Source organism: Salvelinus alpinus, chromosome 2 (assembly GCF_045679555.1).
Source record: "Salvelinus alpinus chromosome 2, SLU_Salpinus.1, whole genome shotgun sequence".
Lineage (NCBI taxonomy): Eukaryota > Metazoa > Chordata > Actinopteri > Salmoniformes > Salmonidae > Salvelinus > Salvelinus alpinus.
In genome coordinates this window covers 88,665,591-88,737,679 of record NC_092087.1, presented here as the reverse complement: position 1 = coordinate 88,737,679, position 72,089 = coordinate 88,665,591, and the positions used below count along the sequence as shown (strand labels likewise).

Below are 72,089 nucleotides of genomic sequence, written 5' to 3'. Positions count from 1 at the left end.
CATGTTCTATGAGAACAGTGAAATGGTGGTGACTGACAGACTTCCTCCATTATTGTTTCATAACCTCTCCCTTCAGATCTAAAGGTGGAGAGGATATATTACAACAAACTGACCTGTAAAACCACCTGTACTCTGACTGGTAACCCAACATACATCTGGTACAAGAACGGACAACATCTAGATGAGAGCACCACCCCCCAGTACAAAGACCCAGTCTCCAGTAACTATGAAGACAGCATCTCCTGTGCTGTAAAAGGCCATGAGAATCTCCGCTCTCCTGCAGTCTGTGAGTGTGGATTCAACTCAGTATTCTAGTATAACTTTTCAAGTGTAATTATTCTGTCTGCTAAACAGTCCTCATAGATAACACTTAGCATAACAGTAACACAGGATGGCAGAACTACTCAGGATTCCACTGTGGAAATAATGCATTCTTATCATTATGTTTCAGGTGTCGATGGTCAGAGCTGCAGCAGAGTGACTTACACCAAGAGGAGAATCTGTGTCTTAAAGGGGTCAACAGTGGACATATCCTGTACTTATGTTGGTTATTATTCCACCACATCAACATTCTGGTTTAGAAGTGATAAGTTGACCCCTGAAGACCTAACCAGAGACCCAGGGTATGCAGGTCGTGTGGAATACACTGGAACATACAGAGGTCCCTTCATCCTGAGAATCACAGATCTGAGAGAGGAGGACTCAGCTGAGTATCGCTTCACTTTTAAAATACACAACTTTGAATGGGGTCATAGTTTCCCAGGAACAACTCTGTCTGTCACAGGTAATACTACACTGTATGATACAACTGTAAATCATATTGAATTACAGGAGAAAATAAATTAACCATCCTGTTAACACAGAGGTGTATGTGGTTTTATACATATTGTTTCAGGTCTGCAGGTGAAGGTGACTCCTGCTGCAGAGGGACAGAGAACACTGACTTGTAGAACCACCTGTACTCTGACTGACAACCCCACCTACATCTGGTACAAGAACGGACACAAAGTAAAGGAGGACACTTCCAGCCTGTACTCAGACTACTTTAGTGATGCAGACAGTTACTCCTGTGCTGTAAAAGGCCATGAGGATCTCCACTCTCCTGCAGTGTGTCAGTGTGGATTAAACCCTGACAAGGCCTGTAAGCATTGCAGTTGGTGTATTAAATGCTCAGTAACTTGCATTTACATTTACTGTTGAAGTAAACTACAATATTTCACTTTCCCCAAAGTGGAAATTACTATTGATTTATTCTTGGCAAGAAATATTTAGAAAAGAACGAGAAAAATAAATAAAAATATTTGTTTCAGGCATTCAGGGTCAGGACTGTAACAGAGTGACTTACAACAAGAGGAGAATCTGTGTCTTAAAGGGGTCAACAGTGGACATATCCTGTACTTATGACAGTGGTTATGATACTGTCACATCATCACTCTGGTTTAGTCCTAAACAGAGTGACAGCTGGAAGGATGAGTTGATACCTGAGGACCTAACCACAGACCCAGGGTATGCAGGTCGTGTGGAGTATGTTGGAGAGAAGGAGAGAGGTCGCTCCACCCTGAGAATCACAGATCTGAGAGAGGAGGACTCTGCTGAGTACAAGTTCATATTCACCACACAGACATCAAGATGGGGATACAGCTTCCCTGGAACAACTCTGACTGTCACAGGTTACACTGGATCATGTTTATACATACATTTCTATTTGATGTTTAATTATACATTTTTTATCCATAATACCCTATTGGTTTAATTATGTTATTGTCATTGACTCTGTATGCAGACCTGCAGGTGAAGGTGACTCCTGCCACAGAGGCAGGGAAGAGGACACTGACCTGTAGCACCACCTGTACTCTGACTGACAACCCCACCTACATCTGGTACAAGAACGGACACAAAGTAAAGGAGGACACTTCCAGCCTGTACTCAGACTACTTTAGTGATGCAGACAGTTACTCCTGTGCTGTAAAAGGCCATGAGGATCTCCACTCTCCTGCAGTGTGTGAGTCTAGACTTTTTCAAATAAATGCAATTTTCTTCAGGTTGTGAGACTTATGTCAATTAATCAATTAATATTGATCATTATTTAATAATGATGGTTTTCACTACTGTAAACTATTTAACTAGTTTTCCTCTACTTTATAAACAACATCAGTGTATACTGGTAGATATTGTAATTATAGATTTATACAAGGTGTTCTATTGTCTTCTTGTATTTCAGGTCAGAAGTGTTGGAGTGTGACTTACACCCATCAGAGTATCTGTGCCTTGAAGGGGTCAACAGTGAACATATCCTGCTCTTATACATATCCCAGTTATCATGAGATCAAAAAAGCTTTCTGGTTTACCAAATGGGAGTCTGGTAAGGATCCTGAAGATCTGAGAACAGTGCCAGGGTATGAGGTTCATATAGAGTACCTTGGGGATAAGAAGAGTGACTGTACCCTGAGAATCACAGACCTGAGATGGAGTGACTCTGCTGGGTACAGGTTCAGATTCATTTCATGTGGAGAAAAGTTTGCTGGCTCACCTGTCTCCCTGACTGTCACAGGTAATCAGTCACACATCTCACATCTATGACACATACCAATTTAAGTTGGAAGTTTACATACACTTAGGTTGGAGTCATTAGAACTAGTTTTTCAACCACTCCCAAATTTCTTGTTAGCAAACTATTGTTTTGCCAAGTCGGTTAGGACATCTACTTTGTGCAACATGTCAAGACATCAGTCAGGAAGTTAAACTTGGTCACAGATGGGTCTTCCAAATGGACAATGACCCCAAGTATACTTCCAAAGTTGTGGCAAAATGGCTAAAGGACAACAAAGTCAAGATATTGGAGTGGCCATCACAAAGCCCTGACCTCAACCCTCTAGAAAATGTGGGCAGAACTGAAAAAGCAAGGAGGCCTACTAACCTGATTCAGTTACACCAGCTCTTTCAGGAGGAATGTGCCAAAATTCACCCAACTTATTGTGGGAAGCTTTTGGAAGGCTACCCGAAACGTTTGAAAAAAGTTAAACAATTTAACAGCAATGCTACCAAATACTAATTGAGCTTATGTAAACTTCTGACCCACTGGGAATGTGATGAAAGAAATAAATGCGGAAATATATCTCTCTCTACTATTATTATGATATTTCACATTCTTAAAATGAAGTGGTGATCCGAACTGACCTAAGACAGAGAATTTTTACTCGGATTAAATGTCAGGAATTGTGAAAAACTGAGTTTAAATGTATTTGGCTAAGGTGTATGTAAACCTCTGACTTCAACTGTAGATCGCTGTAATATGAGTGGGGTTCTGTATGTATGCTAATGCATATGATGTGTGTGCTTCAGTGTATGCTGTGATTTTACTATGCTTTTGTATGCTAATGAGCATTTTGTGTTTTTATTTATTCTATGGAAGCCAGGACTTCCTGGAAAACAGTGGAATTATTACAGAGTTGACTATCCTGGCTAAATAAATGTATTAAATGACTGCAATTACCTTATTAAGGGCAGTTATACAGACATGTAGTGGTATGTAACAGAGAAAAAAAAGTGTAGTACTTCACATATGAGGACATAAATAGGAGGAGAATAATCATTTGTTTCCTTTTACTCTAGATGTTGTGTTGGAAATGGATCCTACATCTGTGTCAGAGAGGGAGAATGTCACACTGACATGTAGAACCAAATGTACACTGGTCCCCAACACAGCCTTCAGTTGGTATAAGAATGGACAGCCTATACCAAACAGCAACACCTCCTCTCCTGTCTATAGCCTATTCTCAGTCAGCAGTGAGGATACAGGCAGATACTCCTGTGCTGTAGAAGGCCATGAGGATCTCCCCTCTGCTGAAGAGACTCTCACTGTCACATGTAAGTACATGGGGTTTAAACCTTTAGTTTGCTATACTAACATTGTAGTGACAGATATTAGCTGTAAATGTAAACACATCTTTAAATCCACTGTTTTTTACACCAGATGGCCCAAGGAACACCTCAGTGTCAGTCAGTCCCTCTGGTGGAATAGTGGAGGGCAGTTCAGTGACTCTGACCTGCAGCAGTGATGCCAACCCACCTGTGGACAAATACACCTGGTACAAGAAGAATGTAACCTCGCCAAAAGCATCAGGACAGAGTTACAGCATCACTAACATCAGCTCTGAGGACAGAGGAGAATATTACTGTGAGGCCCAGAATGGAAGAGGATCTATGAACTCTACAGCTCTGATGATCATTGTAGCAGGTAAAGTTACATCTTCAAAACTTCAATACAAAATGATGTTCAATAAGAAATGATGCTTCAAGGTAATCTTCTCAAAGTTTACCTTATTACACTTTGGTTTATAACTATACATAGGCTTCTATATACAAGTATTGCATTTATGTCCTGTAATGCTGTATATTCATTTTCACTTCATAATAACATGTACTCATATCATCTATATTATCTTTTAGGGAAACAAACCTCAATTTTGACTGCAGCTGTAGGAATCAAAGTTGTTCTGATTCTCATCCTCTGTCTCTCTGGACTCATGTGGTTCAGGTGAGTTGAAATGGATCTTTGGGAAAATGGTATTTGTATTATTCTTTCACCTTAGCTCTCTGATTTGTTATTAACTTAATTCATTCATTCATTTATTGGTCCAAAGCCATTAACTGCTAAACTGTATTTGTAACGAATCAATGACCACTAGAGGGCAGTAGAGAGCAGAACTCACTCTGTCCCTCTTTACAGGAGATCCACAGGAGTAGGTGATGCCACATCCGACAAACAGGTGATCCCATCAGTTACACCAGGACCCCCCCTTATTCAAATAACCAACTCATCAGGCTTTGATTATATGAATCAGCTGTGTAGTGCTAGGGCAAAAAACAAAACGTGCAACCAAGGGGGTCAACAGCTCTGAGTTTGGGAAACCCTGAGTTACAACTCCATTTTCATTCATTTACTGTGTCACGACATTCTCTTTCATACTATTTTTAATTGCTACCTCTCTCTCTCTCTCAGAACCTGGACTGAAGAGAAGCACCACAGAACCTGGACTGAAGAGAACCACCACAGAACCTGGACTGAAGACAACCACCACAGAATCTGGACTGAAGAGAAGCACCACACAACCTGGACTGAAGAGAACCACCACAGAACCTGGACTGAAGACAACCACCACAGAATCTGGACTGAAGAGAAGCACCACACAACCTGGACTGAAGAGCTACAGTTCCAATCCAAAGCCGGCAGAACAATTTTTTTTTTGACAGGGGGTGCAGGATTAATGTTTTGCCTGAGTTAGACATGTTTCTGATTATAATTTCCCGACATTTTGGCAGGCTATTTGTTAATCAACTTGTCCGTCATTTCTAGATAGATGCAGTGGCGACAAGTCATTCAGGGCAGGTGGGACAGAGCACCTGTTTTGATCCCCACTTGTTTAGCTTTTTGTTGCATGTTATTTTGGCATTAATACGTGTCACATATCAGTTTGCAAACAATGTAAATAAATAAATAAAGCATTGAGTTAATAAAGTCGCGTACAAACATGGTCTCTTTTTTGCAGCTCCAAAATGCAGGTGTTTCAGCTCAGTGACTTCTGTGGTGGTGGAGAAGCCAGCGGAAAATACGGAGCATAGGGGTTGGTAATGTTCTCTAGTTGCGCCGTGATTGGCTCAGTGTTCTGTCACTCATGGGAACACTAAGTCACTGTAAAATCTATGGGTGCTGCAATAGAGTTACATCAGAAGTGCCCATTCAAGCAGGCTCAAGCTCATAGGCCACAGACAAAATTAAGTCAAATCACGTTAAATCTACCGTAGCTTTGATTGGACTGATCATGTCAACATCATACTTTCAAAATCTTAGCTGGCAAGCAGTCATCATCATGCATCAAGTCTACAATCTACTGGCAAATCCTTATCAATCCTTGTCATATGAAGAGAAATTATAGATAAAACGTATCGGTGCTCATCGGCCATTGGACATGAACATTACACAACAAGTTGGAAATCTCTGACCACCCTGACAACCCTGACAACCGTGACCACCCTGACAACCCTGACAACCCTGACCACCCAGACCACTCTGACCACCCTGACCATCCTGACCACCCTGACCACCCTGACCACCCTGACAACCCTGACCACCCTGACAACCCTGACAACCCTGACCACCCTGACAACCCTGCCCACCCTGCCCACCCTGACCATCCTGACAACCCTGACCACCCAGACCACCCTGACCACCCAGACCACCCTGACCACCCTGACAACCCTGACCATCCTGACAACCCTGACCATCCTGACAACCCTGACCATCCTGACCATCCTGACAACCCTGACCACCACGCACTGTCCGGATATGACAGAGGGAAGAAGAAGAGGAGGAAGAGGAAGAACAGAATATTGAATATGATGACTGAAGAAGAGGAAGAGAGACAGTGTTCCTAAGAGAACAGGAGGCTTGGATAAAATGGTGGTGTTGGGGGGTGTCACCCCTTTTGTAGGAACACAGACAGCTGATGTGTTGTGCACTGAAGTCCACAAGCAAAGGGAAAAGGTGAGAAGAGTAGAGTGCTAAAATAGGAGAAGGAATTCTACAACGGGCAAAGTGATCCGTCTCTTTCTATGCGGCTGCTATGAAAGTGAACTGTGTTTGTGTGTGATCAGGGGTGTATTCATTCCGCCAATTCTGTATAAAAACGTTCCTTAAAACTTCTTGTGAATAGGGGGCGCTGTTTTCACTTTGGGAAAAAATCGTGCCCAATTTAAAAGGCCTCGTACTCTATTCTAGATCGTACAATATGCCTATTATTATTATTATTGGATAGAAAACACTCTCAAGTTTCTAAAACCGTTTGAATTATATCTGTGAGTAAAACAGAACTCATTTTGCAGCAAACTTCCTGACAGGAAGTGAAACATCTGAAATCGAGGCTCTGTTCCAGGGCCTTCCTATTCAATTGCTTGAAATCTATGGATATAGATGCACTTCATACGCCTTCCACTAGATGTCAACAGGCAGTGAGAGGTGGAATGGGGTGTCTAGCTTGATCTGAGGTCGAACAAGAGCTCTTGGAATGACGTGACCACAATTTCCTTTGTCTACCAAGGCGCGGGAAGGACATCAGCATTGGCTTCTGAAAAGCGTTCGGTATAGACGGATAATATCTCCGGCTTTGATTTTATTTGATACATGTGATAATATCATCGTAAAGTATGTTTTTTCAATATAGTTTTATCAGATTATTCAACGTTTATCGGGAGTTTTGGAGTTTTGCGTTGTTTGCGTCGAGAGAAGATGGATATGTTCGCGCCACTTGGCTAGCTATGGTTGCTAATTCGACAGGAGAAGAGGACATTCTAAAACCAAACAACGATTTATTCTGGACAAAGGACTCCTTGTACAAGATTCTGATGGACGCTCAGCAAAAGTAGGAACCATTTATGATGTTATTTCGTATTTCTGTGGAAAATGTTTAGTCCTATTTTCCTCCCTCATTGCAGGCTCTGTCTAGCTATAACGTAAGCTGTATGTCGTACTAAACTTATTTTAAAAAATCTAACACGGCAATTGCATTAAGAACTAGTGTATCTTTCATTTGCTGTACAACATGTATTTTTTAGTAAAGTTTATGATGAGTTCTTTGATTAGATTAGGTGACTGTCCAAAATATCTCCGGAGAATTTTGTGCAGTTTGGCTACGTATTCACATTGTAAAACCAGGATTTGTAGCTCTAAATATGCACATTTTCGAACAAAACATATATGTATTGTGTAACATGATGTTATAGGACTGTCATCTGATGAAGTTTGTCAAGGTTAGTGAATAATTTAATTTCTTTTGCTGGTTTTTGTGATCTTTTGCTGCTGATAAATGCGTTTGTGTGGTTGGCTATTGTGGTAAGCTAATATAATGCTATATTGTGTTTTCGCTGTAAAACACTTAAAAAATCTGAAATATTGGCTGGATTCACAAGATGTTTATCTTTCATTTGCTGTACACCATGTATTTTTCATAAATGTTTTATGATGAGTATTTATGTATTTCACGTTGCTCTCTGTAATTATTCTGGCTGCTTCGGTGCTATTTGTGATTGTAGCTGCAATGTAAAACTATGATTTATACCTCAAATATGCACATTTTTCGAACAAAACATAGATTTATTGGATAACATGTTATAAGACTGTCATCTGATGAAGTTGTTTCTTGGTTAGTGACTAATTATATCTCTATTTGGTCAGTTTTGTGATAGCTACCTATGCGGTAGAAAAATGGTGAAAATATGCGCTTGAGTCTTTTGCTATTGTGGTTAGCTAATAGAAATACATATTGTGTTTTCGCTGTAAAACATTTTAAAAATCGGAAATGATGGCTGGATTCACAAGATGTTTATCTTTCATTTGCTGTATTGGACTTGTGATTTCATGAAAATTATGTGATATGATATCCCTGTGGCGTTAGGCTAGGCTATGCTAGTTAGCTTTTTTGATGGGGGGTATCCCGGATCCGGGTTTGTGACTCGTTAGAGGTTAAACGGAATCAAATGAAACGGGGATTAACATACATGATTTTATCCAATAGAAACTCTTGTTTGCAACTGTTGGACTAATTATTACACCATTGATCAGCTAGATGCAGGCCAGAGTGTACAAGGCAGTATTGAATGTGTCACTGTCTGTCACCTTGATTACTCAAATGTTTCTCTCAACCTGTGCACCTATGTTGTAACCTTTCATTCATATTCTAGGTTGCAACAACCTCATGATGGCTATAGGGAACACTAGAGTATCATGACATGTAGTAGACTAAATCTATTGATGTTACATTGAGCTGGGTGAATATGATTGTGAATGACAGTCATCCAATGTGCTGTGATAGGCCATGCCCCATAAAAAAAAAAATTGTCCTTACCTTTATTTAAACTACCAACCCAACAATGGACATCTAAAGACAATTACTATGACACGTCTATAATGAGGGAGTGATGTGATGATGGTTTTGAAGAACTGTTCTTCTGTTCAAAATGGTACACAGGTTTTGTTTAATTTCTGTTTCTCTCTCTTCAGACCCGCAGTAGCACAAGCAGCTGAGGAGGACTCCTCTGTTCTCTACAGTACAGTCAACAAACCCAGAACCAAGAAGAAATGAAAATGACACCCAAAACCAATAAGACCTGAACACAATAAACCCCAAACCAGAGAAAAACTGAAAACAACAAAACCAGAACCAAGAAGACCTGAACACAACAAACCCAGAACCAAGAAGACCTGAGCACAACAAACCCAGAACCAAGAAGACCTGAACACAACAAACCAGAACCAAGAAGACATGAACACAACAAACCCAGTACCAAGAAGACCTGAACACAACAAACCCAGTACCAAGAAGACCTGAACACAACAAACCCAGTACCAAGATGAACTGAACACAACAAACCCAGAACCAAGAAGAACTGAACACAACAAACCCAGAACCAAGAAGACCTGAACACAACAAACCCGAACCAAGAAGACCTGAACACAACAAACCAGAACCAAGAAGACTTGAAACCAACAAACCCAGAACCAAGAAGACTTGAACACGACAGGTTTGACAAAAACCTTGTATATCTGGATCCTTATATTTTTACTAAGTGACATAAGGCACGAGGGGGTGTGGAATATTGGCCATTATAATCCGGGTGGTTCGAGCCCTGAATGCTGATTTGCTGAAAGGCGTGGTATATCAGACCGTATACCATGGGTATGACAGAAAATGATTATGTACTCGTCTAATTACGTTGGTCACCAGTTTATAGTAGCAGTAACGTTTTTGTGCGTCATACCCGTGGTATTTTATCTGATATACAGTACACACTTCTGAAATGCTGTTTCAGCCAGTCAGCTTCCAGGAACCAAACTACCCAGTTTTAAATCGTATGTAATGATATGATATATATATAATATACGCCATCTGGCAGGTACTTTTAACCAAAGTCATTCACTCAGTCAATACAGTCATGGGTGCATAAATCCTTAATATGGGAAGTCCCAGCAGGAATCGAACTCGTGAGCCATGCTGTACCAACTGAGTCAGACAGGACTACTGTATTCACACTTAGAGTAGGAGTTCTGATCTAGGGTCAGTTATGGCTTTCAGACAATGATGAATAAGAAAGGGACCGTAACATTTTAATTGTTTTAGTTTAGTTGTTTTTAAGCTACATTTTTAAGTTGTAAATATTTCTGAACCTTTGAATTTATGAAATAGCCAACCTCAAGGTCCTGTTATGTTTCTGAAACAGTCATCACACTTGTGAGACTGTACATGAAGGTCTAACAACAATAGATATTGTATTTCTATTGTATTGTATTATTTCATATGATACTTTTAGATGATACACATAGTAGAAGCTTGATGGACTTTTGTATATGTAGTTTTAATTGTTTTAATGACAATGTTACGTCATGATTTTGCTTCAATGTTCAGGGAAGAGTTCTTATCGCTTTTATTCAAAAACATTTTTGTAAACTAATGTGTGAAGTGTGAAATAGATTAACAAATACACTTTAAGAATAAACTTAATTTACATTGTTTTTTCCTTGTTATAACAGTATTTTCTGTGGAGAAAAAATGAAGGTTTTCAAAATCACACAATCACACACTACAAATAATACTGTACATTTCTATTGGTTTGGAGAGCAGTAGTGGTTAATTCACCATCATCATCATCATGTCAGTACAAAAAATACAACGACACTTTAAGAAGGAGAAATGTCCAGCACACAACCAATTACATGACATATTATGTATTGTCATTTTTGAAACACACAGACACAATATGACATGGAGGGTAGTTCCATCAGCGAGGACATTCCACTCCGGAACACAGAAAGATGGAACATTACAGAATGTTTGATGACTGAACTACCCTCCACACTCCAAACATCCATGTTATGTCATATTGTGTCTATGTGTTTCAAAAATGACAATAAATAATATGTCATGTAATTGGTGTGGCACTTCACCCCCTAACTGTTGTCCGACTCTCCTAGGTAGGTGTCTCTCTTTGGGGACAGAGATGGGCTAGGGGTGGATGGGAAAGTGGATATCCCTTGGAGAGGCACCTTTTACCCCCATGACAGCCCCACTGAGTCTGTTTTTGGGCTAGAGCTAGGGGCAGGGGGGAGTGGGGGTCGATATGGGCGTCCCTTCTGTTAGGCCACACCCACAGGAAGTGTCACTAAATTACTTTGTTGCACAAATGCATGGACTGTATGATGTTGTAATCCTGGATGGGAGGCAGGAAGAGACAAAAATCACAACAGGTAAGAAGCAGTTGGAGATAAGGGTTAAACAATACAATAGCAGAAGCAGGTTCTTAAAGTAACTGTCCAGTGAAAATCTCACTTTTAAAAGTTTATATTTTGTTAATTCATACCTAAATAATGTTGTTGACTTGTCCTATTGTCACGACTTCCGCCGAGGTCGGTCCCTCTCCTTGTTCGGGCGGCGTTCGGCGGTCGACGTCACCGGTCTTCTAGCCATCACTGATCTGTTTTTCATTTTCCATTGGTTTTGTCTTTTTTTTCCTACACACCTGGTTTTCATTATCCAATTACATGTATTTAACCCTCTGTTCACCCCATGTTTGTTGTTCACCCATGCATAATATTTACCGTTGGTTATTGGTCAAGTGTATTTGTTTACCTTGTGCCTTTATTTGTTGAGTAAAGTACGTTGCTCACTCGTGCCTGACTTCATGCACCAACTACACTCACCTTCTGACACCTATACTCATATTTGTGGCCAAAACATAATTGGAGAGAAAAATACTTAAAATAACCCCACCTCAAGAATATAAGGTCATACTTCTGAGGAGGAGGAGCTGGCCAATCAGCAGTCTAGAGGAAGATGAGCTGGCCAATCAACGGTCTACTGTTAGGATTTGTGTTTATTGCACTATAACCCAATGCTATATCACATGTGATTGAATATTAGCAACTGTTGGCCTGGGCGCCTGGATGTCTGTGTGTGTGTGCTGGAAGTAACAGTTAGCCCCAGATAAGTGTGCTGGGAAGCTGTGGTTAGCCTTGAGCGAGAACAGTGTGCTTTGTATGCAGGTGCAAATAGCTCAGACAATGTTGTAGAGCTGTCTGACCCCAGTCTCTAGGGTGTGGGAGCGTAATCTACACAGCAACAGCGCCGGACACCAAAGAGCGCCAAGAGGCTAGGACTAGCCTGAGCGCCGGCGATAGGCTGAGCAAAGTTTAAACCACGCTCAGCCTCTAATGTGATAGGCCAACAGACAGGTTGGAACTATGTCTGTCACCGTATAAGAACAGCTGTTTACTTACATCCTGCCAGTTCTCTGTTCTGCCCTGCGAGGTGATACAGAGAACCCGTATATACGAAAATTGCATTTACCATTTATCGCTTGAGTTAAATAAAAATACTTAAAGTATATTCGGTGACTCTGAATCACATTTTGTCCTGATACCAGATTTGAATTGACGCAAATCCCTTATACTACTTATGTGAATATTTTTTATGACCGGTATACGCACACATCATTCTGTTGTTGGGGTACGCCAACACCATTCCAACACAGAAAAGCTGTTTTTTAACATACATCATTTTTAACATATATAAATGTATGAATGTCCTCATTGTTCATGCATATATGAATGTCCTCATTGTTCATGCACCGTGGGAAAAACCTTTTGGCAAAGCGAATTCAAGCTTGAAAATTGGTCTGAATTGGTGTTGTCGCAAGGGTAGCACGCTCATGGTGATGGCAATCACACACCTTCCACCTCCATGCTGAAAAATTCCTCAACTGGGTTGAGGAAAGGAGAGTATGGGGGCAGGTATAGGGTCACGAATCAGGGATTGGCCCGAAACCATGCCTGAACCACCTCTGCATAGTGGAACCTGACATTGTCCCATACAATGAAATAGTTAACCACTTCACCTTGACAAGCTTGCTCAATTTCAATGAGAAACACAAGGAGGTGTGCAGCATTGTAGGATTCAAGCTGTGGCCTACGTCCTACCACACCCTCTTCAGAGATAGCTGCACACATGGAGAAGTTTCCCCCACGTTTTCCAGGCACTTGGACGGTCGCCCGTTGGCCGATGAGATTCCGCCCACGGCACTGAGTTTTGGTCAGGTTGAAACCCGCTTCATCAACAAAGATATAGTTATGATGGTTCACAGCAGCATCAAGCACCATCACCCTTTCAAAAAAACATTTTGTTGTTGTTATTATTACATTATAGTTCAAATCTAATATTGTGAAGGAGCATGTGCTTCCTTTGACCACAAGTCACTACAGAGGGTTGTGCGTACGGCCCAGTACATCACTAGGGCTAAGCTTCCTGCCATCCAGGACCTCTATACCAGGCGGTGTCAGAGGAAGGCCCTAAAAATTGTCAAAGACTCCAGCCACCCTAGTCATAGACTGTTATTTCTGCTACCCCACCTCAAGCGGCACCGGAGCACCAAGTCTAGGCTTCTAAACAGCTTCTACCACTAAGCCATAAGATTCCAGAACATGTAATTAAATAGCTACCCAGACTATTTGCATTGCACCCCCTCCCTCTTTTACGCTGCTGCTACTCTCTGTTTATTATCTATGCATAAGTCACTTTAACTTTGGACATTTTCACTTAGGGGTGTACTCACTTTTGTTGCCAGCGGTTTTGACATAAATGGCTGTGTGTTGAGTTATTTTGAAGGGACAGCAAATTTACACTGTTATACAAGCTGTACACTCACTACTTTACATTGTAGCAAAGTAATTTCTTCAGTGATGTCACATGAAAATATATACTCAAATATTTACAAAAATGTGAGGGGTGTACTCACTTTTGTGATATACTGTATTTCCTGAGCTTTGTTATATATCCTAGATATTCAACACCTTAGTTCTTATGATACATTTCTCCACTGTCTTTGTTTTTGCCATTTATTAATGTGTTATTCAATGTGTTTATATGGGCTATAGCAGTAAAGGAGTGTTAATTGCTATAGCAGTATTTTTTAACATTTTTCATGGATATTATTTTAACCTAAAGGGGTACTATAATTCAAAATCAAATATCTAAATGATCCATGGTATGACCACTTTAAAACAATTCCATATGTCAGCTAGTAGAACCCCCCCCAAACGGCTCAGACTTTTAGAGGTTCAGAAACCCAGCGTCAGAGGGAGCAATGTCCAGTACCTAAACACACAAATCAAATCAAATTGTATTTGTCACATGTGAAATGGTTAAGGACATGCCCTTAAGCAACAATGCAGTTGTTTATATGTAAGAAAATATTAGATTTCTTCAATTAAGAAAATGCTAAAAATAACTATATAAATCACACAATAAAATTACAATAACAAAGCAACAGTAAACATTTACATGAAAGATTATTCATTGTCATTTTCAAAAAACACGCATCATGCAGACACAATGGAACACAATAATCCCAGACAGAAAGACAGACTTAGTTATATACATGTCAGGGTTCACTTTGGGTCAGTTGTTCTGAAGATCAGTGAGCTGAAGACATCTCTTTCACACAAGAACACACTGGAAACTCAGAGCAGCTTGCCTTGGCCTTGGCATAATGACAGCTCACTGTTGTCTGTTGTTTCTAGTTAGCTAATGTTGATAGCTAAATGTTAGCTAACTAGTTAGCTCACAAGCTAACTATGGGGTCTTGCTGTAATTCAGTAGCAGTGCATCGTATTGCTCACAATCCAGTCCATTCAGAGTAGCTGTGTGATGCACAAAAATACTTGTTAATCAACAGCCTCTTCATGTAGCTAACAAGCTAGCTGAGATCACTAGTTCACTCATTTCAAACGCCAGTTCAAAATTTCTCCCAATGAAACAACATTTTTATGTGTGTGCCTGGTTTATTCTATATATATTTTTTACCTTCTATATTTTCATCGGACTAGTAGGGACATATGTCACGATCGTCGTAATGTGGAAGAGAGGAGGACCAAGGCGCAGCGTGAAGTGAATACATTCTTCTTTAATTGAAACGAAACGATGAACACTTGACAAACTATACAAAACAACAAAACGACGAACGTGACGCTATATATAAACAGTGCAGACACAGGCAACTAACATAGACAATAACCCACATCCCACAATACAAAACAGGCTACCTAAATATGGTTCCCATTCAGAGACAATGCAAAACACCTGTCTCTGATTGAGAACCATATCAGGCGAAACACATAGAAATAGACAAACCAGACATACAACATAGAATGACCACTCAGATCACACCCTGACCAAACAAAACATAGAAACATACAAAGCAAACTATGGTCAGGGCGTGACAACATATGAAGCCTGGAAGCTGCAGTAATGTTGAGATGTCAGTAGGGAGAGTTCTAGTCTAGAACACTGGAACCAAAGATACTCCCTTTCATTGGTTCTGGAACCTTCAGTACCAGCTGATGAGGAGTGATGGGAATGGGTCACATTGTGTCTCTTGTTAAACATGTAGGTCCACTGCTCAAATAAAGAAATGTAACTACAGTATTCTGACTTTAGACCATGTTCTATTTAGATACAGTAACATCCCTTATGTGACCTGCTGTTGCTGCATGTTAATGCCCTGACAAGGCTACTTTTAAAATGTATCAACCACAGAACTCACACTTAGACTAAACCTGCTTCTACTAATACTTAGAGTAGACTACTTCTTGTTTCCACGCAGTGACAGTACGTGTCACGATCGTCTTGCGGAGAGAGAGTGGACCAAGGCGCAGCGTGTGCAAAATACATTCTCTTTTATTTTAGAGAAAGGAAAAAACACGCAACGAACACTATAACAAACTGAAACAAAACAACAAACGAATCGTGAAGCTATAGACGTAAGTGCACATTCAGGCTACAAACTTACAACATAGACAATTACCCACATTGACCTAGTGCCTATGGCTGCCTTAAATATGGCTCCCAATCAGAGACAATTAATGACATCTGTCTCTGATTGAGAACCATTCAGGCAACCATAGACACAGCTAGACACCTATACTAAACATTTTACATTTACATTTTAAGTCATTTAGCAGACGCTCTTATCCAGAGCGACTTACAAATTGGTGCATTCACCTTAAGATATCCAGTGGAACAACCACTTTACAATAGTGCATCTAACTCTTTTAAGCACAAACCCATCTACTCTACTTAACCCCCTAAACCATACAACCACCCTAGACACTACAAAAACACATACATTCCCCATGTCACACCCTGACCTAACTAAAATAATAAAGAAAACAAAGAATACTAAGGCCAGGGTGTGACAGTACGTTGACTCACTGTACAAGACCTCTCCCCTTCACTTCACTCTGTAAGTACACTTGACGATATCTTGAAATATAATTTAGTTTTGATGTTTTTAGCCATACATCACATGACTTCCTGTATCTTTGTACTTGTTGGTTTATTTTGAACTGTGTTTTGGTTGTTACATCAGGGCCTGTATTCATAAAGTGTCTCAGACGGTCCGTATAATTATGATCTAAAAGGCTAAACTGATCCCAGATCAGCTCTCCTACTCTGAGACACTTTGTGAATACTGATCCTGGACTGTGGTTTCATGTGTTTTGTTTAGTTTAGTTTATTCATTTACATGTTTAAAACATGATCAGTAGAGTATGCCAGTAATACCCAGATCTCCCTTCAATAGGGTCATGTTCACTGTCAAAGTATAACAGGGTGAAGTATAACTGTGTATGTGTTATGTCTGTTTGTGTGTGTGTGTGTAAATTATTTTTTACATATTAATGTGATTATTAGATATACAGTCACGACCACAATTATTGGCACCCTTGACAAATATTGAGCTATATTGTGTGCTACAAAAGACAGGAAGTACATTGTACATGTTGTTTCACATAAAGACTTTTTCATGCTATTTTTTAGAGCTCTCAGAGCAACAGATTGTTGTGGAGACATTTTGAAAATGGCCTAAAGTAAAAGTGACAGAAAGATTGAATGAGTTGATGTTTCATAAGAGGTTTAGGTGTAGTATTTACATGAGACACAGTGATGGTGGGTTGTGTTTAGGAGTAGTGTTAACATGAGACACAGTGATGGTGGGTTGTGTTTAGGAGTAGTATTAACATGAGACACAGTGATGGTGGGTTGTGTTTAGGAGTAGTATTAACATGAGACAGTGATGGTGGGTTGTGTTTAGGAGTAGTATTAACATGAGACACAGTGATGGTGGGTTGTGTTTAGGAGTAGTATTAACATGAGACACAGTGATGGTGGGTTGTGTTTAGGAGAAGTATTAACATGAGACACAGTGGCAGTGGGTTGTGTTTAGGAGTAGTATTAACATGAGACACAGTGATGGTGGGTTGTGTTTAGGAGTAGTATTAACATGAGACACAGTGATGGCGGGTGGTGTTTAGGAGTAGTATTAACATGAAACACAAGGCCGGCCTGCATAGGATTAGGCCTATGGCGGCAGATTGACGAGGGCAGCATTTTCTGAGCTAAACTGACCAAGACCCACCTCCAACAACCCAGAAAACCTCACATAATTCTGCCTAAAAACAATGACAATTTCTCTCAACCAGCGGGGTTTTTAGGTGAGCGCTGATTCCACCCTGTGATAAACAGTAACCACTTTGTCAAAGACAGGGATGCAAAATATGTATATTGTCCATTCCCAGCATGCCTCTCCAGGGTGCTGTTGGAGAGACGCATCACTGCAGCGCTCCACCAACATTTTGTAAAGAATAATGCAGCAGATATAACATTTAGTATATAGAATATGTGGCCTTTTCAGGAAACTTTTTACATCAGGTTTCTCCGATCAAATAGCCTAACATAAATGACGCCCAATCACATAAAAAATTAGCTGACTCTTAACAAACAACATATTCTAAAAACAGGACAGGTCAAAGTAAAATAGACAATATGGTCTGGACAACCAGGCTAGTCACTGCTGTCCAGGAGATTCATCCCGTGGGCTAAATTGTCATGATCAGTGGTTTCAAGTTTGTATCCTTCAATGTTTTACTAAGCTGATCATAGCGAGAGAAAAACATATTTCTGCATTTCTCGCTGTGTAAACACATTGCAAATAGGCTCAGGATTACTCCTCCTGATAAAGTTGGGTAGCTGAAATTAAGAGCTTAATTAGCCAAATTGATTAGTCACAGGAATCAGGACTAATTAAGTTGATGAAGTGGCCTGTTTTACAAACGGTGGACCTACCAAATGGATGGGCATTCATGAAATTCCATTGTGGGCCGACATGGTAGAAAACACCCCCGTAAGCACAGGCCAACATCTTTTGGACATCTTTTTTGGTCATGTCTGAACTGGCAGTCTTCTTTGGTGTTTTACAAATGGTAGGCCTACAACATAGATGGGCATTCCTAAAAATACATTTCAGACAACACTGTAGGCTGTACCTCATTAAGCACCGTCCTACACTGACACCTTTTGGAGGTCTGTTTTTGGTCCTGTCTGGACTGGATGTTTTTCCTACACTGATGCCTTTTGGATGTATTTTTTGTTGCATTCCGGACCGGCCCTGATTTCCACGTTCACGGACGTTGGTTTTTGGTCTGGTCCGGACCAAATCTGAACCAATCATAGACGTCGGTGTTTGGTTGAGATTTTGCACTGTCTGGACCAGCTTTCATTTGGCCATTTTAGAAATGTAGGGCCCACTCTAATACAGTAATCTCCCTTTTCTGACTTGCTGTTCTGGTCATCATGCATGTTAATGTCTTAAAGAGGAAGGAAAGGACAGTTCTGTATCATCTACTCGTGTCCTGACTACTTTAAATATGTATCAACCACAGAACTGACACTCACTACCAGTAAGTTGACTTACCGTACAAGACCTCTCCCCTTCACTTCACTCTGTCAGTACTGTTGACAATATCTTGAAATATAGTTTTTGGTTATTAGTTAGTAGCTATAAGTCATATTCTTGGGGGTAATGTATCATTTTACTTCTTGTTATGTTTTGATCTGTGTTTTGGTTGTTACATCAGGGTCAGTATTCATAAAGTGTCTCAGTGTAGGAGTGTTGATCTACATAGTGATGAGATGATTAACCAGGGTAAAATAGACAAGCAGACAAACATTGTAACAGTGCAGTGTGTGTGTGTGTGTGTGTGTGTGTGTGTGTGTGTGTGTGTGTGTGTGTGTGTGTGTGTGTGTGTGTGTGTGTGTGTGTGTGTGTGTGTGGGGGGGGGGTGGAGATTTGTACATTGCTAGACATGACCACCTTGTTGACCTGATAGCCAGCGAACAGCACACATGCATAAACATTGTTTTGTCAGGGGAAGCTGGTTTTATGTTGATGATGATGTGTTTTCCTGTGTGCCAAATACACCAGATATAGTTGTTGTGGGGAGAGGCCAGGGGGAGGTGCTCATTTTGGAAGTGGGCTGCTCATTTAACGGCTACATGGAGCAGGTCTTTACAGGGAATCTGCTTAAATACCAGCCCCTCGTTATGCTTGGACAGCCTGGGTGGAGGTGCTAGCTGGTGGAGCTGATATTTGGCTGACAGGCTGGCAGTGTGTGGCCTCCAGATTGAGGGTCTGACAAAAACTAGGACAAAACAATTAACTAGGTACTGCTCTGTTTCAGCTGTTATGCTGTTTCAAGAAGGAGGTCATTTCTGGACCCTTGAGTGCCGTACATACAGGGACCTTTAAAATGTTTAAACCCTTTTCTTATTTGTTATTATTGCTTCAAATAAAGTATTTCAAATGTGTGTGTGACACAGCAGATTTATCTGAGGGCCCTTTAGGACCAGACTGATAGGTAGTGGGGTTGACATCTATACTGTGTAGGATGTGTGTTTTAACTTTTCTACATCCATAACAACCAGCTCTCTAGACTTTGATACAGACTCCATGGGCCTTATGGGCCTTCACTACAGATGGTCTCTGTGTGTGTGTGTGTGTGTGTGTGTGTGTGTGTGTGTGTGTGTGTGTGTGTGTGTGTGTGTGTGTGTGTGTGTGTGTGTGTGTGTGTGTGTGTGTGTGTGTGTGTGTGTGTGTGTGTGTGTGTGTGTGTGTGTGTGTGTGTGTGTGTGTGTGTGTGTGTGTGTGTGTGTGAGAGTCACTTGCTGTTTATCCTCACAGCTTGGTGATAGGAGCTATCATTGAACCTGGTGGTCAGTCTTTAGGCTGCTGTACAGCTTGACGGACCGTAGAGGATTGAACATTTATCCTCCTATATTTGGGGTTCTGAGAATAAAACAGCTTCAGAACAATCAATGTAGAAACATGTGTTTACAGTTCTACAGATCTGTTCAATAAGTGATTGTTGTTGTTGTTGTTTATAATGATGATGATGACTATTGTATATATTAGGAATTTATTTTTGCATCATGTCAGTTTAAATAGACAGACGTAGACAGACATGCAACACATCACACACATTACATACATAGTGCAATAGACTTACAGACAGTATTCACATAGACAACCTTATAGCACAATACAACACAACACAATATGAGCCTGGTTCATTTTCAGTAATGAGGCCCTGTACCCCATTTACAGTTTCTACTTCAATGTATCAGGTGGAGTTATTCACCAGCTATAGAGTGAGTTGTTGTTTATGTTTCTAAGACTGCAGGGTGGGAGATGCAACAATGGCCTTGAGAACAGCAGGAAGTGTGTTGGTGGTCTTTCTCTGGTCTGTAGCAGGTATGGTCTCATTCTTATCTTTCAGTTGCTCTGTATATTAATCTACAGACATTTCTAAAAGGATAAGATTCATAATGTTATTCTGGTGTGTTCTGTTAGGAGTCGCCACTTCACTTTAAATAGTTATATTTCACACCTTACTGAGTGATGCTTATCTGTGGTTTCCATTCACACTCAACTCAGCAACTATGGCAACAAAGTGTGGACAAACCTTACAGTCAATGTGAGCCAAAAGACCTTGACTTAATTCTGATACCCTTTACATTGTGTGACTGTGTTTCAGTGGTACTGGGTCAGAATAGCAGGAGTGTGACCTACACCAAGAATAGTATCTGTGCCTTGAAGGGGTCAAGAGTGGATCTGTCCTGCTCTTACACATATCCCAGAGGTCATACAGTCACAACAACCAAGTGGTACAAATGGAAGAGTTGGATCTGGACTCAAATCCAAGATGAATATGAGGATCGTATAGAGTACCGTGGGAATAAAGAGAATGACTGCACCCTGAGAATCACAGACCTGAGAGAGGAGGATTCAACATCATATTACTTCTCATTTACAACAGGCTCATGGACATCTGGCTCAGCTGTCACTCTCTCTGTCACAGGTTCTGTAATCTAACATAAAGAGTTTAGTTACTTCTAATGATTTATTACATTTTCAATGAGAACCTTGGAATGGTGCTGAATGACAGATGTTCTCCATTGTTGTTTCATAACTACAGATCTAAAGGTGACTGTGAGAATGTGGACAAGAGGGGAGTATTGGAAGACACTGACCTGTATCACCACCTGTACTCTGACTGACAACCCCACCTACATCTGGTACAAGAACGGACACAAAGTAAAGGAGGACACTTCCAGCCTGTACTCAGACTCCTTTAGTGATGCAGACAGTTACTCCTGTGCTGTAAAAAACCATGAGGATCACCACTCTCCTGCAGTGTGTAAGTGTGGACTTTTACATAGAACAATTGTTTCAGGTTGTGAGACAATCATTATTTAATTTGCTGTGAATGTGACGTCCACTTCTGCTTTAGTTGCGTATGCTTTGTCACGCAGTGTTGAACGCTTCAAGATATATAATCAAATTCATGAAAATGCAGTCAATGGATGAATTTACTTCTACCAGATACCTTTCATTACGTTTTTGCGCTTGTACACCTTTGCACTACTTTTTTGAGCACTGAAGACCCATGAAAAAATAACTACAAAAGTTTAAAAACTACAAAGCTGAGGGGATAGTCACTTCCTGGTTACTTTCACAGCATATGATTTAAACATTGTTCTTTTTTTTTTCATTTATATTTGGAGGTGGGGTTCCCCGATTGGCGTCACTCGTTAGTCAGTATGTGTTACAACTGTGCTGGCATGTGGAGTTTTATTTTGTTTGCCTCTTCTTGGGCAAATCTTGTGGGCGCTCATGTCTTTTTGGTTCCAGTTGTTGTTGATAGTCAATTTTCAATGGACACCCCCATGAGTGTCTTTCAGAACACACTGGTCTCATTTTTGTCTTTGTCAGTGACTCTTTTGTTAATTCCCACTTTTGTTTTGGTTACATTTTAGGTTTTCTTGCTGGGGAACGTAACAGCATAAGTGTATACAGTAGATATTGTAATTAAGAATTTCATAAAGGTGTTATATTGTCTTGTATTTCAGGTCAGAAGTGTTGGAGTGTGACTTACACCCATCAGAGTATCTGTGCCTTGAAGGGGTCAACAGTGAACATATCCTGCTCTTACACATATCCCAGAGGTTATACAGTCAAAATAACCTTCTGGTTCACTGAATGGGGGACTGGTGTAGAACCTAAAGATCTAGGTCAGGACCCAGAGTATACAGGTCGTCTGGAGTATCATGGGGTTAAGAAGAAAGACTGTACCCTGAAAATCACAGACCTGAGAGAGAGTGACTCAGCTACTTACAGGTTCAGATTATTAACAGATCAGGAAGGAGGGAAATATTCTGGAAGTCCTGGAGTCACTCTGTCTGTCACAGGTACAGTTACATTCAATATAGTTAAACTGTTGAATTCCATTTAGTTCAGGAACATTGTCTTGGTTTGTATAATAGTCTGTATAACACAGGATTTCTTCCATCTTTGTATTAGAGTGATAAGTCAGTGATAAAGGGATTTACAGTGATATTGTTTATTCTCCAGGTCTTCAGGTGAAGGTGACTGGTGGACATCAGGATAAGACACTGACCTGTATCACCACCTGTACTCTGACTGACAACCCCACCTACATCTGGTACAAGAATGGACAGGTTGTAACTGAGAAGACGTCCCTCTATTCAGTCTACCCTAATGCTGTAGACAGCTACTTCTGTGCTGTAAAAGGCCATGAGGATCTCCACTCTCCTGCAGTGTGTGAGTACAGTACAATAGTACAGTATTCTACTTAGCAAGTATCATGCATTCAGGCAAAAGAGATGTCTTACTTTATCAATCATTTTAGACAAAATAATTGTTTTACTCATTGATAATATTACTTTGATAAAACATTTGGTATTTTACATCAGATAAACCAAAGACCTCAGTGTCAGTCAGTCCCTCTGGTGAAATAGTGGAGGGCAGTTCAGTGACTCTGACCTGCAGCAGTGATGCCAACCTACCTGTGCAGAGTTACACCTGGTGGTACAAGAAGAATGGAGGTGACTATCAGAGTATGACAGGACCACAGCATGTCTTCAGTCAAATCCAGTCATCTGACACTGGAGAGTACTACTGTCAGGCCCAGAATGAGATGGGGACAGACAGGTCTAGGACCATAAACATGGATGTGAAGTGTGAGTAAAATACAGCTCAGTGTTTGAATGCTGAGGTAGCAAAACAATTATAATTAAATTAATTAGTCCTTAAGCATATCATCTCCAAATGAGTATTTGTTAACGTTTTGTGTGAGTTAGAGTTTTAGTTTTATGATATTAACAGAGAATATATTTTTGGCATGACGTGTCATTTGTAAATATACTACTGTCGTAAACATACTACTGTCCTACCCCTCTGACAAATTATCCTTTACCAGATGCTCCAAAGAACACCTCAGTGTCAGTCAGTCCCTCTGATGAAATAGTGGAGGGCAGTTCAGTGACTCTGACCTGCAGCAGTGATGCCAACCCACCTGTGGACAAATACACCTGGTACTTTCAAAATGAGACTTTTCTAAATGGATTTGGACAGATGTACAACATAAGTAACTTCAAGTCTAAGGACAATGGACATTACCACTGTGAGGCCTGGAATGGAAGAGGATCTAGGAACTCTACAGCTCTGATGATCATTTTACCAGGTGAAGATTCATCTTTAATATTTCAATACAAAATGACGTTTCAAACTAATATTAATAATTACACTTTGGTTTATAATGTTTTTTAATTATATATACGTTGAGATGAGATCCCTTAACAAACATTGTATTATTGTCCTGTACTGCGTTTATTTTCAGTTTATAACATGCCAGCACTCGTATCATCTACATTATCTTTTAGAGAAACAGACCTCAGTTGTGACTGCAGCTGTAGGAATCATAGTGGTTGTTCTGGTTCTCATACTCTGTCTCTCTGGACTCATGTGGTTCAGGTGAGTTAAAATGGATGTTTGTATTATTCTTTCACACTGATTTGTTACTAACTTCATTCTGTCATTCATTTATTGGCCCAACGCCCTTAACAGTTAGGCTTCCTGGTACGGCAGGTAGCTTAGTGGTTAGAGCGTTGAATTTGTACCCAAAAGGTTGCAAGATCAAATCCCAGAGCTGAAAATATAAAGTTTAGTTGTTCTGCCCCTGAACAAGGCAGTTAACCCACTGATCCTAGGCCATCATTGAAAATAAGAATTTGTTTGTAACTGACTTGCCCAGTTAAATAAAGATGTATTAGTAACATATTAACTTACTTACTTACAGAGCAGAACTCACTCTGTCCCTCATTACAGGAGATGCACAGGAGGAAGTGATGCCACAACAGACACACAGGTGATTCTATTAGTTACAACAGGGTTTCAGCTGTGTCTTAATGGGGCAACAAACTAAATGTGCACCCAGGGGGTTATAACTCCGTTTTCATTCATTTACTGTGTCACGACAGTCTCTCTCATACTATTTTCATTGTTACCTCTCTCTCTCTCCACAGAGTGTCCGTCCTGACTAACAGTGACATCACAGTCTATTTCATACTATTTTCATTGTTACCTCTCTCTCTCTCCACAGAGTGTCCGTCCTGACTAACAGTGACATCACAGTCTCTTTCACACAGGTCTGAACATGAGGACCATGTCCCCTGACTATGACACTCTGGCAGTAAGTCTCTTATCATTCATGTTGATTGTTTGTTAGTGTGTTTGTGTTTTATACTTGAATGTGTTTAGAGAAAAATCTCTCTCTCTCTCTGTCTCTCTCTCTCTCTCTCTCTCTCTCTCTCTCTCTCTCTCTCTCTCTCTCTCTCTCTCTCTCTCTCTCTCTCTCTCTCTCTCTCTCTCTCTCTCTCTCTCTCTCTCTCTCTCTCTCTCTCTCTCTCTCACACTCTATCTTTCTCGCTCTCTCTCTTTCTGTCCACAGAGTGTCCATCCTGACCCTAACAGTGATACGTACACACCTCTGAACATGAAGACCAAGTCACCAGAGTATGACACCCTGGCAGTAAGTGTTTGTGTGTGTGTGTGCGTGCGTATAAAATGTTTAGTGGGAGTGCTACTTCAGTATGTCTTCTTTCAGAATGTGAGGGGAATCACCCACTGAAGAGAAGCACCACAGATCCTGGACTGAAGAGAACCACCACAGAACCTGGACTGAAGAGAACCATCACAGATCCTGGACTGAAGAGAACCACCACAGATCCTGGACTGAAGAGAAGCATCACAGAACCTGGACTGAAGAGAAGCATCACAGAACCTGGACTGAAGAGAAGCATCATAGAACCTGGACTGAAGAGAGAACCACCACAGATCCTGGACTGAAGAGAACCATCACAGAACCTGGACTGAAGAGAAGCATCACAGATCCTGGACTGAAGAGAACCATAACAGAACCTGGACTGAAGAGAACCATCACAGAACCTGGACTGAAGAGAATCACCACAGAACCTGGACTGAAGAGAATCACCACAGATCCTGGACTGAAGAGAAACATCACAGAACCTGGACTGAAGAGAACCACCACAGATCCTGGACTGAAGAGAATCACCACAGAACCTGGACTGAAGAGAACCACCACAGATCCTGGACTGAAGAGAACCACCAACATTGAACCTGGACTGAAGAGAAGCACCAACATTGAACCTGGACTGAAGATTATCACCACACAACCTGGACTGAAGGTTCCAATACAAAACTAGGCCTTACACCTCTATTCTATTGCTGCCAAATCTAGAGTTTTTCCAGACCATGAACTTTAACTTTTCAGTAAATGCTGGAATATATATTTTCTTTTCTTATAATGATATTTATGTATATTGATGATAAATGAGATGGGTTATATTTTTCAAATTACATATTTGTATGATGTAAATAGCCACATTTTCTTGTGTACCAATGTGTTTACTATCTTTACTTTTATTTCAGATCTTTTTCTAAGGGATTTTGCCACATACAGATGTTTTATAACATCAATAGTCCTACTTTCCTCAGCAACTAACATTAATAATACTGATAACAGCTTTTTAATATTTTTTAGCTCTTGGGTCAAGTTTCTCCTGTTGTGTTCAATGATGATTTACTTTGTATTGCTGTCAGGTATTATTACTCATTTTATATTACGTAATACCATATTGTTCAGTGTCATGATATATTTTTTATACAAAAATAAATGTAATCAGTCCATTACATACATTTAAACATTTGCAGTTTTTACTTCTAATTTCCGACATTTTGGTAGGCTATTTGTTAGTCAACTTGTCTATAATTTCTAAATACATGCAGTGGTGACACGTCATTCAAGGCAGCTGGGGCAGAGCTAAATCTGTTTTCAGCCCCATGGTTAGCTTTTTATGTTGCTTATTTTGCCTATTTTGACATTAATACGTGTCACATATCAGTTTGCAAACAAAGTTTAAAAAAAAGCATTGAGTTAATAAAGTCGCATACAAACATGGTCTCGTTTTTGCTTTCTTGAGTGAGGCAGCTCCAAAATGCAGGTGTTGCAGCTTAGTGCTTTCTGTGGTGGCGGGGCAGCCAGCATAAAATACGGAGCGTAGGGGTTGGTAATGTTCTCTAGTTGTGCTGTGATTGGCCCAGTGTTCTGTCACTCATGGGGACACTACGTCACAGCAAAATCTACGGGTAGAGCTCGAAATGTCAAGCCCCTTGGGTGCTGCCATAGAATTACATTAGAAATGCCCATCTTAAAAGGCTTAAGGTCATTGGCTTAGACAAAATTACATCAAATCGCGTTAAATCTACCGTAGTTTTGATTGGACTGATTGGACAAACTTTCAAAATCTTAGCTGACAAGCAGTCATCATCATGCATCAGGTCAACAATCTACTGGCAAATCCTTCTCAATCCTTGTCATATGAAATGATAGATAAAACGTATCAGTGCTCATTGGCCATTGGACATAAACATTACACAACAAGTTGGAAATCACAAATTCAACAATTAGTGCTAAGGCAGCACTGCAGGCCCGGGTTTGATCCCGGACTGTTACAGCCGGCTGTGACCGGGAGACCTATGAGGCGGAGCACAATTGGCCCAGGGTCATCTGGGTTAGTGGAGGGTTTAGCCGGCCGGGATGTCCTTGTCTCATCATGCTCTAGTAACTCCTTGTGGCCTGGCGCCTGCAAGCTGACGTCGGTCGTCAGTTAAACAGTGTTTCCTCCCACACATTGGTGCCTGCTGTTTGTCCTCCTGTCCAGGGGGTGGAGCTGGAGAGCACCAGGCTGGTGATCAGGTACCCAGACCGCTGGATGCAGAGAACCCCTCCCTCTCCTCAGAGACCAACCCTATAGGCCTCAACATCTCCTCAGCCTCCCAGTACGCCTCCACAGGGTAAGGACATCTGTCTTTGTCAAAACATCAGCTATCATTTATAAACATATTTAAGCAGGTTTCTACCAATCAACTCATATATCATACCTCCATAGAGATAGACAGAGGACTCTAGTGCCCAAACGACAGTTTTAGCATTGGCAGCAACTTTGAGGACTTTCACTTTCAGGTTTCTCTCTCTCTCTCTCAATTAAATTAATTTCAAATCAATTCAAAGGGCTTTATTGACATGGGAAATATATGTTTACATTGCCAAAGAAAGGGAAATAGATAATAAACAAAAGTCAAATCAACTCAAAAAAATGTACAGTGATCATTACAAAACAGCTCCAAATGAGTATAGACATTTCAAATGTCATGTTATGTCAATATACAGTTTTGTAACAATGTCTCTCTCTCTCTCTAACCCCCTCTCCTCTCTCTTTCTTCCCGCCTCTCTCTCCCTACCCCCCCTCTCTCTCTCTCACTCCCTTATCTCTCTTTCTTTCTCTCGCTCTCTCTCTCTCCCCCCTCTCTCGCTCTCTCTCCCCCCTCTCTCACTCCCCCCTCTCTCTCTCTCGCTCTCTCCCCCTCTCTCTTTCTCTCGCTCTCTCAATTCAATTCAATTCAATTCAAGGGGCTTTATTGGCATGGGAAACATGTGTTAACATTGCCAAAGCAAGTGAGGTAGATAATATACAAAAGTGAAATAAACAATAAAAATTAACAGTAAACATTACACATACAGAAGTTTCAAAACAATAAAGACATGACAAATGTCATACTATATATATGCAGTGTTGTAACAATGTACAAATGGTTAAAGCACACAAGTTAAAATAAATAAACATAAATATGGGTTGTATTTACAATGGTGTTTGTTCTTCACTGGTTGCCCTTTTCTTGTGGCAACAGGTCACAAATCTTGCTGCTGTGTCACGCCCTGGCCTTAGTATTCTTTGTTTTCTTTATTATTTTAGTTAGGTCAGGGTGTGACATGGGGAATGTTTGTGTTTTGTCGGTTTTGGGTGGTTATATGGTAAAGGGGGTGTTGGGTGTAGTGTATGGGTTTGTGTTGAGTGTATGTGTCTAGCTGTGTCTATGTTGGGTGTAGTTGTCTAGGAAAGTCTATGGTTGCCTGAATGGGTTCCCAATTAGAGACAGCTGATTTCTGTTGTCTCTGATTGGGAGCCATATTTAAGGTAGCCATAGGCTTTCGTTTGATGTGGGTAATTGTCTATGTGGAACGTTTGTAGCCTGTGTGTGTATGTGCACAACGTTATTTAGCTTCACGGTCGTTTGTTGTTTTGTATAGTTTGTTAAAGCGTTTCGTGTCGTGTTCATCTTCGTTGTTTAAATAAAAAGAGAAGATGTATTCATATCCCGCTGCGCCTTGGTCCTCATTCTCTCCAGTACACGATCGTGACATGCTGTGATGGCACACTGTGGAATTTCACCCAGTAGATATGGGAGTTTATCAAAATTGGATTTGTTTTCGAATTCTTTGTGGATCTGTGTAATCTGAGGGAAATATGTCTCTCTAATATGGTCATACATTGGGCAGGAGGTTAGGAAGTGCAGCTCAGTTTCCACCTCATTTTGTGGGCAGTGAGCACATAGCCTGTCTTCTCTTGAGAGCCATGTCTGCCTACGGCGGCCTTTCTCAATAGCAAGGCTATGCTCACTGAGTCTGTACATAGTCAAAGCTTTCCTTAAGTTTGGGTCAGTCACAGTGGTCAGGTATTCTGCCACTGTATACTCTCTGTTTAGGGCCAAATAGCATTCTAGTTTGCTCTGTTTTTTTGTTAATTCTTTCCAATGTGTCAAGTAATTATCTTTTTGTTTTCTCATGATTTGGTTGGGTCTAATTGTGCTGTTGTCCTGGGGCTCTGTGGGGTGTGTTTGTGTTTGTGAACAGAGCCCTAGGACCAGCTTGCTTAGGGGACTCTTCTCCAGGTTCATCTCTCTGTAGGTGATGGCTTTGTTATGGAAGGTTTGGGAATCGCTTCCTTTTAGGTGGTTGTAGAATTTAACGGCTCTTTTCTGGATTTTGATAATTAGTGGGTATCGGCCTAATTCTGCTCTGCATGCATTATTTGGTGTTCTACGTTGTACACGGAGGATATTTTTGCAGAATTCTGCATGCAGAGTCTCAATTTGGTGTTTGTCCCATTTTGTGAAATCTTGGTTGGTGAGCGGACCCCAGACCTCACAACCATAAAGGGCAATGGGCTCTATGACTGATTCAAGTATTTTTAGCCAGATCCTAATTGGTATGTTGAAATTTATGTTCCTTTTGATGGCATAGAATGCCCTTCTTGCCTTGTCTCTCAGATCGTTCACAGCTCTGTGGAAGCTACCTGTGGTGCTGATGTTTAGGCCGAGGTATGTATAGTTTTTTGTGTGCTCTAGGGCAACGGTGTCTAGATGGAATTTGTGGTCCTGGCGACTGGACCTTTTTTGGAACACCATTATTTTGGTCTTACTGAGATTTACTGTCAGGTCCCAGGTCTGACAGAATCTGTGCAGAAGATCTAGGTGCTGCTGTAGGCCCTCCTTGGTTGGTGACAGAAGCACCAGATCATCAGCAAACAGTAGACATTTGACTTCGGATTCTAGTAGGGTGAGACCGGGTGCTGCAGACTGTTCTAGTGCCCGCGCCAATTCGTTGATATATATGTTGAAGAGGGTGGGGCTTAAGCTGCATCCCTGTCTCACCCCACGACCCTGTGTGAAGAAATGTGTGTGTTTTTTGCCAATTTTAACCGCACACTTGTTGTTTGTGTACATGGATTTTATGATGTCGTATGTTTTACCCCCAACACCACTTTCCATCAATTTGTATAGCAGACCCTCATGCCAAATTGAGTCGAAGGCTTTTTTGAAATCAACAAAGCATGAGAAGACTTTGCCTTTGTTTTGGTTTGTTTGGTTGTCAATTAGGGTGTGTAGGGTGAATACATGGTCTGTTGTACGGTAATTTGGTAAAAAGCCAATTTGACATTTGCTCAGTACATTGTTTTCATTGAGGAAATGTACGAGTCTGCTGTTAATGATAATGCAGAGTATTTTCCCAAGGTTACTGTTGACGCATATTCCACGGTAGTTATTGGGGTCAAATTTGTCTCCACTTTTGTGGATTGGGGTGATCAGTCCTTGGTTCCAAATATTGGGGAAGATGCCAGAGCTAAGGACGATGTTAAAGAGTTAATATAGCCAATTGGAATTTGTTGTCTGTGTATTTGATCATTTCATTAAGGATACCATCAACACCACAGGCCTTTTTGGGTTGGAGGGTTTTTATTTTGTCCTGTAACTCATTCAAGGTAATTGGAGAATCCAGTGGGTTCTGGTAGTCTTTAATAGTTGATTCTAGGATTTGTATTTGATCATGTATATGTTTTTGCTCTTTATTCTTTGTTATAGAGCCAAAAAGATTGGAGAAGTGGTTTACCCATACATCTCCATTTTGGATAGATAATTCTTCGTGTTGTTTGTTTAGTGTTTTCCAATTTTCCCAGAATTGGTTAGAGTCTATGGATTCTTCAATTACATTGAGCTGATTTCTGACGTGCTGTTCCTTCTTTTTCTGTATTGTTTTAGTGATTCACCATAGTGAAGGCGTAGACTCAGGTTTTCCGGGTCTCTATGTTTTTGGTTGGACAGGTTTCTCAATTTATTTCTTAGATTTTTGCATTCTTTATCAAACCATTTGTCATTGTTGTTCATTTTCTTCGGTTTTCTATTTGAGATTTTTAGATTTGATAGGGAAGCTGAGAGGTCAAATATACTGTTAAGATTTTCTACTGCCAAGTTTACACCTTCACTATTGCAGTGGAACGTTTTACCCAGGAAGTTGTCTAAAAGGGATTGAATTTGCTGTTGCCTAATTGTTTTTTGGTAGGTTTCCAAACTGCATTCCTTCCATCTATAGCATTTCTTAATGTTACTCAGTTCCTTTGGCTTTGATGCCTCATGATTGAGTATTGCTCTGTTCAAGTAGACTGTGATTTTGCTGTGGTCTGATAGGGGTGTCAGTGGGCTGACTGTGAACGCTCTGAGAGACTCTGGGTTGAGGTCAGTGATAAAGTAGTCTACAGTGCTACTGCCAAGAGATGAGCTATAGGTGTACCTACCATAGGAGTCCCCTCGAAGCCTACCATTGACTATGTACATACCCAGCGTGCGACAGAGCTGCAGGAGTTGTGACCCGTTTTTGTTGGTTATGTTGTCATAGTTGTGCCTAGGTGGGCATATGGGGGAGGGAATGCTGTCACCTCCAGGTAGGTGTTTGTCCCCCTGTGTGCTGAGGGTGTCAGGTTCCTGTCCAGTTCTGGCATTTAGGTCGCCACAGACTAATACATGTCCCTGGGCCTGGAAATGATTGATTTCCTCATTCAGGATGGAGAAGCTGTCTTCATTAAAGTATGGGGATTCTAGTGGGGGGATATAGGTAGCACACAGGAGGACATTTTTCTCTGTTAAGATAATTTCCTTTTGAATTTCTAGCCAAATGTAAAATGTTCCTGTTTTGATTAATTTAATGGAGTGAGTTAGGTCTGCTCTATACCAAATTAGCATTCCCCCTGAGTCCCTTCCCTGTTTCACACCTGGTAGTTTGGTGGATGGGACTACCAGCTCTCTGTAACCTAGAGGGCAACCAGTGGGTCCGTCTCCTCTATACCATGTTTCTTACAGGATGACAATGTCTGCATTACCGATTTCTTTGGTGAAGTCCGGGTTCCTGCTCTTTAGGCCAAAGGCAGATGACCTCAGACCTTGGATATTCCAGGATGATATAGTGAAGGCTTTTTGTTCCATAAAGTGTCCAATGTTGTTGGCCGTGTGGTTTGGCCTCAGGCCAGTAAGTGTGAGCAGAGCCTGCTGAGCATCTGGTACATGCCGTTGGCTTGGGCGAGTGTAAGAGTGGGGGTTGGGCCTGTTTGCCCGCTCACTACCTGGGCGTATGTGTGACTTCCATGTTGATGCCCTCTTTGCGGGGGTGGGGTGCATGGGGTGGGCATGAGTGGCATGGGTCTGATCTGAGGGGGCCTAAATTGGGTGTCGGCATGGATTGATGTGGGGGGGGTGTGTAGGTCCAGGGGGGGGTCCTGGAGGTCTTGGAGGGTGTCTCGCTGGTCTGGGTGGGGTGTCTATTGATCTGTTGCTCCTGTGTGAAGTGTTGGGGCTTCGTTTGAGAGCGATGTCCTTTAGAGTCCGGGCAAAGGTGGGCACTGCTGCCTTGTAGAGGTGGACCTGGTCATAGAGGCTGTTCAAGTCCAGGGTGGAGTGGTGGGCCAGAAAAACATTTGGTTTTGAGGCACAGTCACGGGAAATGCTTGCGTTTACCCGCTGTATTGTAGCAGGGTGGAAGTCTTTTCGTGGTAGCAGGGTGGAGATAACCACTTGTGCGTTGGGGAAAGTAGAAGAAGCTTTTTCAATCACTCCCTTCAGTGCTGTGGCCACCCTTTCCTGCTGTGCTCTCAGGTCGTTTGTGCCTGTGTGTATTATTATGTGGCTAGGTGAGCCTAGTTTGTCCTCAGACAGAAGGTCTAGGGCGCGCTGGGTGTTTGGACACCAGAGTTTAGACACACTGTGTTTGGGAAAAAGTTTTTTTTCTTCTATATATTTCCCATTTGAGTCCATGAGGAGAAATCTGTGTCTTGTGTTTGTCCTCAGTGGGTCACGGGAGGGGGGGTTGTCAGGAGGGCTATCAGGGTGGCTGACAGGGGGGGGGCTCAGAGGGAGTGAGAGCTGCTGGGCTTGGGGTTTTTCTTTTGTCTGTTCTGCTGTGATGTCGACTCTATGGTCAGGGTCTGGTGTGGACTGTTCTGCTGTGGTGTCGAGACTTTTGTCGGGTGCTGAGGTGGGCTGTTCTGCTGGCGTTTCTGTGGGGATGACCACCTCCCTAGTGGGTTGTTCTCTGTCACATGCCATACCCCTCAACCTCTCCTCCAGCAGTCTGATCCTCTCCTCCATCCCCCTCTCCTCCTGTAGTCTGATCCTCTCCTCCATCCCCCTCTCCCTCTCCTCCTGTAGTCTGATCCTCTCCTCTAGTGCTCTGTTCTTCTCCTGTTCCTGCTCTTTCTCCTGTTGATGTTGTCTCACCACTGTCCATAGTGCAGGTATGTCTTTCTCCACCTCCAGCTCTCCAGGTCTGGTTAAGGGGGTGTTGTTGTGCTGGACTGTTGTCTGGGTCTGTGCTGACTGGAGTGTGATCACCTGCTGTTCCAGCTCCACCTGCCTTACCTCCAGCTGGGTGAATTTATCCTTCATTTCAATGAGGGAGAAGTACTCTGTACTGGGAGGTTGACTGTCTGCTGAGGGTTGCTCGTCTGTGTGGTTATATGATGAAGACGTCTGGTCTGACCCGCTTGGGGTGGGGGTATCTTTATCAAGGGAGAGCTTCTCCTGCTGGGCTAATTCTTTGATTAGGTGAAAGTCCATCTGAAACTGTTTGTGATTGCCCTGTACCAATACTGTTCCAGACTTATATAGATTTATATTAGCTGACTCAGATTCCTCGTTGTCAAGTATCCTGAGTTTCCACCCCTCGTTAATCCCCCCTCTCTTAACAAAGGGGCTCTCTCTCTCTCGCTCTCTCTCGCTCTCTCTCGCTCTCTCTCGCTCTCTCTCGCTCTCTCTCGCTCTCTCTCGCTCTCTCTCGCTCTCTCTCGCTCTCTCTCGCTCTCTCTCGCTCTCTCTCGCTCTCTCTCGCTCTCTCTCTCGCTCTCTCTCGCTCTCGCTCTCTCTCGCTCTGTCTCGCTCTCTCTCGCTCTCTCTCGCTCTGTCTCGCTCTCTGTGTGACCAGAGAGGAAGATACAGGAAGCCATGGCAAATCTGAACACCACACACCTTCCGGATATGACAGAGGGAGGAAGACATTTCCCTTACTTTAAAAGAGAACAGGAGGCTTGGATAGAATGGGGGTGTTGGGGGGTGTCACCCCTTTTGTAGTCTTCTGACAGACAGAACACTGGACATACAGTATGAGTGTTTGAAGTGTCAATCAAAGTGATTTCCTTCCCCCTTCCCTCCCTTGGCCTTATTGCCACTTTGTTATGTTGTTATTGAACAAAGTGGACGAGGATATGATTGGGACATATTAGTCTCCCTGGGCAGACAGGTTGCCTCTAACAATGTTAACAAGGTTGTAGCTGTTTCACTACGTCTGGGATTTCCTAGACAAGTGGAGACATATAGACTGGAGGCTGTAGTAATGTTGAGTTGCCAGTAGGGAGCGCTCTAGTATGGAACACTGGAACCAAACATACAACACCTTTCATCTGTTCTGGAACCTTCAGTACCAGCTGATGAGGAGTGATGGGAATGGGTCACATTGTGTCTCTTGTAAAACATGCAGGTCCACTCCTCAAATAAAGAAATGTAACTACAGTATTCTGACTTTAGACCATTTTCTATTTAGATACAGTAACATCCCTTATGTGACATGCTGTTCCTGCATGTTAATGACTAGACTAGGCTACTTTTAAATGTGTCAACCACAGAACTCACACTTAGGCTACGCCTGCTTCTACTAACACTTACAGTAGACTACTTCTTGTTTCCACACAGTGACAGTAAGTTGACTCACTGTTCAAGACCTCTCTCCTTCACTTCACTCTGTAAGTACACTGGACGATATCTTGGAATATAGTTTTAGTTTTGATGTTTTTAGCCGAACATCACATGACTTACTGTATCTTTGTTCTTGTTGGTTTATTTTGAACTGTGTTTAGGTTGTTACATCAGGGCCTGTTTTCATAAAGTGTCTCAGACGTTCCGTATAATTATGATCTAAAAGGCTAAAGTGATCTCAGATCAGCTCTCCTACTCTGATACACTTTGTGAATACTGATCCTGGACTGTTGTTTCACCAGTAACACCCAGATCTCCATTCAATAGGGTCATGTTCACTGTCAAAGTATAACAGGGTCAAGTATAACTGTGTGTGTGTGTGTGTGTGTGTGTGTGTGTATACATGTATTTTGACATATTAATCTGATTGTGGGATATACAGTCACGACCAACATTATTGGCACCATTGACAAATACTGAGCTATATTGTCTGCTACAAAAGATGGGAGGAACATTGTACATGCGATTTCACATAAATACTTGTACATGCTATTTTAAGAGCTCTCAGAGCAACAGATTGTGGTGGAGATATTTTGAAAATGGCCTAAAGTAAGAGTGAGAGAAAGAGTGATTGGAGTGAGTGGATGCTTCATACGAGGTTTAGGAGTAGTATTAACATGAGACACAGTGATGGTGGGTTGTGTTTAGGAGTAGTATTAACATGAGACACAGTGACGGTGGGTTGTGTTTAGGAGTAGTATTAACATGAGACACAGTGACGGTGGGTTGTGTTTAGGAGTAGTATTAACATGAGACACAGTGATGGTGGGTTGTGTTTAGGAGTAGTATTAACATGAGACACAGTGATGGTGGGTTGTGTTTAGGAGTAGTATTAACATGAGACACAGTGATGGTGGGTTGTGTTTAGGAGTAGTATTAACATGAGACACACTGATGGTGGGTTGTGTTTAGGAGTAGTATTAACATGAGACACAGTGACGGTGGGTTGTGTTTAGGAGTAGTATTAACATGAGACACAGTAACGGTGGGTTGTGTTTAGGAGTAGTATTAACATGAGACACAGTGATGGTGGGTTGTGTTTAGGAGTAGTATTAACATGAGACACAGTGATGGTGGGTTGTGTTTAGGAGTAGTATTAACATGAGACACAGTGTTGTGGGTTCGTTGGTTTAGATGAACACAATCACTTTCCTGTTCTCCTTTCCTGTCTGTCCTCTGACAGGCCTCCTGAATCATATCAGAAATCTATATATGCACATTAGACTTTATAGAATATGGTGCTCTGTAGCTCAGTAGGTAGAGCATGGCACCTGCAACGTGATGGGTTTTGTTCCCTGGACCACCCATACGTAAAATATATGCACATATAACTAACTGTAAGTCACTTTGGATAAAGTAATCTGCTAAATGACATTATTTATGGACAGCAGTCTAGAACACACTACACAGTCAATACAGCAGGCTATGGTGATGTTCATTGATGCCTCTGATAGATTAAGCTACTACTAGTACTGTACAACAGAGGAGGCTGGTGGGTAGAGATATAGGAGGAATGGCTGGAATTAATGGAACAGTATCCATTCATTCTATTCATATTACTGCACAAATGAATGAGGACATCAGGACTGGAGGCTGCAATAATGTTGAGATGCCAGTAGGTGGAGCTCTAGTCTAGAACACTGGAACCTTCAGTAGCACTTTGATGCAGCTGATGAGGAGTGTAAATTGAATGTGATTGTAGAATAGAATGAATGACATCATGGAACTGACCAAATGTAAATGGAACTTTGACCTGTTCCATGTAGAACTCAGAGGGGCAAGGCAAGACATTCTAAGATATTATAAACATTCCATAAAGAATAGTCAACATATTGTTAACATGGTTCTGTATTTAAATAAAAGTGGAAATGGGGGACATTGTGTCCATTATAGAAATGTAGGGCCCATTTTAATACAGTAACCTCCCTTTTCTGACGTGCTGTTCTGATCCTCATGCATGTTAATGTCTTAAAGAGGAAGGAAAGGACAGTTCTGTATCAGCTACTTGTGTTCTGACTACTATAAATATGTATCAACCACAGAACTGACACTTACTAGCAGTTCCCACTCACTACCAGTCAGTTGACTCACTGTACAAGACCTCTCCCCTTCACTTCACTCTGTAAGTACTCTTGACAATATCTTGAAATATAGTTTTGGGTAATTTGTTTTTAATAACAAGTCATATACTTGAGGGTAATGTATCATTTAACTTCTTGTTATGTTTTGAGTTGTGTTTTGGTTGTTACATCAGGGTCAGTATTCATAAAGTGTCTCAGTGTAGGAGTGTTGATCTACATAGTGATGAGATGATTAACCAGGGTAAAAAAGGCATGCAGACAAACATTTGAATGACTGCTCAGTGTCACACTGTGTGTGTGTGTGTGTGTGTGTGTGTGTGTGTGTGTGTGTGTGTGTGTGTGTCACTTGCTGTTTAGCCTCACAGTTTGGGGATAGGAGCTATCATTGAACCTGGTGGTCAGTCTTTAGGCTGCTGTACAGCTTGATGGACTGTAGAGGTTTGAACATTTATCCTCCTATATTTGGGGTTCTGAGAATAAAACAGCTTCAGAACAATCAATATAGAAATATGTGTTTACAGTTCTACACATCTGTTCAATAAGTGATTGTGTAACGGCAGTCTAAGTCGTCCTCCTCCTCAGACGAGGAGAGGCGAGAGGGATCGGAGGACCAATGTACAGCGTGGTAAGTTTCCATGATTTAATGAACATGAAAACAAATATACAATTACAAAATAACAAAACAAACTAACCGTCACAGTCCCGTGTGGCACAAACACTGACACAGGAAACAACCACACACAAAACAAGCCACCTATATATGATTCTCAATCAGGGACAACGATTGACAGCTGCCTCTGATTGAGAAACATATTAGGCTGAACACAGAAACAGACAAACTAGACACACAACATAGAAATGCCCACCCAGCTCACGTCCTGACCAACACTAAAACAAGCACAACACATAAGAACTCTGGTCAGGACGTGACAGTACCCCCCCTCCTGAGGTGCGGACTCCGAACGCACCCCTAAAACTCAAGGGGAGGGTCTGGGTGGGCATCTGTCCGCGGTGGCGGCTCCGGCGCAGGACGAGGACACCACTCCACCACTGTCTTTGTCCCCCTCCTTAGCGTCCTTTGAGTGGCGACCCTCGCCCCCGACCTTGGCCTAGGAATCCTCCCCAAGGCCCCCACATGATTTAGGAGACAGCTCAGGACAGAGAGGTATCTCAGGACAGAGAGGTATCTCAGGACTGAGAGGTATCTCAGGACAGAGAGGTATCTCAGGACAGAGAGGTATCTCAGGACAGAGAGGTATCTCAGGACAGAGAGGTATCTCAGGACAGAGAGGTATCTCAGGACAGAGAGGTATCTCAGGACAGAGAGGTAGCTCAGGACAGAGAGGTAGCTCAGGACAGAGAGGTAGCTCATGACTGAGGGGCAGCTCATGACTGAGGGGCAGCTCATGACTGAGGGGCAGCTCATGACTGAGGGGCAGCTCATGACTGAGGGGCAGCTCATGACTGAGGGGCAGCTCATGACTGGAGGGCAGCTCATGACTGGAGGGCAGCTCATGACTGGAGGGCAGCTCATGACTGGAGGGCAGCTCATGACTGGAGGGCAGCTCATGACTGGAGGGCAGCTCATGACTGGCGGGCAGCTCATGACTGGAGGGCAGCTCATGACTGGCGGGCAGCTCCTGACTGGCGGGCAGCTCCTGACTGGCGGGCAGCTCCTGACTGGCTGGCGGCTCTGGCAGCTCCTGACTGGCTGGCGGCTCTGGCAGCTCCTGACTGGCTGGCGGCTCTGGCAGCTCCTGACTGGCTGGCGGCTCTGGCAGCTCCTGACTGGCGGAAGGCTCTGGCAGCTCCTGACTGGCGGAAGGCTCTGGCAGCTCCTGACTGGCTGGCGGCTCTGGCAGCTCCTGACTGGCTGGCGGCTGTGGCAGCTCCTGACTGGCTGGCGGCTCTGGCGGCTCCTGACTGACGGACGGCTCTAGCGGCTCCTGACTGACGGACGGCTCTAATGGCTCGGGACAGACGGGCGGCTCTAATGGCTCGGGACAGACGGGCGGCTCTAATGGCTCGGGACAGACGGATGGCTCAGATGGCGCTGGGCAGACGGATGGCTCAGATGGCGCTGGGCAGACGGATGGCTCAGATGGCGCTGGGCAGACGGATGGCTCAGACGGCGCTGGGCAGGCAGGCAGCTCAGACGGCGCTTGGCAGACGAGCAGTGCAGGCGGCATTGGGCAGACGGCCGACTCTGACCTGCTGAGGCACACAGTAGGCCTGGTGCGTGGTGCCGGAACTGGTGGTACCGGACTGGAGACACGCACCTCAAGGCTAGTGCGGGGAGAAGGAACAGTGCGTACAGGGCTCTGGAGACACACAGGAGGCTTGGTGCGTGGTGCCGGAACTGGAGGTACTGGGCTGGAGACACGCACCACAGGGAGAGTGCGTGGAGGAGGAACAGGGCTCTGGAGACGCACTGGAAGCCTGGTGCGTGGTGTAGTCACTGGTGGTACTGGGCTGGGGCGGGAAGGTGGCGCCGGATATACCGGACCGTGCAGGCGTACTGGCTCCCTTGAGCACCGAGCCTGTCCAACCTTACCTGGTTGTATGCTCCCCGTAGCCCGACCAGTGCGGGTAGGTGGAATAACCCGCATTGGGCTGTGTTGGCGAACCGGGGACACCATGCGTAAGGCTGGTGGCATGTATGCCGGCCCGAGGAGACGCACTGGAGACCAGACGCGTTGAGCCGGCTTCATGGCACCTGGCTCAATGCACAATCTAGCCCTACCAGTGCGGGGAGGTGGAATAACCCGCACCGGGCTAAGCACACGTACAGGAGACACCGTGCGCTCTTCCGCATAACACGGTGTCTGCCCGTACTCCCGCTCTCCACGGTAATCACACACCTCAGGGCGAGTACCGTGTATACTACGCCAAACCAACATCTCTCTCTCTTCACTCTCCTCCAATATCACCAACAACTCATCAAATGTCTCATAATCTCCCATCCTTTCACTTTCCTCCAATCTGTCCAATAACTCCTCCACTATCTCCGACTCGTACCTCAATTTAGCCAACCGCTCCTTATGGTAAGCACGGGGAACTGGCTCAAGTCTCCCACTTGACCCAGCCACACTTCCCGTGTCCCCCCCCCCCCCCAATATTTTTTTGGGGGAGCCTCTCGGGCTTCCAGCCACTCTGCCTTGCTAGCTCCTGCTGCTGCTGCTGCTGCCGCTGCTTCCCGTAGCCACGCTGCTTGGTCCGAGTTTGGTGGGTGGTTCTGTAACGGCTTTCTTCCTGGGATGAAGGAGAGGACCAAAATGCAGCGCGGTGTTCAACATGATTTAATAAAGAAGAGACAATAACGTGAACACTATACAAAATACAAAATAACAAATGTGAAAACCGAGACAGTCCTATCTGGTGCAGAACACAAAGACAGAAAACAACCACCCACAAAATCCCAACACAAAACAAGCCATCTATATATGATTCTCAATCAGGGACAACGATTGACAGCTGCCTCTGATTGAGAACCATATTAGGCTGAACACAGAAACAGACTAACTAGACACACAACATAGAAATGCCCACCCAGCTCACGTCCTGACCAACACTAAACAAGCAAAACACATAAGAACTCTGGTCAGGACGTGACAGATTGTTGTTGTTGTTTATAATGGTGATGATGACTCTTGTATATATTAGGAATTTATTTTTGCATCATATCATCTTAACCTGTCTAGGATGAGAGTGGCGCTAGCGGCACTCCCCCCCCACCCCCACTGAAAAACCAGTGCCGCGAAATTCAAAAAAAATATTTTTTTTAAATATTTAACTTTCACACATTAAAGTCCAATACAGCTAATGAAAGACGCAGATCTTGTGAATCCAGTCAACATGTCCGATTTTTTAAATGTTTTACAGGGAAGACACAATATGTAAAGATGTACACATTAGCACCTAAAAACACATTAGCATAATCCACCATCTTTTATTTGTCCACCAACACCAGTAGCTATCACCAATTCGGCTAAACTAAGATATTTATAGCCCCTAACCAAGAAAAAAACTAATCAGATGACAGTCTGATAACATATTTATGGTATGGGATAGGTTTTGTTAGAAAAAAGTGCATATTTCAGGTAGATGGCATCGGTTACAATTGCACCCACCGTCACAAATGGAATAGACAAACTACTTAGAGCAACGTGTTTACCTACTTACTAATCATCAAACATTTCGTAAAAATACACAGCATACACGAATCGAAAGACACAGATCCTGTGAATACAGACAATATTTCAGATTTTCTAAGTGTCTTACAGCGAAAACACAATAAATCGTTATATTAGCATAGCACATAGCACATAGCAGCCCAGCATTGATTCTAGCCAAAGTGAGCGATAAAAGTAAACATCGCCAAAATATATTAATTTTTTCACTAACCTTCTCAGAATTCTTCAGATGACACTCCTGTAACATCATATTACACAATCCATATAGAGTTTGATCGAAAATGTTTATATTTAGCCACCAAAATCATGGTTAGACAATGTGGAATGTAGCTCAGCTGGTCAGAAAAAGTCTGTGCGCCACTTAGACAGTGATCTACTCTTATACATAAATACTCATAAACGTGACTAAAAAATATAGGGTGGACAGGGATTGATAGACAATTTAATTCTTAATACAATCGCGGAATTACATTTTTTAAATTATCCTTACTTTTCAATACAGCTTGCGCCAAGCGATGCTACGTCAAAAAACATGGCGTCCGAAGCCACTAAAATGTTTCGACAGAAACACGATTTATCATAATAAAAATGTCCTACCTTGAGCTGTTCTTCCATCAGTATCTTGGGCAAAGGATCCTTTCTTGGGAGAAATCGTCTTTTGGTGGAAAGCTGTCCTCTTGCCATGTGGAAATGTCAACTGCGTTCGGGATGAACTGAAAAGCGTGCCCAACTTTTCACATCGTTGCAAAAATAAATGTCCCAAAATCGCACTAAACGGATATAAATTGCTATAAAACGCTTTAAATTAACTACCTTATGATGTTTTTAACTCCTATAACGAGTGAAAAGATGACCGGAGAAATATAACAGGCTAAACTAACGCTTGGAACAGGTGCGCGCCGGTGTCCTCTAGGCTCATGACGCAGCTCCCAAAGAATGACTAGCTTCAGGGTTTTTTCATTTGTAGGTCCTGTGAACGTGCAATCGACCCCGTTGGAATCGTCATCACGTAAAGGCATCCAGGGGAAGACGTAAGAAGTGTCCGTATAGTCATAGCAACGACAGTGCCCTTTTAACTGAGTTCAGAAGAGTGGCCAACATTTCTCAAATCTGACTCCATGTCAGGGAAATTGCTGTAGAATGGGCTCTGTTCCACTTAGAGACAAAATTTCAACTCCTATAGAAACTATAGACTGTTTTCTATCCAATAATAATAATAATATGCATATTGTACGATCAAGGATTTTGTGGGAAGCCGTTTCAAAAATTAGCCAAGTTAGCATAAATAGTCTAAACAGCGCCCCCATCCCCAACAGGTTAACTAGACAGACGTAGACAGACATGCAACACATCACACACATTACATACATAGTGCAATAGACTTACAGACCAACAGTATTCACATAGACAACCATATAGCACAATACAACACAACACAATATGAGCCTGGTTAATTTTCAGTAATGAGGCCCTGTACCCCATTTACAGTTTCTACTTCAATGTATCAGGTGGAGTTATTCACCAGCTATAGAGTGAGTTGTTGTTTATGTTTCTAAGACTGCAGGGTGGGAGATGCAACAATGGCCTTGAGAACAGCAGGACGTGTGTTGGTGGTCCTTCTCTGGTCTGTGACAGGTATGGTCTCATTCATAACTTATATGTTTGTCAATCTACAGACTTTTGTAAAATATTAAAATTACATTTGTGTTTTATTATTCTGTTGTGTTCTGTTCGGCGTCTCCAGTTCACTTCAGTAGTTATCTTTCACACCTCACTTACCTTACTGAATGATGCTTATGTGTTTTCCAATCACACTCAACTCAGCAACTATGGCAACAAAGTACGGACAAAGCCTTTACTGTTAGTGTGAGCCAATTGGCATTGGCTTAATGTAATATCCTTGTGTTCTGTGACTGTTCAGTGGTACTGGGTCAGTATGGCTGGAGTGTGACTTACACCACTCAGAATATCTGTGCCTTGAAGGGGTCATCAGTAGATCTGACCTGCTCTTACACATATCCCAGAGGTCATAAAGTCACATCATCCTTCTGGTTCACTAAAATGGAGACTGGTGTAGAACCTGAAGATATAGGTCAGGACCCAGAGTATGCAGGTCGTCTGGAGTATCATGGAGATAAGAAGAAAGACTGTACCCTGAGAATCACAGACCTGAGAGAGAGAGACTCAGCTACGTATAAGTTCAGATTTATAACAGATCAGACTGGAGGGAGATATTATGAAGATTCTGGAGTCACTCTGTCTGTTACAGGTACAGTTACATGCTTTATACTGCTAGTATGTTCAATTAATATCTACTGTCCATTTAGGTCTAGAAATTGGATTTGTATATATGAAACAGATTTAATAATTAAATGTGTTTGAGAATGTCTTGCATCATGTGATTAAACTATAGAACAGGTGATTCAGGGTTTTAATGATGTGATCTACTACAGCTCTGCAGGTGAAGGTGACTCCTTCACATTGGTCACGGAGGAAGACAATGACCTGTAGAACCACCAGCTGTCCTCTGACTGGTAACCCCACCTACACCTGGTACAAGAACGGACAGGTAGTAACTGTGAAGACTTCCACCTATTCAGTCATCCCTAATGATAAGGACAGCTACTCCTGTGCTGTAAAAGGCCATGAGGATCTCCACTCTCCTGCAGTGTGTCAGTATGAATTCAACTCAGTATTCTAGTATAACTTTTCAGATATAATTATTCTGTCTGCTAAACAGCTTCAGAGTTGTCTTACAAACTGTATCACACGATTACTGAAGCTCAATATTCCACTGTGTAAATAATGCCCTCTTTGTGTTTCAGGTGTTCAGGGTCAGAGCTGCAACAGAGTGACTTACAATAAGATGAGAATCTGTGTCTTGGAGGGATCAACAGTGAACATATCCTGTACTTATGTTGGTTATTATTCCACCACATCAACATTCTGGTTTAGAAGTGATAAGTCAACCCCTGAAGACCTAACCACAGACCCAGGGTATGCAGGTCGTGTGGAGTACACTGGAACATACAGAGGTCCCTTCACCCTGAGAATCACAGATCTGAGAGAGGAGGACTCAGCTGAGTATCGCTTCACTTTTAAAACAGACAACTTTGAATGGGGTCATAGTTTCCCAGGAACAACTCTGTCTGTCACAGGTAATACTACACTGTATGATACAACTGTATATCATAATGAATTACAGGAGAAAATAAATGAACCATCCTGTTAACACAGAGGTGTATGTGGTTTTATACATATTGTTTCAGGTCTGCAGGTGAAGGTGACTCCTGCTGCAGAGGGACAGAAGACACTGACCTGTAGCACCACCTGTACTCTGACTGACAACCCCACCTACATTTGGTACAAGAACGGACAACGTCTAGATGAGCCTACTACCCAACAATACTCTAGTAATACCCTCGTAGTGTTGGGTCATTCTGTGGACAGTTACTCCTGTACTGTAGAACACCATGAGGACCTTCACTCTCCTGCAGTGTGTGAGTATGAATTAAACTACTATTATACTTAGAAAGTATCAATCATTTAATATCAATGAGAAGAGTATTACTGCTTTATCTATCAATATTCATCATTACATAGAAATTACACACAAAGTCATAGATGTATGCATGTCTATAGTTAGAATGTTCAGTACCTCAAACACTTGAAGAATAGTTTAGTAGACACTCAAGTCCTAAAGTTTCTCCAAATGTATTCTTGTTCATGTTTTGTATAAGTGATAGTTTTAGATAGTTCTCTGACTTTAGATATAATTTATTTTTGACATGACGTCATTTGAGGTAGTATAGTACAGTCCTGACCCTCTGACACATTCTGCTTTACTAGATGCTCCAAAGAACACCTCAGTGTCAGTCAGTCACTCTGGTGAAATAGTGGAGGGCAGTTCAGTGACTCTGACCTGCAGCAGTGATGCCAACCCACCTGTGGACAAATACACCTGGTACAAGAAGAATGGAACCTCACCAAAAGCATCAGGACAGAGTTACAGCATCACTAACATCAGCTCTGAGGACAGAGGAGAATACTACTGTGAGGCCCAGAATGGAAGAGGATCTATTAACTCTACAGCTCTGATGATCATTGTAGCAGGTAAAGTTACATCTTCAATACTTCAATACAAATTTACAGGTTTCAAGCTGATCTTAATCATTGTGTTTTGACTGATTACACTTTGGTTTATAATTATGTGTTGGCTTATGATGTCACAAGTATTATAAGATCCCAAAATATTAACATGTATTGTGTTGATATTCTATAATGTGTTAGATTGTAGATTATAAGAACATGCCATGTACTCATATCATCCATATTTTATTACAGGGAAACAGACTTCAGTTGTGACTGCAGCTGTAGGAATCATAGTGGTTGTTCTGGTTCTCATCCTCTGTTTCTCTGGACTCATGTGTTTCAGGTGAGTGAAGAAGGGAACATTGATATTTGTATTATTCTTTCACCTTAGACCTCTGATTTGTTATTAACTTAATTCATTCATAAATGTATTTATTGGCCCTAATCCCTTAACTGTTAAACTGTATTAGTGACTTCCACTAGAGGTCAGTAGAGAGCAGAACTCACTCTGTCCCTCTTTACAGGAGCTCCACAGGAGGAAGTGATGCTACAACAGACACACAGGTGATTCTATCAGTTATCAGTTATCAGTTACACCAGGGTTTTCCATTCCACCCCCCATGTACAGTCTAGGCCAAACGTTTTGAGAATTACACAACAATTAATTTCCACAAAGTTTGCTGCTTCAGTGTCTTTAAATATTTTTGTCAGATGTTACTATGGAATACTGAAGTATAATTACAAGTATTTCATAAGTGTCAAAGGCTTTTATTGAGAATTACATGAAGTTGATGCAAAGAGTAGAAATTTGCAGTGTTGACCCTTCTTTTTCAAGACCTCTGCAATCCGCCCTGGCAGGCTGTCAATTAACTTCTGGGCCACATCCTGACTGATGGCAGCCCATTCTTGCATAATCGATGCTTGGAGTTTGTCAGAATTTGTGGGTTTTTGTTTGTCCACCTGCCTCTTGAGGATTGACCACAAGTTCTCAATGGGATTAAGGTCTGGGGAGTTTCCTGGCCATGGACCCAAAATATTGATGTTTTGTACCCCGATCCACTTAGTTATCACTTTTGCCTTATGGCAAGGTGCTCCATCACGCTGGAAAAGGCATTGTTCATCACCAAACTGTTCCTGGATGGTTGGGAGAAGTTGCTCTCGGAGGATGTGTTGGTACCATTCTTTATTCATGGCTGTGTTCTTAGGCAAAATTGTGAGTGAGCCCACTCCCTTGGCTGAGAAGCAACCCCACACATGAATGGTCTCAGGATGCTTTACTGTTGGCATGACACAGGACTGATGGTAGCGCTCACCTTGTCTTCTCCGGACAAGCTTTTTTCCGGATGCCCCAAACAAATGGAAAGGAGATTCATCAGAGACAATGACTTTACCCCAGTCCTCAGCAGTCCAATCCCTGTACCTTTTGCAGAATATCAGTCTGTCCCTGATCTTTTTCCTGGAAAGAAGTGGCTTCTTTGCTGCCCATCTTGACACCAAGCCATCCTCCAAAAGTCTTCGCCTCACTGTGCGTGCAGATGCACTCACATCTGCCTGCTGCCATTCCTGAGCAAGCTCTGTACTGGTGGTGCCCCAATCCCGCAGCTGAATCAACTTTAGGAGACGGTCCTGGCACTTGCTGGACTTTCTTGGGCGCCCTGAAGCCTCCTTCACAAAAATTGAACCGCTCTCTTTGAAGTTCTTGATGATCTGATAAATGGTTGATTTAACTGCAATCTTACTGGCAGCAATATCCTTGCTTGTGAAGCCCTTTTTGTGCAAAGCAATGATGATGGCACGTGTTTCCTTGCAGGGAACCATGGTTGACAGAGGAAGAACAATGATTACAAGCACCACCCTCCTTTTGAATTTTCCAGTCTGTTATTCGAACTCAATCAGCATGACAGAGTGATCTCCAGCCTTGTCAACACTCACACCTGTGTTAACGAGAGAATCACTGACATGTCAGCTGGTCCTTTTGTGGCAAGGCTTGTTACGCAGTGGAAATGTTTTTGGGGGATTCAGATCATTTGCATGGCAAAGAGGGACTTTGCAATTAATTGCAATTCATCTGATCACTCTTCATAACATTATGGAGTATATGCAAATTGACATCATACAAACTGAGGCAGCAGACTTTGTGAAAATTAATATTTGTGTCATTATCAAAACTTTTGGCCACGACTGTAGTGCTAGGGCAAAAAACTAAATGTGCACCCAAGGGGGGCCCCAGCTCCAAGTTTGGGAAACCCTGAGTTACAACTCCATTTTTGTTAATTTACGACAGTCTCTTTCATACTATTTTCATTGTTACCTCACTCTCTCTCTCTCCACAGAGTGTCCATCCTGACTGTAACAGTGACACATACACTGCTCTGAACATGAGGACCATGTCCCCTGACTACGACACTCTGGCAGTATGTCTCTTAAAATGAATTTTGTTTGTTTGTGAGTGTGTTTGTGTTTTATACTTGAATGTGTTTAGAGAAAATGATGGAAAGACTGATGTTTCAAAGCACACATGCATTTCCTCCCTCTCTATATCTCTCCCTCTCTCTCTCTCTCCCTCTCTCCCTCTCTCTCTATATCTTTCCCTCTCTCTATATCTTTCCCTCTCTCTCCCCCTCTCTCTCTCCCTCTCTCTCTCTCTATATCTTTCCCTCTCTCTCCCCCTCTCTTTCTCCCTCTCCCTCTCTATCTATATCTTTCCCTCTCTCTCTCTCCCCCTCTCCCTCTATCTCTATATCTTTCCCTCTCTCTCGCTCTCTCTCTTTCTGTCCACAGAGTGTCCATCCTGACCGTACCAGTGAGCCCAACAGCGACATGTACACATCTCTGAACATGAAGACCAGGTCACCAGAGTATGACACCCTGGCAGTAAGTGTGTTTGTGTGTCCATAAACATTTAATGGGAGTATAAATTGCTAATTCAGTATCTTCTTTCAGAATGTGAGGGGATCCTCCCACTGAAAAGAACCACTACAGAACCTGGACAGAAGAGAACCACCACAGAACCTGCACTGAAGAGAACCACCACAGAACCTGGACTGAAGAAAAGTACCTCAGAACATCAACTGAAGAGAACCACCACAGATCCTGGACTAAAGAGAATCACCACCGAATCTGGACTGAAGAGAACCACCACCGAATCTGGACTGAAGAGAATCACCACAGAACCTGGACAGAAGAGCTAAGGTTCCAAACCAAAGCCAGGCCTCACACCTCTATTCTCTTGCTATCATATCTAGATTGTTTTCCAGACCATGAACTTTATCTTTTGAGTAAATGCTGGAATATATTTTGTATATTATGTATATTGATGATAAATGGGATGTTATGCTTCTGCTTTTTTCCAATGAGATTTCCATTTCCATATTTTTTCTTGTGTACTAATCTGTTTACTATCTATAGTTGAAGTTTATATTTCTGATATTTTTCTATGGAATTTTGTCATTTAGGGATTTATAACATCAATAGTCCTATTTTCCTCAGCAACTAATATAAATAATATTGATAAAAGCTTTTTATATTTTTAGCTTTTGGGTCAAGTTTCTTCTGATGTGTTTAATTATGTTTCACTTTGTTTTGCTGTCAGACATTATTCCGCATTTTATGTTTTATATTTTATAATACTATATTGTTTATTTTATTTTAAAAAATGTAATCAGTACATTACATACATTTAAACATTTGCAGTTTTTTACTTTTTCTATTAATTATAATTGTATATCACATAATACTATATTGTTCTGTGTCATGATATCACTTGTTTTGTTGTCACATTTTTCATTATTACGTTTTTTATATACGTTAAATACATGTTTACCTTTGCAGTTTTTACTGTGTGGTTTAGTGTCAATACAGTATAAGCATCATTTTTTAAATAAGATCAACATTTAAGACAATAAATACATAGATTATTTGATCAACTAATAAAACATTGATTCAGAACTATTTCCACTCTGCTCTTGTTTCTTGTATTTCTGCCTATTAGACACATGATGGCGACATTGAATCATTTAACCATGAGTGGCGAGGCCAGCGTTTCCTCAACTCAGTCCTGGGGACCCCAAGGGGTGAATGTTTTGGTTTCTGCCCAAGCACTACACAGCTGATTCAAATAATCAAATCTTGATGATGTGTTGATTACTCAAACACAGAGGCAGTGTTACTTAGTTGTCTTATTAACCTTAGACATATTATTTATATTTATTGAAATGACCCTAGTTTAACCGTTTGTTGTCTCCTCCAGTGAAGGGTATTCAGCTGTAGAAGCACGGCCAGTATTTATTTTCACTAAAACAGCTGTTTTAGGTCTACAGTCGCCTCAACAGCACTCTGTAGGGGAGCACTATGGTGTAGCTGGAGGACAGCTAGTTTTCACCTTCCTCTTCTGGGTAAATTACTTCAATACAGAACCTAGGAGGCTCATGGTTCTCAACCCCTTCCATAGACTTACACAGTAAGTCCTCCAACCTATCAGAGCTCTTGCAGCATGAAGTGACATGTTGTCCGACCAATCAAAGTATCAGATATTTAATCTAGTTCTGAAAGCATAAGATACAGCCAGCTAGCACTATAGTGCATAACATGTGGTGAGTAGTTGACTCAAAGAGAAAGACAATAGTTGAACAGTTTTGAACAAATTCATTTCTTTAAAAATGAAGGAGAAGCAAGAGAGAGTGGGAGAGAGCAAGCAAACTCAACTTTGATTTTTGCTTTCACTTTCACTTACTTAGCCAGCATCTAATGCAGCTAGCTAGTTTAGTTACTCAAACAACCGTCTCAAACAGAGACGGATGGTATGTTCGCTAGCTGGCTACGGCTATCCAACACTGGACCTCTTCCAAGTCAAGGTAAGCTTTTGGTTTTATTCATTTATTGCCACCTGGCCCCACTGGTGTAACTGCTACACTGCTTGCTGACTGTACACTGTACTGCATGATTGTAGCGTGTTTACTAAAGCATTAGTTCTAGTAGCTATGTTGACAATATGTTAGCTAATATGGTAACAATGATGTAGGCTGTGTGTAGCATTAGCAGTCATGATATGAAGGTTTGGCTTGGAAAGTGTTTTTCTCCTGCTCACAGACAGCTGATGTGTTGTGCACTGAAGTCCACAAGTGAAGGGAAAAGGTGAGAGGAGTATAATGCAGAGATGTGAGAAGGAATTCTATAATGGGCAACGTGATCATGCTGTTTGTATATGTCTGCTTTGAAAGTGAACTGTGTTTGAATGTGATCAGAGGTGTATTCATTCCACCGATTCTGTTGAAAAAAGTTTTTTAAACAAAAGCAAATGGAACGAAATGGGCATAAACATACCAGAATTTGTCCAAGAGAAACTATTGTTTGCAACTGTTGGACTAATGATTACATTCTAGATCAGCTAGATGCAGGCCAGAGTGTGCAAGGCAGTATTGAATGTGTCACTGTCTGTCACCTTGATTACTCAAATGTTTCTCTCAACCTGTGCACCTATGTTGTAACCTTTCATTCATATTCTAGGTTGTAACAACCTCATGATGGCTATAGGGAACATTAGAGTATCATGACATGTAGTAGTTAAATATATCCATGTTACATTGAGCTGGTTGAATGGAATATGAATGACAGTCATCCAAAATTCTGTGATAGAAATAAGGCCATACTCATAAAAAATGTGTGTCCTCCTTCATCTTAAATGGTCGTCTGTACTCAATCTCGTAGTCGTAGGCTAACAATATCAGAGCCCAACGTTGCATTCGAAGTGCAGCAAGGGTTGGTATAGCTGATTTTGGTCCAAGGATGGCCAACAGAGGCTTGTGATCTGTCAGCAGTTGGAACTTCCTTCCGTACAGGTATTTGTGAAACTTCTTCACTCCGAATATTATGCTCAGGGCTTCCTTCTCAATTTGAGCATATTTTCTCTCACTTGGTGACAGAGTCCGTGATGCAAATGCAATAGGGTGTTCTTCACCTGACGATAGAACATGTGAGATGACGGCTCCTACTCCGTATGGAGATGCATCACACGCGAGTCTCAGCTTCATCTCTGTGTTGTAGTGGGCAAGCCACTTGCTCTTTAGCAGACGCTGTTTGCAAGTCTTGAATGCTTCTTCGCATTGTGGGGACCAATTCCACTTTGTATCGGCCTGCAGCAGTTGGTGAAGCGGATGCAACAATGTGGACAAGTTTGCCACAAACTTTCCGTAATAGTTCAGGAGAAAGGTGCTCTCCAATGGTTGGTGCTGACACGAGGATGTCGTCCATGAAGCACACAACGTTGTCTATACCGTCCAAGATCTGATCCATTGTGTGTTGGAATATCGCTGGAGCTGTCGAGATTCCATAGGCCAAGCGATTGAATCTGAATAGCCCCTTGTGTGTATTGATGGTCAGATACTGTTCTGACTCCGGATCCAGCTTCAGTTGCTGATAAGCGAATGCCAGGTCCAGCTTACTGAAAACCTTCCCACCAGCTAGAGTGGCAAACAGATCTTCAGCGTTTGGTAGTGGATATTCCTCTGGTAGTATGCAGTGATTTACTGTGACCTTGTAGTCACCGCACATTCTGACGGTCTTGTCTTTCTTTGGGACTACAACAATTGGAGCGGCCCAGTCGCTCCTCGCTACTTTCGTGATTATGTTATTCTTCTGTAGGCGGTCCAGTTCCTTCTCTACTGCTTCCTTAAGAGCATAGGGAACTGGACGTGGTTTGTGAAAGATAGGCTTGGTTCCTTCTTGCACTCTGACTTTGCTGTGAAGTCTTGTATTTCGCCGTAGCCATCTTTGAAAAGTTCTTTGTGCTTCTCCAGCATGTTAGTGAGTGTAGCCTGACTCACTGGTTTGTCCTTTCTCAGACTGAAGATTTCTCCCCAGTTCAACTTGATCTTTTGTAGCCAGTTTCTGCCTAGCAAGGCTGATTTTTCTCCTTTATCAATGACAAGCGGTAGCGTCCATTCCTTCCCCTCATACCAGACTGGTACCTGGATCTGCCCTAACACAGGAATAGTGTCACCAGTGTATGAAGAAAGGCGGATGGACGCTGGCTGAAGAGGGCACTCTTTCAGTTTTTCTTTGTAGAGTCTCTCTGGAACCAGAGATACAGACGCTCCGGTGTCCAGCTGCATTTTTACTGGTTTTCCCGCTAACTACATGTTGAGATAGATTCCATCTTTTTGTTGTTGAGCTGTGTACACTGTGAACAGTTCCAATACTGTTTCAGTTGTACCTTCCTCTTCTTGTGCTGCGTCTGACACTTTGTGCGCTCTTGCTGTGCATTGAGGCTTTACACACTTTCTGTAAATGTCCAACCTTTCCACAATTGGAAATTGGACAGTTGCACTTTACATTTTGGGATCGACATTCACTGTGCTGATGATTATCACCCCCACATCTGTAGCAACTTGGCTTAGACCTTTGAGATGTGGGCTGCTTTGTTCTTGTGTAACCTTGAGGACGGGACTGAGAAAAGTTTGACTTTTGTGAGCCTTTTTCACCACGTGCATCACTGACCTTGTGAACACCTTTCTGACGTTCTGCATATCCCGATAGCTCAATAGTATCCCTGTGGGCAAGCTCGAGTTCAAGTGCGATATCACAGGCTTTCCGAAAGGTCAGGTCCTTCTCTGACAGAAGCCTTCTGTGATATGCTTCACCTGTGTCACGTTCCTGACCTGTTTTTCCTTTTTCTTGTATTTATTTAGTTGGTCAGGGCGTGAGTTGGGGTGGGTTGTCCATGTGTTATTTTTCTATGTCGGGTTGTTTGTGTTCGGCCGGGTATGATTCTCAATCAGAGGCAGCTGTAAATCGTTGTCACTGATTGAGAATCATACTTAGGCAGCCGGGGTTCACGTGTGTGTTTGTGGGTGGTTGTATCTCGTGTCTGTATTCGTGCCACACGGGACTGTTTGTCGGTTCGTTTCTCTTTTGTCATTTTGTTTCGTTAGTGTTCCGTTTATTTTGTTAATAAATAATCATGGACACAAACCACTCCGCATATTGGTCTGATCCTTCTCGCCTCTCCTCCTCGTCCGAGGAGGAGGATTACGACGACCGTTACAACCTGTGAGACCACATACAAACTTGTCTCGAAGAGCATCATCAAGAAATTGTGCAAACTCACATGTACTTGCCAGTCTTTTCAAAACAAGGATGTAGTCAGCCACGGTTTCCCCTTGACTCTGGTGACGTTGGTAAAATCTGAAACATTCTGCAATGAGAATTGGCTTAGGCTTGAAATGCCTTGAAAGAGTTTCAGTTAGTTCTGCATAGTTCAACTCCACTGCTTTTATTTGTTCAATGAGACCTTTCAGCAATCCATTCTCAGTTGGACCCAAAACACTGAGAAATACATCTGCTTTCTTTTCATCTTTGATTTCATTTGCAGCCAGCCAACGCTCAAAACGCTCCAAATAGGAATCAAAATCCTCTTTTGTAGCCTCAAACTCTGGTACTCGACCAATGGTTGCCATTTTCACAGTTAATTGTTCAGTTTCCTTATTCCTTGTATTCCTTAATTTTCATCTAATTCTTCACTTCAGAAGTTTCTGCAATTACTTCATTCACTGCACTCATTTGTAATAATGTACACACCGTGTTACGTTCCTTCTTCCTTTTTTTTTCTTCTTGACAATATTTCTCCACTGAGATCGCCTAATTTCAATGGGTTCAATGACAGTTTTTTTTTTAACCACCAGAGGGCAGTGTCGCTATTCTGGACTCCAATAGTCTTGCTACTTGGCAGCTCCTGAACACTGTACCTGCTAGCAGTGCTTAGCCTTTTTTTACTGGCGAAAGAAAAAAAGAAAAAAACAGACGAATTACATAATTATTTTGAGTTTCATTACTCACGCAACATTCTTCCCTTCAAGCAATTTCCGTTAAAGAAGTTTAACCACCTCATCGCCACTGTAATATTTGTGTTGTGGAGAAATGACCAGGCAGGAGATGGGAGTACAGTTAGTTTTCGTTTAGTCAAAACCTCTTGTGCGCTACAGTTCCCGGGCACACTAGTGTGCATGTGCATTTCCTATTAGGTGTAGTAACGTAACACTTTCGTAATACATCACCGCTTAGTAACAGCATAGTAACTAATATAAACAGATGTAGATCCCAGATACAACAACTATATTGTTCAGTGTCATGATATTACTTGTTAGATTATTAAAAAAAGAATTATTACATATTTAGATACATTAATGATTTTTACATTTGCAGTTTTTCCAGTGTTTTAGTGTCAATACATTATAAGCATCATGTTGTAAATAAGATCAACATTTAAGACAATAAATACATTGATTATTTGATCAACTAATAATACATTGATTCATAACTATTTTCTCTCAGCTCTTGTTTCTTGTATTTCTGCCTATTAGACACATGATGGTGACATTGAATCATTTAACCATGAGTGGCGAGGCCAGCATTTCCTCAACTCAGTCCTGGGGACCCCAAGGGGTGAATGTTTTGGTTTTATCCCAGGCACTACACAGCTGATTCAAATGATCAAATCTTACGGTCGAGTTGATTACTCAAACACAGAGGCAGTGTTACTTAGTTGTCTTATTAACTTCAGAAATATTATTTCACTGAAATGACCCTAGTTTAACCCTTTGTTGTCTCCTCCAGTGAAGGGTATTCAGCTGTAGAAGCACGGCCAGTATTTATTGTCACTAAAAAGGCTGTTTTAGGTTTACAATAGCCTCAACAGCACTCTGTAGGGTAGCACCATGGTGTAGCTGGAGGACAGCTAGTTTTCGTCCTCCTCTGGGTACAATGACTTCAATACAAAACCTAGAGGCTCATGGTTCTCAACCCCTTCCATAGACTTACACAGTAATTATGACAACTTCCGGAGGACGTCCTCCATCCTATCAGAGCTCTTGCAGCATGACCTGACAAGTTGTCCGACCAATCAAAGTATCAGATATTCAATCTAGTTCTGGAAGCATAAACTACAGCCAGCTAGCACTGTAGTGCATAAAATGAGGTGAGGAGTTGACTCAAAGAGAAAGACAATAGTTGAACAGTTTTGAACAAATACATTTCTTTAAAATGAAGGAGAAGCAAGAGAGAGTGGGAGAGAGCTAGCAGACTATTTAGTTGTATTTTTTCCCTTTCACTTTCACTTACTTAGCCAGCATCTAATGCAGCTAGCTAGTTCAGCCTACTCAAACAACCGTCTCAAACAGAGAGGGATGGTATGTTCGCTAGTTGGCAATGGCTATCCAACACTGGACCTCTTCCAAGTCAAGGTAAGCTTTTGGTGTAACTGCTACACTGCTTGCTGACTGTACACTGTACTGCATGATTGTAGCTTGTTTACTAACACATTAGTTCTAGTAGCTATGTTGACAATACGTTAGCTAATATGGTAACAATGATGTAGGCTGTGTGTAGCGTTAGCAGTCATGATATGAAGGTTTGGCTTGGAAATGTTTTTTCTCCTGCTCACAGACAGCTGATGTGTTGTGCACTGAAGTCCACAAGTGAAGGGACCAGGCGAGAGGAGTATAATGCACAGATGTGAGAAGGAATTCTACAATGGGCAACGTGATCATGCTGTTTGAATGTGATCAGAGGTGTATTCATTCCACCGATTCTGTTGAAAAACGAAATCAAAAGGAACGAAATGGGGATAAACATACCTGAATTTGTCAAAAATGTACTCAAATGTTTCTCTCGACCTGTACACCTACGTTATAACCTTTCATTCAAAAGCTAGGATGTAGCAACCGCATGATGGCTATAGGGAACATTACTGTATCATGACATGTAGTAGCTTAAACATATCCATGTTACATTGAACGGGGAGAATGGAATATGAATGACAGTCATCCAAAATGCTGTGTCTGTCTGTCTGTCTGTCTGTCTGTCTGTCTGTCTGTCTGTCTGTCTGTCTGTCTGTCTGTCTGTCTGTCTGTCTGTCTGTCTGTCTGTCTGTCTGTCTGTCTGTCTGTCTCTCCGCCATAGTATAGACAGAATGCACTACCAGACCCCACCATAGGGGGCAAAGTATGTACAGACTTCACTACCAGACCCCATCAAAGGGTGCATAGTATAGACAGGCTGCACTACCAGACCCCACCACAGGGGGCATGGTCTATACAGAATGCACTACCAGACCCCACCACAGGGGGCATAGTATATACAGACTGCACTACCAGACCCCACCACACGGGGCATAGTATATACAGAATGCACTACCAGACCCCACCACAGGGGGCATCGTTTTCACAGACTGCATTACCAGACCCCACCACACGGGGCATAGTATATACAGACTGCACTACCAGACCCCACCACAGGGAGCATAGTATATACAGACTGAACTACCAGACCCCACCACAGGGGGCATAGTATATACAGACTGCACTATCAGACCGCACCACAGGGGGCATAGTATATACAGACTGCACTACCAGACCCCACCACAGGGGGCATAGCCATTATTAGAGGAGTTTGATTTCTGATTTAATCAAAATACTACAACAAAGAAATACATGCTGTACGTCTAACATTGATTTATTGTGAGGTTTAACAACAATGTTTCCTGAGGGGAGGACCTCTCCCCCCCTTCAGGATTCCAGTGGTGGACCTCTCCTCCCCTCAGGATTCCAGTGGTGCACCTCTCCTCCCCTCTGGACTCCGGTGGTGGACCTCTCCTTCCCTCAGGACTCCAGTGGTGGACTCTCCTCCCCTCATGACTCCAGTGGTGGACCTCTCCTCCCCTCAGGATTCCAGTGGTGGAGCTCTCCTCCCCTCCGTACTCCAGTGTTGGACCTCTCCTCCCCTCAGGATTCCAGTGGTGGACCTCTCCTACCCGCAGGAGCCCAGTGGGGGACCTCTCCTTCGCCTCCGTACACCAGTGTTGGACCTTTCCTCCCCTCAGGATTCCAGTGGTCGACCTCTCCTCCCCTCAGGATTCCAGTGGTGGACCTCTCCTCCCGTCTGGACTCCAGTGGTGGACCTCTCCTCCCCTCTGGGCTCCAGTGTTGGACCTCTCCTCCCCTCAGGATTCCAGTGGTGGACCTCTCCTCCCCTCAGGACTCCAGTGTTGGACCTCTGCTCCCCTCAAGACTCCAGTGTTTGAACTCTCTTACCCTCAGAATTCCAGTGTTGGACCTCTTGTCCCCTCAGGACTCCAGTTTTGGACCTCTCCTCCACTCAGGATTCCAGTTGTGGACCTCTCCTCCCCTCAAGACTCCAGTGTTTGACCTCTCTTACCCTCAGGATTCCAGTGGTGGACCTCTTCTCCCCTCAGGACTCCAGTTTTGGACCTCTCCTCCCCTCAAGACTCCAGTGTTTGACCTCTCCTCCCCTCAGGATTCCGGTGGTGGACCTCTCCTCCCCTCAGGACTCCAGTGTTGGACCTCTCCTCCCCTCTGGACTCCAGTGGTGTATCTCTCTTCTCCTCTCCTCTGGACTCCAGTGGTGGACCTCTCCTCCCCTCATGACTCCAGTGGTGGACCTCTCCTCTCCTCCCCTCTGGACTCCAGTGGGTTAGTATATTTATTCTGGTTATTCCACAGTATACATTTCTACTGTTATAGGTTCTTTATGCTGTCTCAAATAGCACCCTGTTCATATATTCCTTGTATTTTGACTGTGGTCAACTTCCTCCCTTCCTCTCCTTCTTCTATATTCTGTGCTGTAGGTGAGATAGAGAGTGTCAGAGTTCTACATTCTGATTCTATGTTTTGTATTGTAGGTGTGGGAAGATCGAGAGTATCAGAGTTCTACAAGAGAGATTATGTGCCTTTGTCAACTTCAAGAATCCCAACATGTCCACTTGCACCTTGGAGAGGCTAAAGGTGAGAGGTGGGATGAAACATAATGCTGTCATATGCATTTAACTATGTGAGATGTGCTTTCAATTTTTTAGCTTGAACTTAAGGAGTGTGTACTTTTGGGACCATGCTATTGGTTCAATTGTATTTTTGGGACTAATGGTTCCATTGTACTTTTGAGACTATACTATTGGTTCCATTGTACGCTTAGTACTATGCTATTGGTTCTATTGTACTTTTGGAACTATGCTATTGGTTCCATTGCACTTTTAGGATAATCTTTATTTAACCTTTATTTAACCAGGCAAGTCAATTAAGAACAAATTCTTATTTACAATAGCGGCCTGGCGAGAGGCAAAAGGTCTCCTGTGGGAACGGGGGCTTAAAAAAAGGCAATGCAAACTAGTGACATGGACTGACAACTAGAAACAGCTACATGTCTCAATAACTTGTTCATCTATTTGTCGTTTGAACTCCTCCAAGGAAAGACATTCCAAGATCAAGGGGCTGAATAATGAAAGGACTTTTTTCCATGTTTGGTTCTAATTTTCGGTAGTGTTAGTATAAAACAAGATTGAGATGTGAGTTTGTATGTGTTCTCATTTCCTGCTAGAAGAGGAGATATATAACAGGCAGACTATATTGCAGTCACCTGCCTGCTCTCACAAACATTAGTCCTTCTCCTTTTTTACCTAAAGGGGTACTATAATTCAAAATCAAATATCTAAATGATCTATGGTTTGACCATCTTAAAACAATTCCATATGTCAGCTAGTAGAACCCCCCAAACGGCTCAGACTTCTAGATGTTCAGAAACCCAGTGTCAGAGGGAGCAACGTCCAGCACCTAGACACACAAATCACATCAAATTGTATTAGTCACATGCTCCAAGTACAACAGGTGTAGACCTTACTGTGAAATGGTTAATGACAAGCCCTTACCTTACAATGCAGTTGTTTTTATGTAAGTTTGTAAATGCTACAAAAAAAAGATCACAATAAAATAAAAATAACGAAGCAGCAATAACCAATTACATAAAAGATTATTCATTGTCATTTAAAAAAAACACACATCATACAGACACAATGGGACACAATAATCCCAGACAGACAGACAGACCTAGTTATATGCATGTCAGGGTTCACTTTGGGTCCGTTGTTCTGAAGATCAGTGAGCTGAACACATCTCTTTCACACAAGAACACACTGGAAACTCAGAGCAGTTTGCCTTGGCCTTGGCATCATGTCAGCTCACTGTTGTCTGTTGTTTCTAACTAGCTAATGTTGATAGCTTAATGTTAGCTAACTAGTTAGCTCACAAGCTAAGTATGGGGTCTTGCTGTAATTCAGTGGCAGCGCATCGTATTGTTCACAATCCAGTACATTCAGAGCAGTGTGATTCGCAAAATTGCTTGCTTATCGCTGAATAACAGCAGCTTCATGAAAATAACAGTATTTTTACATGCGTGACTGTTTTATTCTCTATATATTTTTGACATTTTCTACCTTCTATTTGTATATTTTCATTGAACTAGTAGGGACATATGAAGCCTGGAAGCTGCAGTAATGTTGAGATGTCAGTAGGGAGAGCTCTAGTCTAGAACACTGGTACCAAACATACTCCCATTTCATCTGTTCTGGAACCTTCAGTACCAGCTGATGAGGAGTGATGGGAATGGGTCACATTGTGTCTCTTGTAAAACATGTAGGTCCACTCCTCAAATAAAGAAATGTAACTACAGTATTCTGACTTTAGACCATTTTCTATTTAGATACAGTAACATCCCTTATGTGACATGCTGTTGCTGCATGTTAATGCCCTGACTAGGCTACTTTTAAAATGTGTCAACCACAGAACTCACACTTAGGCTATGCCTGCTTCTACTAATACTTACAGTAGACTACTTCTTGTTTCCACTCAGTGACAGTAAGTTGACTACCTGTTCAAGACCTCTCCCTTCACTTCACTCTGTAAGTACACTTGACAATATCTTGTTATATAGTTTTAGTTTTGATGTTTTTAGCCAAACATCACATGACTTCCTGTATCTTTGTTCTTGTTGGTTTATTTTGAACTGTGTTTTGGTTGTTACATCAGGGCCTGTTTTCATAAAGTGTCTCAGACGGTCCGTATAATTATTATCTAAAAGGCTAAACTGATCCCAGATCAGCTCTCCTACTCTGATACACTTTGTGAATACTGACCCTGGACTGCGGTTTCATGTGTTTAATTTGTGTGTGTGTGTGTGTGTGTGTGTGTGTGTGTGTGTGTGTGTGTGTGTGTGTGTGTGTGTGTGTGTGTGTGTGTGTGTGTGTGTGTGTGTGTGTGTGTGTGACTGTGTGTGTGTGTGTGTGTGTGTGTATACATGCATTTTGACATATTCATCTGATTGTTAGATATACAGTCACGACCAACATTATTGGCACCCATGACAAATACTGAGCTATATTGTGTACTACAAAAGACAGGATGTACGTTGTACATGTGGTTTCACATAAAGACTTGTGCATGCTATTTTAAGAGCTCTGAGAGCAACAGATTGTGGTGGAGATATTTTGAAAATGGCCTAAAGTAAGAGTGAGAGAAAGAGTGATTGGACTGAGTGGATGCTTCATAAGAGGTTAACTTCTTGTCACTACAGGGGGTGCTGTTTCAACTTCGACATTTTGCGTCTCCAAATTAAACTGCCTCGTACTCAATTCTTGCTCGTACAATATGTATATTATTATTACTATTGGATAGAAAACAATCTCTAGTTTCTAAAACCGTTTGAATTATGTCTGTGGGTGAACCAGAACTCTTTCTACAGCGAAAATCATGACAGGACATGCGAAGGTCTGAAAAATAGTCTCTGATCTCGGATCAGTTTTAAGCTCTGTGTGTGCCCTATGGATCGAAATGAACTGCACCCGCCTTCCCCTGGATGTCAGTAACCAATGAGAAGTGGAATGGCGTCTCTACGTGTTTCTCAGAGTTTATAAAAGGCAATGGAGTGACGTGTCCCTTCTTTTCGTCGCTCGCCAGAACGCAAGAGAGGATATCAGAATGGCATGCTCAAAAGCTCTCGTTATTGACGAAAGATATATCCGTCTGTGATTTAATTCGATATAGGTGTTAGAAACATCATAACGAAGTTATTTGAAACCGATTTATATCAGTTTATGCGAGTATATTGCTATTTTTCCGAATTTCCTTAGTATTGCGTTTGAGGATTTGGACATGTGTGTGCCGTGTAGCTATTGTTAGCTACTAGTTCCGAAGTTGAAGAGGACGTTTTACAACAAAGCAACCATTCTTTTGGACAAAGGACACATTGCCCAAGATACTGATGGAAACTCGTCCAAAAGTAAGAGCTATTTATGATTTTATTCCGTATTTATGTGGAAAAATGTAAACGCAGTGGTCGGCCATTGTTGCGGCACTAGTCTGGCTGTAACGCACACTGTATGTCTAGTAATGTTAATTTTAAAAATCTAAATCAGCGGTTGCATTAATAACCAATGCATCTTTCATTAGCTGTCCAACCTGTATTTTTTTAGTCAATCTAATCGCTGTGTATTTTTCAGAAATGTTTTAAGATGAGTAATTAGGTAATACACGTTGCTCTCTGTAGTTATTCTAGTCGCTTTGGGTGAGTTTTGTGATACTGGCTGCAATGGTAAACTGTGATTTATACCTGAAAAATGCAAATTTTTCTAAAAAAACATATGCTATACCATAAATATGTTATCAGACTGTCATCTTATGAAGTTGTTTCTTGGTTAGTGGCTATATATATCTTTATTTAGTCGAATTAGTGATAGCTACTGATGGAGTAAAAAACTGGTGGAGTAAAAAAAGTGGTGTCTTTTGCTAACGTGGTTAGCTAATAGATTTACATATTGTGTCTTCCCTGTAAAACATTTTAAAAATCAGAAATGATGGCTGGATTCACAAGATGTTGGGCTTTCATTTGCTGTATGCTGTGTATTTTTCAGAATTGTTTCAGGATGAGTATTTAGGTAATTGACGTCGGTCTCTGTAATTATTCCTGCTGCTTCCAACGCTATTTCAGATTGCAGCTGCAATGTAGAACTGTGATTTATACCTGAAATATGCAAATTTTTTAAATAAAACATATGCTATACCATAAATATGTTATCAGACTGTCATCTTATGAAGTTGTTTCTTGGTTAGTGGCTATATATATCTTTATTTAGTCGAAATTGTGATAGCTGCCCATGCAGGAAAAAACTGGTGGAGTAAAAAAAGTGGTGTCTTTTGCTAACGTGGTTAGCTAATAGATTTACATATTGTGTCTTCCCTGTAAAACATTTAAAAAATCAGAAATGATGGCTGGATTCACAAAATCTGTATCTTTCATCTGGTGTCTTGGACTTGTGATTTAATGATATTTAGATGCTTGTATTTACTTGTGACGCTATGCTAGGCTATGCTAGTCAGCTTTTTTACTGTGGGGGGTGCTCCCGGATCCGGGTTTGGTAGCAGTGAAAGGTTAAAGAGTAGAATTAACATGAGACACAGTGATGGTGGGTTGTGTTTAGGAGTAGTATTAACATGAGACACAGTGATGATGGGTTGTGTTTAGGAGTAGTATTAACATGAGACACAGTGATGGTGGGTTGTGTTTAGGAGTAGTATTAACATGAGACACAGTGATGATGGGTTGTGTTTAGGAGTAGTATTAACATGAGACAAAGTGATGGTGGGTTGTGTTTAGGAGTAGTATTAACATGAGACAGTGATGGTGGGTTGTGTTTAGGAGTAGTATTAACATGAGACACAGTGATGTGGGTTCGTTGGTTTAGATAAACACAATCACTTTCCTGTCTGTCCTCTGACAGGCCTCCTGAATCATATCAGAAATGTATATATGCACATTAGACTTTATAGAATATGGTCCTCTGTAGCTCAGTTGGTAGAGCATGGCACCTGCAACGTGATGGTTTTGTTCCCTGGACCACCCATACGTAAAATATATGCACATATAACTAACTGTAAGTCGCTTTGGATAAAGGCATCTGCTAAATGACATTATTTATGGACAGCAGACTACAACACACTACACAGTCAATACAGCAGGCTATGGTGATGTTCATTGATGCCTCTGATAGATTAAGCTACTACTAGTACTGTACAACAGAGGAGGCTGGTGGGCAGAGATATAGGAGGAATGGCTGGAATTAATGGAACAGTATCCATTCATTCTATTTATATTACTGCACAAATGAATAAGGACATCAGGACTGGAGGCTGCAGTAATGTTGAGATGCCAGTAGGGAGAGCTCTAGTCTAGAACACTGCAGTAATGTTGAGATGCCAGTAGGTGGAGCTCTAGTCTAGAACACTGCAGTAATGTTGAGATGCCAGTAGGGCGAGCTCTAGTCTAGAACACTGCAGGAATGTTGAGATGCCAGTAGGCAGCGCTCTAGTCTAGAACACTGCAGTAATGTTGAGATGCCAGTAGGGAGAACTCTAGTCTAGAACACTGCAGTAATGTTGAGATGCCAGTAGGGAGAACTCTAGTCTAGAACACTGCAGTAATGTTGAGATGCCAGTAGGGAGAACTCTAGTCTAGAACACTGCAGTAATGTTGAGATGCCAGTAGGGAGAACTCTAGTCTAGAACACTGCAGTAATGTTGAGATGCCAGTAGGGAGAACTCTAGACTAGAACACTGGAACCTTCTGTACCACTTTGATGCAGCTGATGAGGAGTGTACGTACATTGAATGGGTTTGTTTAATAGAATGAATGACATCATGGAACTGACCAAATGTAAATGGAACTTTGACCTGTTCCATGTAGAACTCAGAGGGACAAGGCAACACATTCTAAGATATTATAAACATTCAATATAGAATAGTCAACATATTGTTAACATGGTTCTGTATTTAAATAAAAGTGGAAATGGGGGACATTTTGTCCATTATAGAAATGTAGGGCCCATTTTAATACAGTAACCTCCCTTTTCTGACATGCTGTTCTGGTCCTCATGCATGTTAATGTCTTAAAGAGGATGGAGAGGACAGTTCTGCATCAGATACTTGTGTTCTACTTTAAATATGTATCAACCACAGAACTGACACTTACTAGCAGTTTCCACTCACTACCAGTAAGTTGACTCACTGTAGAAGACCTCTCCCCTTTACTTCACTCTGTAAGTACTCTTGACAATATCTTGAAATATCGTTTTTGGTTATTTGTTTTTAGTAATGTGTCATATACTTGAGGGTAATGTATCATTTTACTTCTTGTTATGTTTTGAGCTGTGTTTTGGTTGTTACATCAGGGCCAGTATTCATAAAGTGTCTCAGTGTGGGAGTGTTGATCTACATAGTGATGAGATGATTAACCAGGGTAAAAAAGACATGCAGACAAACATTGTAACACTGCAGTGTGTGTGTCTGTTTGTGTCAGTCTGTGTGTGTGTACGTGTTTGCCCCCATGTGTGTGAATGACACAATGGATTTAGCTGACGGCCCTTTAGGACCAGACTGATAGGGAGTAGGGTTGACATCTATACTGTGTAGGACGTGTGTTTTAACTTTTCTACATCCATAACAACCAGCTCTCTAGACTTTGATACAGACTCCATGGGACTTATGGGCCTTCACCACAGATGGGGGGGGGGGGGGTGTGAGAGAGTCACTTGCTGTTTAGACTCACAGCTTTCAGGTAGAAGCTATCATTGAACCTGTTGGTCAGTCTTTAGGCTGCTGTACAGCTTGACGGACCGTAGAGGATTGAACATTTATCCTCCTATATTTGGGGTTCTGAGAATAAAACAGCTTCAGCACAATCGATGTAGAAATATGTGTTTACAGTTCTACAGATCTGTTCAATAAGTTGTTGTTGATAATATACTTAGTCAGTTGCACAATTGAATGCATTAAACCAACATGTGTCTTCTGCATTCAACCAAACCCCTCTGAATCAGAGAGGTGTGGGGGGCTGCCTTAATCAACGTTCATGTCAGCACCACCCAGGATCAGCTGTTGTGGGGTGCAACTACCTTGCTCCAGGGCAAATTGGCAGATTTTTCCACCTTGCCTGCACATTTATTTGAACCAGCAATGTTTCAGTTACTGGCCTAACTCTCTTAACCACTAGGCTACCTGCCAAAACAGCTGACACACCATATTGCCAAACCATTATGATGAATGTTATTTACACACCATCCACTCAAGGCTGTGATGATGATGTGTTGTTATATCTGCATCCCAAATGACACCATATTCCCTATAGAGTGCACTACTTTTGACTAGAGCCCTACCTGCTGCCCCTGATGGTTTGTATGTAGTTATTCACCAGCTAGAGTGCACTACTTTGACTAGAGCCCTACCTGCTGCCCCTGATGGTTTGTATGTAGTTATTCACCAGCTATAGAGTGCACTACCTTTGACTAGAGCCCTACCTGCTGCCCCTGATGGTATGTATGTAGTTATTCACCAGCTATAGAGTGGACTACTTTGACTAGAGCCCTACCTGCTGCCCCTGATGGTTTGCATGTAGTTATTCACCAGCTATAGAGTGCACTACTTTGACTAGAGCCCTACCTGCTGCCCCTGATGGTATGTATGTAGTTATTCACCAGCTATAGAGTGCACTACTTTGACTAGAGCCCTACCTGCTGCCCCTGATGGTATGTATGTAGTTATTCACCAGCTATAGAGTGAGTTGTTGTTTATGTTTCTGAGACTGCAGGTTGGGAGATGCAACAATGGCCTTGAGAACAACAGGAAGTGTGTTGGTGGTCTTTCTCTGGTCTGTAGCAGGTATGGTCTCATTCTTATCTTTTAGTTGCTCTGTTTATCAATCTACAGACATTTCTAAAAGGATAAGAGTCATAATGTTATTCTGATCTGTTCTGTTAGGAGTCTCCACTTCACTGTAAATAGTTATCTTTCACACCTCACTGAGTAATGCTTATCTGTGGTTTCCTTCACACTCAACTCAGCAACTATGGCAACAAAGTGTGGACAAACCCTACTGTCAGCGCGAACCAATAGACCTTGTCCTAATTCTGATACTATTGTGTTGTGTGACTGTTTCAGTGGTACTGGGTCAGTATGGCTGGAGAGTGACACACACCACTCAGAGTATCTGTGCCTTGAAGGGCTCAACAGTGGATCTGTCCTGCTCCTACACATATCCCAGAGGTCAAACAGTCACAACAACCACATGGTATAACTGGAGGAGTGGTGTTGGGTATACTTCTGATATCCAAGATAAGAATGAGGGCCGTATGGAGTACCGAGGGAACAAGGAGAATGACTGCACCCTGAGAATCACAGACCTGAAATGGAGTGATGCTGCAACATATTATTTCACGTTTACAACAACGTCCTACTCATGGACTCCTCGCTCTGACTATGTCACTCTCATTATTACAGGTATTGTGATATTGTACATGGAATAACGCACCACTTCAAATGACAAATATTATATTAATTCTTCACAACAGATTAATCTTAACTTGTGACACAACAGATCCACAGTAATATGTTTACTTAAATCAATAGATTACATGATTTATGGCACACAGATTTACACGTTTGTCTCAAATTAGGACTAGGCCCAATGAGAACAGTACAATTGTATTAATCTAGAGCGGATTGTTCAGTTGTGTTTTAATACACTCTCTGCATTCAGAACTGCAGGTCGAGGTAACATACACAGGTAATAGGAAGACACTGACCTGTAAAACCACCTGTACTCTGACTGACAACCCCACCTACATCTGGTACAAGAACGGACAACATCTAGATGAGAGCACCTCCCGCCAGTACAAAGACCAAGTCTCCAGAAACTATGTAGACAGCTTCTCCTGTGCTGTAAAAGGCCATGAGGAGCTCCGCTCTCCTGCAGTGTGTGAGTGTGAATCTAATATGGAATCTCATGTATACAGAATGTTTGTACTAAGTCCTTTTGGTCTCACTGTATAATTTGATAGGGCTTGGCTTTTATGAAAATAACTGACAATACTGTATAATGTACTAATGTGATTCCATTATGTTGCAGGTGTCCAGGATCAGAGCTGCAACAGAGTGACTTACACCAAGAGGGCAATCTGTGCCTTGAAGGGGTCAACAGTGGACATATCCTGTACTTATGTTGGTTATTATTACACCACATCAACATTCTGGTTTAGAAGTGATAAGTCGACCCCTGAAGACCTAACCACAGACCCAGGGTATGCAGGTCGTGTGGAGTATGCAGGAGAGAAGGAGAGAGGTCACTCCACCCTGAGAATCACAGATCTGAGAGAAGAGGACTCTGCTGAGTACAAGTTCATATTCACCACACAGACCTCAAGATGGGGATACAGCTTCCCTGGAACAACTCTGACTGTCTCAGGTAACACTGAACACATGATCATGTTTATACATATATTTCTATTTGATGTTTAATTCTACATTTTTAAAATCCATAATACACTATTGGTTTTATTATGTTATTGTCATTTACTCTGTATTCAGACCTGCAGGTGAAGGTGACTCCTGCCACAGAGGCAGGGAAGAGGACACTGACCTGTAGCACCACCTGTACTCTGACTGACAACCCCACCTACATCTGGTACAAGAACGGTCACAAAGTAAAGGAGGACACTTCCAGCCTGTACTCAGACTCCTTTAGTGATGCAGACAGTTACTCCTGTGCTGTAAAAGGCCATGAGGATCTCCACTCTCCTGCAGTGTGTAAGTGTGGACTTTTACATACAACATTTGTTTCAGGTTGTCAGACAATCATTATTTAATTTGCTGTGAATGTGACATCCACTTCTGCTTTAGGTCCGTCTGCTTTGCCACGCAGTGTTGAACGAGCTTCAAGATATATAATCAAATTCATGAAAATGCAGTCAATGGATGAATTTACTTCTACCAGATACCTTTCATTACGTTTTTGCACTTGTACACCTTTGCACTACTTTTTTGAGCAATGAAGACCCATGAAAAAATAACTACCAAAGTTTAAAAACTACAAAGCTGAGGGGATAGTCACAACCTGGTTACTTTCACAGCATATGATTTTAACATTGTTGATTTTTTGTCCCATTTATATTTGGAGGTGGGTAGCCCCGATTGGCGTCACTCGTTAGTCAGTATGTGTTACAACTGTGCTGGCATGTGGGGTTTTATTTTGTTTGCCTCTTCTTGGGCAAATCTTGTGGGCGCTCATGTCTTTTTGGTTCCAGTTGTTGTTGATAGTCAATTTTCAATGGACACCCCCATGAGTGTCTTTCAGAACCCACTGGTCTCATTTTTGTCTTTGTCAGTGACTCTTTTAATAAATTCCACTTTTGTTTTGGTTACATTTTAGGTTTTCTTGCTGAGGAACGTAACAGCATAAGTGTATACAGTAGATATTGTAATTAAGAATTTTATAAAGGTGTTATATTGTCTTGTATTTCAGGTAAGAAGTGTTGGAGTGTGACTTACACCCATCCGAAGATCTGTGCTTTAAAGGGGTCAACAGTGGACATATCCTGCTCTTACACATTTCCCAGTAATCATGAGATCAAAACAGCTTTCTGGTTTACTAAATTGTCTGGTATGGAGGCTGAAGATCTGAGCTCAATGCCAGGGTGTGAGGGTCATATAGAGTACCTTGGGGATAAGAAGAGTAACTGTACCCTGAGAATCACAGACCTGAGATTGAGTGACTCTGCTGGGTACAGGTTCAGATTCATAACATCTGGAGAAAAGTTTACTGGCTCACGTGTCTCCCTGACTGTCACAGGTAATCTGTCACTCATCTCACATCTATGACACATATCTAGATAGCTGTAATGTGAGTGTTGATTTGTATGTATGCTAATGAGTATGTTGTGTTTTAATCTGTTTAATTTATTCTATGGAACCCAGGACTTCCTGGAAAACAGTGGAAATGATTACAGAGTTTACTGTCCTGGCTAAATATATCAAATGAATGACCGTAATTACCTTATTAAAAATGCAGTCATACAGACACTGCAGTGTTATGTAACAGGGAAAAAAACGAATATAATATTTCACATAAGAGGACATATATAGGAGGAAAATAATGATTTGTTTCATTTTATTCTAGATGTTGTGTTGGAGATGGATCCTACATCTGTGTCAGAGGGGGAGAATGTCACACTGACATGTAGAACCAACTGTACACTGGTCCCCAACACAGCCTTCAGTTGGTATAAGAATGGACAGCCTATACCAAACAGCAACACCTCCTCTCCTGTCTATATCCTGTTCTCAGTCAGCAGTGAGGATACAGGCAGATACTCCTGTGCTGTAGAAGGCCATGAGGATCTCCCCTCTGCTGAAGAGACTCTCACTGTCACATGTAAGTACATTGGAGGTTTAGATGTCCAGTTTGATATACTGATCATGCTGATACTTGAATTGAAAATAGATTGTTTCCACATAAATATATCTATCAATCAATATTTTAGTGTGTAACATCCTGTCACTCCCTGACCATAGAGAGCCCTCGGTTCTCTATGGTGTTTAGGTCAGAGCGTGACTAGGGGGGTGTTCTAGTCATTTATTTTCTATGTGGCTGGTTTGTATGGTTCCCAATTAGAGGCAGCTGGTAATCGTTGCCTCTAATTGGGGATCATATTTAGGAGGCCCTTTCTCCCACCTGCTTTGTGGGGTATTGTTTTTGAGTGAGTGCATGTTGCACCTCAGTACTGCACGGTCGTTGTTTGTTTCTTGGTTTATTTTAAGTTTCACTAAAAATAAAGATGTGGAACTCCAATCACGCTGCGTCTTGGTCCGTCTCTCCACACGATCGTGACTCATCCATTTCCCTGAATGTGCTTTACCACAATGTCATCATTATTTTTAGTGATTCTGTTTCAGAATTTATTTTGCTCTGAATTAATCATTTATTATAATTTATAAATTATTTCAAACTCACCCGTAAAATGTAAACACAAGTGTTGCTATAAATAAATACAATGTATTTTACACCAGATGGTCCAAGGAACACCTCAGTGTCAGTCAGTCCCTCTGGTGAAATAGTGGAGGACAGTTCAGTGACTCTGACCTGCAGCAGTGATGCCAACCCACCTGTGGACAAATACACCTGGTACAAGAAGAATGGAGCTTCACTGACAGGATCTGAAAACACCTTCCTCATCACCAACATTAACTCTGAGGACAGTGGAGAATACTACTGTGAGGCTGAGAGTATATATGGGAGTCTCAACTCTTCTTCTGTGTCTGTGGACGTTCAGTGTTAGTACACCTAACCTCATCTTTTGATCAGAGGATCACATTTAAATGCATATTTCAATAACAAGTAAAACACTATTTAAAACACTATTGTCACATATTGTCCACCAGATGGCCCAAAGAACACCTCAGTGTCAGTCAGTCCCTCTGGTGAAATAGTGGAGGACAGTTCAGTGACTCTGACCTGCAGCAGTGATGCCAACCCACCTGTGGACAAATACACCTGGTACTTTCAAAATGAGACTTTTCTAAATGGATTTGAACAGATCTACAACATAAGTAAGTTCAAGTCTAAGGACAATGGACATTACCACTGTGAGGCCTGGAATGGAAGAGGATCTAGGAACTCTACAGCTCTGATGATCATTTTACCAGGTGAAGTTTCATCTTCAATATTTCAACACAAAATTATGTTACAAACTAATATTAATAATTACACTTTGGCTTATACTGTTTTTTAATTATATATACGTTGAGATGAGATCCCTTAACAAACATTGTATTATTGTCCTGTACTACGTTTATTTTCAGTTTATAACATGCCAGCACTCGTATCATCTACATTATCTTTTAGAGAAACAGTCCTCAGTTCTGACTGCAGCTGTAGGAATCATAGTGGTTGTTCTGGTTCTCATCCTCTGTCTCTCTGGACTCATGTGGTTCAGGTGAGTGATCTTTTAACGATTATTTCACTCTAACACTTTTTATTAACTTAATTTAATCATTGATTGTTTCATTCATTCTTTCAAGAATAAATTCATTAATTAATTTAAAAACAGAAAGAAGGCCTCCAAATCCATCTCTGACACAAGAGACAGAGCAGAGAATGTACAGGTGAGTCTGTTACTATCAGATTATTTGTATTGCTTTGTGGGACATTTCTACTCATTATGTTGTCTGTCCTCTCTCTCCATCAGGGAGACTCTAGTCCAGTGTATGACAACATCTCAGGCATGACCATGACCTCTACTGCAGCACAGACAGCAGCCACCGTCGACCAGGATGACGTTCACTATGCCAGCGTCCACTTCTCTCGCTTCAAAAACCAGGAAGTGCCTCTGTACTCCACCGTCCAAGTGCCTCAGCCCCAGAAAGAGGATGAGGATGTCCAGTACGATGCTGTGAAATTCAACCTCCCAGTGCTGCCAACCGGTGAGCATATTCTGCCAATACAACAACAGTGCCATTTCTAGAGCATTGTGAAAACACCACATTAAAATAACAGTGCCATTTCTAGAGCATTGTGATACACCACATTAAAATAACAGAGCCATTTCTAGAGCATTGTGGATACACCACAATAAAATAACAGTGCCATTTCTAGAGCATTGTGATACACCACATTAAAATAACAGAGTCATTTCTAGAGCATTGTGATTCACCACATTAAAATAACAGAGCCATTTCTAGAGCATTGTGATTCACCACATTAAAATAACAGTGCC

At 41.9% G+C, this 72,089-nt stretch overlaps 4 protein-coding genes across 4 annotated transcripts in view; all 4 read left to right on the top strand.

The window, feature by feature from the left end:
* The window catches only part of LOC139568090 (uncharacterized), a 3,474-nt gene extending 2,491 nt beyond the window's left edge, over nucleotides 1–983 (top strand). Inside the window, exons 4-5 of the mRNA XM_071389789.1 lie at nucleotides 77–286; nucleotides 452–983. Of these exons, the coding sequence (XP_071245890.1) occupies nucleotides 77–286; nucleotides 452–846 (605 nt within the window). The 3' untranslated portion in view covers nucleotides 847–983. The remainder of the gene's footprint in view (nucleotides 1–76; nucleotides 287–451) is intronic.
* Nucleotides 984–21,432: 20,449 nt separating this feature from the next.
* LOC139541518 (B-cell receptor CD22-like) lies at nucleotides 21,433–70,818 on the top strand. Its single transcript, XM_071346248.1, has 4 exons — nucleotides 21,433–21,634; nucleotides 22,849–23,058; nucleotides 23,211–23,477; nucleotides 70,384–70,818. The coding sequence occupies exons 1-4, from the start codon at nucleotides 21,433–21,435 to the stop codon at nucleotides 70,650–70,652; spliced, it is 948 nt and encodes a 315-aa protein (XP_071202349.1). The 3' UTR covers nucleotides 70,653–70,818.
* On the top strand, nucleotides 43,051–44,814 carry LOC139568093 (sialic acid-binding Ig-like lectin 14). Its single transcript, XM_071389793.1, has 3 exons — nucleotides 43,051–43,198; nucleotides 43,485–43,832; nucleotides 44,017–44,814. The coding sequence occupies exons 1-3, from the start codon at nucleotides 43,144–43,146 to the stop codon at nucleotides 44,262–44,264; spliced, it is 651 nt and encodes a 216-aa protein (XP_071245894.1). The 5' UTR covers nucleotides 43,051–43,143; the 3' UTR covers nucleotides 44,265–44,814.
* Nucleotides 44,796–49,596, top strand: LOC139551920 (B-cell receptor CD22-like; the record flags this gene model as incomplete). The annotated part of the gene is made up of 7 exons (XM_071363261.1): nucleotides 44,796–45,063; nucleotides 45,413–45,676; nucleotides 45,908–45,998; nucleotides 46,180–46,219; nucleotides 47,989–48,069; nucleotides 48,437–48,529; nucleotides 48,599–49,596. Coding segments are annotated over 7 exons (861 nt in total), but the record flags the coding sequence as incomplete, so codon positions are not given.
* Nucleotides 70,819–72,089: the final 1,271 nt, after the last annotated feature.

Coding starts and splice junctions, on each gene's coding strand:
- LOC139541518 (XM_071346248.1), top strand. CDS start 21,433: ATGTGGACAAGAGGGGAGTATTGGAAGACACTGACCTGTATCACCACC. Junction 21,635..22,848: donor TCACCACTCTCCTGCAGTGT/GTAAGTGTGGAC, acceptor TTTATTCTCCAG/GTCTTCAGGTGAAGGTGACT. Junction 23,059..23,210: donor TCTCCACTCTCCTGCAGTGT/GTGAGTACAGTA, acceptor ATTTTACATCAG/ATAAACCAAAGACCTCAGTG.
- LOC139568093 (XM_071389793.1), top strand. CDS start 43,144: ATGGCCTTGAGAACAGCAGGACGTGTGTTGGTGGTCCTTCTCTGGTCT. Junction 43,199..43,484: donor CCTTCTCTGGTCTGTGACAG/GTATGGTCTCAT, acceptor GTGACTGTTCAG/TGGTACTGGGTCAGTATGGC. Junction 43,833..44,016: donor AGTCACTCTGTCTGTTACAG/GTACAGTTACAT, acceptor GATCTACTACAG/CTCTGCAGGTGAAGGTGACT.